Source organism: Copadichromis virginalis, linkage group LG16 (assembly GCF_057382275.1).
Source record: "Copadichromis virginalis isolate Kocher_CV1m ecotype Utaka linkage group LG16, C_Virginalis_male_GT1.1, whole genome shotgun sequence".
Classification (NCBI taxonomy): Eukaryota; Metazoa; Chordata; class Actinopteri; order Cichliformes; family Cichlidae; genus Copadichromis; species Copadichromis virginalis.
In genome coordinates this window covers 16,666,605-16,727,552 of record NC_140633.1, presented here as the reverse complement: position 1 = coordinate 16,727,552, position 60,948 = coordinate 16,666,605, and the positions used below count along the sequence as shown (strand labels likewise).

At 40.9% G+C, this 60,948-nt stretch overlaps 4 protein-coding genes and 1 long non-coding RNA gene across 5 annotated transcripts; 2 read left to right on the top strand and 3 right to left on the bottom strand.

Moving 5' to 3' along the window:
• Positions 1 to 270: 270 nt before the first annotated feature.
• LOC146690501 (solute carrier family 22 member 4-like) lies at positions 271 to 11,326 on the top strand. Its single transcript, XM_085435608.1, has 11 exons — positions 271 to 507; positions 2,358 to 2,573; positions 6,091 to 6,194; positions 6,773 to 6,927; positions 7,195 to 7,366; positions 8,103 to 8,229; positions 8,382 to 8,569; positions 8,816 to 9,030; positions 9,287 to 9,469; positions 10,188 to 10,323; positions 10,684 to 11,326. Exons 1-11 carry the CDS (start codon positions 298 to 300, stop codon positions 10,790 to 10,792), a joined length of 1,815 nt encoding a protein of 604 aa, XP_085291734.1. The 5' UTR covers positions 271 to 297; the 3' UTR covers positions 10,793 to 11,326.
• Positions 11,327 to 12,397: 1,071 nt separating this feature from the next.
• On the top strand, positions 12,398 to 34,122 carry sestd1 (SEC14 and spectrin domains 1). Its single transcript, XM_085435606.1, has 19 exons — positions 12,398 to 12,414; positions 13,992 to 14,061; positions 14,192 to 14,300; positions 14,947 to 15,037; positions 15,158 to 15,271; positions 20,150 to 20,263; positions 20,383 to 20,477; positions 20,610 to 20,665; positions 22,596 to 22,667; positions 24,187 to 24,344; positions 26,555 to 26,677; positions 26,841 to 27,035; positions 27,196 to 27,310; positions 27,409 to 27,574; positions 28,299 to 28,380; positions 28,475 to 28,597; positions 30,882 to 31,073; positions 31,205 to 31,308; positions 32,179 to 34,122. The coding sequence occupies exons 2-19, from the start codon at positions 13,992 to 13,994 to the stop codon at positions 32,450 to 32,452; spliced, it is 2,253 nt and encodes a 750-aa protein (XP_085291732.1). The 5' UTR covers positions 12,398 to 12,414; the 3' UTR covers positions 32,453 to 34,122.
• Positions 34,123 to 34,268: 146 nt separating this feature from the next.
• On the bottom strand, positions 34,269 to 40,166 carry dnajc15 (DnaJ (Hsp40) homolog, subfamily C, member 15). The gene is made up of 6 exons (XM_085435607.1): positions 40,029 to 40,166; positions 37,947 to 37,998; positions 37,749 to 37,822; positions 35,700 to 35,776; positions 35,530 to 35,600; positions 34,269 to 35,382 (listed from the first exon to the last, which is right to left on the bottom strand). Exons 1-6 carry the CDS (start codon positions 40,131 to 40,133, stop codon positions 35,312 to 35,314), a joined length of 450 nt encoding a protein of 149 aa, XP_085291733.1. The 5' UTR covers positions 40,134 to 40,166; the 3' UTR covers positions 34,269 to 35,311.
• Positions 40,167 to 41,015: 849 nt separating this feature from the next.
• On the bottom strand, positions 41,016 to 45,255 carry LOC146690498 (uncharacterized). The gene is made up of 6 exons (XR_014915625.1): positions 45,118 to 45,255; positions 43,433 to 43,628; positions 43,158 to 43,308; positions 42,880 to 43,061; positions 42,594 to 42,715; positions 41,016 to 42,447 (listed from the first exon to the last, which is right to left on the bottom strand). It is a non-coding gene; the product is annotated as an uncharacterized LOC146690498 (long non-coding RNA).
• Positions 45,256 to 47,939: 2,684 nt separating this feature from the next.
• On the bottom strand, positions 47,940 to 55,824 carry LOC146690497 (CD209 antigen-like protein C). Its single transcript, XM_085435603.1, has 6 exons — positions 55,706 to 55,824; positions 55,514 to 55,615; positions 53,335 to 53,532; positions 50,649 to 50,791; positions 50,424 to 50,527; positions 47,940 to 48,278 (listed from the first exon to the last, which is right to left on the bottom strand). Exons 1-6 carry the CDS (start codon positions 55,773 to 55,775, stop codon positions 48,128 to 48,130), a joined length of 768 nt encoding a protein of 255 aa, XP_085291729.1. The 5' UTR covers positions 55,776 to 55,824; the 3' UTR covers positions 47,940 to 48,127.
• Between the last annotated feature and the right edge of the window lie 5,124 nt (positions 55,825 to 60,948).

The following is a 60,948-nucleotide window of genomic DNA, read 5'->3' as shown; positions in this document are numbered from 1 at the left end:
CACACATGTGGTGAAACGCCTTGCCATGTGAGAAAGCACATTATGGTATGGAGTTAATATTATGGAGGAGTTAATATGCACCGAGGGTTTTAGAATTAGTAGGATGAGAGGTGGAGTCTTTCTGTCTTGTCTGGGATAAAAGATCTGAAGCTGCGGAGCACTTGTTGAGAGAGAAGCTGTGACTGGCGCGACCCGTATTCTACTTTTTGATACGATTTTGCTGTTTGAAGAGAGAGCTGACTTTGTCATTTTTTTGAGTGACAGCTGAAAAGAAGAAGAATACAATAGAATACCAAAATGAGGGACTACGAGGGATCCATTGCGTTCCCGGGGATCTGGGGCTGGTACCAGGTGAAGGTCATCTTCTTCCTCTGTACCCTCAGCTTTCCTGCTGGGTACAACATCCTGTCTGTCATCTTTCTGCTGGCCATTCCCCCACACCAGTGCTACATCCCAGCACACAGCAACCTGAGTCAGGACTGGATCCAGGCTAGTATCCCGATACAGGTGAGAACCAGTGGCAGGCCTGATCAAGCTAAATGATTTTGAATGATTGTTTGAGTGAAGGACAGCGGCTAAGAAAACTCAGATTCAGCAAGTATTATTTTATTTTATTTTTCGGTAATTTAACATTATTTTGTTAACTAACTCCTCAACCTTAAGTTTCTATCATTTCTTCTGCCTTTCTATTACACACATGAGAAAGCAGTGATACATTTTGATCACTTTAGCAGTAGATTTAATAAAAGCTTGCCTCTCTGTTCCAGCAGACGCCTGCTTCAAGTAAAACACCTCGAAAAGAAAAACACATCCAGTGCAGGACCAAACATTTGAAAGATCCACTCAGCAGCTAGCTGGCAAACATAATGAAGGACTAAGCTTGATTTTCCATGAGGAGGTGGTTCCAAACACTGTCAGCTACAGTGTCTTGTCATTAATATAAAAAAAATATATTTTCCTCTTAATGTCTTTTAACTGTCTTTGCTAAATATTCTCGGTGGTGATGGTTATGTTTAAACCTTCATTAGACTTTCTACTCCTGTGAGTCTGCTAGGATACAATTGGGTTTGTCACGGGGATGTGGGGAAAAGGAGGACCCAGGCGCGGTACTCTGTGTAGAAACAGTGCGTTTATTTACAGTGATGGAAACAATAACAGTAAATCCCCGTGCTCTCCCGTGACTCCCGTGTCGTGTCTTCCCAACAAGTCTGTGCTCCGTGTTCTCCACTCTCGTGTGTCCACACACATCCCGTGCCTGCTGCCCTCCGATGTTCCACGCTCCTCCTGAGGGGAAAATGACAGAGGCAGCCATCAAGACACATAATTCCCGTAGGCATACACTCACAGACTAAACTGAACAGAAGACTAACGTGGAGTCTCATGCAATGATCCCGCGTCGGTGGGAGCTCCAAGACTCTCTTAAGTAGCTCCCCCGACGAGGCCTGATCAGCAGCAGGTGTGTGGCTTCGGGTGTGGCCAGTCCCCTTGCAGGGCCACACCCTCCAGGCCTGACGCCGCCTATAAACAAGTGCTCAGCCACCCACACACACATATACACAAGCACAGGGAAGGGGGAGCAACACCAAAATACACAACAATAACACAGGTCCATGACTGCCCAGGGGTCCTGGGTCGCCCAGTCCCAGGACCCTGACAGGGTTTGAGTGATGCAAGTTGGTGTAAGGATCCATGCAGACGTGCTTGACCTTGGTGACTCTAGGTGTGCGTGTGCGCCGCAGAGTATCATCAAGGGTTTAATGACTCGGCTGTTCCTAGGGTGTTTGCAGCTGTAGTTAAATTATATTTTTGTAAAGCCAGTGTGAGAGAACCTTACACTGAAACGCTTAGTTTACCTAAATCTGCAGCAAGTCACTTTCCCCTAAAGCATTCTTGCGCCGCAGATTCACGTCATCACGACAGTTATTTGTCATTAACGTCTTGTGAAGTTCCAGTGTGGCGGGTGCAGTAGAGTGTACAGTGGGTCGTGGGTTGGATTTGGGGGACGATTCACATAGGAATAAGTCACATAATAATTTGTATCGCCAACTCCAGTCGATTTTCTTTGTGGACAAGCTGCGGTTACCTGAAGTGTGCTTCTATGAGTTTTACTGCTCTTTGTAGATTTAAAAAGCGGATGTTAAATCAGCTGTCATGGAAATGGTCTGTACAGAATATTGACCCACATCTGGTAAAAGCTTACTGATTATACAGCTCACAAATAAGATTTTAAAGGCTTTTTTCCTCTGGCAGTTGAAGTCTACTGTTGACTTCGACGTTATAGAATTCTCGTATAAATTTCAATTCAGGACTCTTTCACTGTCTTGTCTGTCTCTTATAATATCTCTTCTGCTGTACAGGGTCAAAATCTGGAGAGAAGCAGTTGTAGCCGCTATGAGATGCACATGATGCAGAACTTGTCTGCACTCGGAATAAAACCCAACCTTGCCCAGATCCACAACGATTCTGAATTCGGAGCAAGTGCAGGGGTCATGCTGTCCAACCTGAAGCAGGAGGAGTGCAAAGATGGATGGATCTACAGCACAGAGCACTACAAGTTGACTGTAGTCACTGAGGTACTGTTACTGTCTTGATGATATTGTTCAGATCCAAGTCTCCCTGGATCACAAAGGACTTCCTGGTTCAATTACTTATACAAAAAAAACACCCAGCACGCCCCTGCGGGCGGTTTATCCTTCAAGCTCGGGTCCTCTACCAGAGGCCTGGGAGCTTGAGGGTCCTGCGCAGTATCTTAGCTGTTCCCAGGACTGCGCTCTTCTGGACAGAGATCTCCGATGTTATTCCCGGGATCTGCTGGAGCCACTCGCCTAGCTTGGGAGTCACCGCACCTAGTGCTCCGATTACCACGGGGACCACCGTTACCTTCACCCTCCACATCCTCTCGAGCTCTTCTCTGAGCCCTTGGTATTTCTCCAGCTTCTCGTGTTCCTTCTTCCTGATATTGCTGTCATTCGGAACCGCTACATCGATCACTACGGCCGTCTTCTTCTGTTTGTCTACCACCACTATGTCCGGTTGGTTAGCCACCACCATTTTGTCCGTCTGTATCTGGAAGTCCCACAGGATCTTAGCTCGGTCATTCTCCACCACCCTTGGGGGCATCTCCCATTTTGACCTCGGGACTTCCAGGTTATACTCGGCACAGATGTTCCTGTACACTATGCCGGCCACTTGGTTATGGCGTTCCATGTATGCCTTGCCTGCTAGCATCTTGCACCCTGCTGTTATGTGCTGGATTGTCTCTGGGGCATCTTTACACAGCCTGCACCTGGGGTCTTGCCTGGTGTGATAGACCCCAGCCTCTATGGATCTTGTACTCAGAGCTTGTTCTTGTGCTGCCATGATTAGTGCCTCTGTGCTGTCTTTCAGTCCAGCTTTGTCCAGCCACTGGTAGGATTTCTGGATATCAGCCACCTCCTCTATCTGCCGGTGGTACATACCGTGCAGGGGCCTGTCCTTCCATGATGGTTCCTCGTCTCCCTCCTCTTTCTTGGGTTTCTGCTGCCTGAGGTATTCACTGAGCACTCGGTCATTTGGGGCCATCTTCCCAATGTATTCTTGGATGTTCGTTGTCTCATCCTGGACTGTGGTGCTGACACTCACCAGTCCCCGGCCCCCTTCCTTCCGCTTAGCGTACAGCCTCAGGGTGCTGGACTTGGGGTGAAACCCTCCATGCATGGTAAGGAGCTTTCTTGTCTTTATGTCAGTGGCTTCTATCTCCTCCTTTGGCCAGCCTATTACCCCAGCAGGGTACCTGATCACGGGCAGGGCGTACGTGTTGATGGCCCGGATCTTGTTCTTACCATTCAGCTGACTCCTCAGGACTTGCCTGACCCTCTGCAGGTACTTGGTGGTTGCAGCTTTTCTAGCGGCCTCTTCATGGTTCCCATTCGCCTGCGGGATCCCCAAGTACTTGTAACTGTCCTCTATGTCTGCAATGTTGCCTTCTGGTAGTTCAATCCCCTCAGTTCTGACTACCTTCCCTCTCTTTGTTACCATCCGACTACACTTCTCCAGTCCGAACGACATTCCAATGTCATTGCTGTATAGCCTGGTAGTGTGGATCAGTGAATCGATGTCTCGTTCACTCTTGGCATACAGCTTGATGTCATCCATGTACAGGAGGTGGCTGACAACTGCTCCGTTCCGTAGTCGGTATCCGTAGCCAGTCTTGTTAATGATCTCACTGAGGGGGTTCAGGCCTATGCAGAACAGCAGTGGGGACAGAGCATCTCCTTGGTAGATCCCGCACTTGATGGTGACTTGTGCTATGGGCTTGGAGTTGGCCTCTAGTGTTGTACGCCACATCCCCATTGAGTTCCTGATGAAGGCTCTTAGGGTCCCATTGATCTTGTACAATTCTAGGCATTCCAGTATCCAGCTGTGGGGCATTGAGTCATAGGCCTTCTTGTAATCAATCCAGGCAGTGCACAGGTTGGTCAGTCTGGTCTTGCAGTCTCGGCTGATTGTTCTGTCTACCAGTAGCTGGTGTTTTGCGCCTCTGGTATTCTTGCCAATTCCTTTCTGTGTCCCGCTCATGTATTGACCCATGTGCCTGTTCATCTTAGCCGATATGATGCCTGACAGGAGCTTCCATGTAGTACTGAGGCAGGTTATTGGTCGGTAGTTGGAGGGGACCGGTCCCTTCTTGGGGTCCTTGGGGATCAGGACCGTCCGGCCTTCAGTTAGCCATTCCGGGTGTCTCTCGTTAACTAGCAGCTGGTTCATTTGTGCTGCCAGACGCTCGTGGAGTGCAGTTAGCTTCTTCAGCCAGTAGGCGTGAACCATGTCGGGCCCTGGTGCTGTCCAACTCTTCATACTGGAGACCCTTTCTTGGATATCTGCCACTGTGATGGTTACTGGACCCTGTTCAGGGAGGTCGCTGTGGTCTGCCCTCAGATCCTCTAGCCACTGAGCATTGCCGTTATGGGTTGCATCCTTCTCCCATATGCTCTTCCAGTATTGCTCCGTCTCCAGCCTTGGTGGTGCTGTTCTCTTATTGTTCCCTTGCCACTGAGAGTACACCTTTGCTGGTTCTGTGGAGAACAGCTGGTTTATTCTCCTGCCTTCTATCTCTCTGGTGTACCTCCTCAAGCGGCTGGCCAAGGCTGTGAGTCTTTGCTTGGCAGTTTCCAAGGCCTCAGGTATGGACAGCTTGCTGTATTTCTTAGGCACCTTATTCGTCGCACATTTCTGCAACTCCGTTAGTTGGCTAACCTCTCTCCGTGCTACTTTGATCTTGCCCTCTAGCCTCCTTCTCCATGGAGGGTACTGCCCCTTGTGGCTGTTCAACTTGTAGCCAAGCATCTCACTGATCACTGCTGCCATATTGTAGATCAGCTTGTTAGTGTCGGTAATCGTGGTTGTAGGTATTGCCCGTAGTGCTGCATTAACATCATCTAGCAGACCTTCTGAGGGTACTTCACGTAATCTTGGTAACCGGCTACGGGGGATCCAGGTTTCAAGCTTGGCCATGATCCTATTTTTCAGGTCAGTTCCTCTCGCACTCAACGATCCTTCTCCTATCACACTTGGGGCTATGTACCCAATCTCGGGTGGGGGTGATGATATCTCCCCCCTGACCTGGCGTCCTGACTCCTCCTTGCCGTAGCATTTGTGTTGTACCTCGTCAATCTCTAGCTGTGAGAGCAGTCCCTTCTTTCGAATGTTGGAACACTGAGCTACTAGTTGTTTCGCCGTCATTGTGGATGTTGGGTATCGAAGAATCCATAGGTCCCTCATCCTATTCATGTAGCCCCTTCCGCCGGGGTTACTTGCGTAGTAGCATTCCAACAACGCCCTGTTTTCGTCCCTTGCCCACCGATGCCTTCTTGTTCCAGTAGCCCACTTTTCGTCAGGGTGCCCTGGTTCCTCAACACCTGACGCGGACCTTGTAAAATATGGACAGAGACAAACTCATGTTACACACCCATCAAAACAAAGCAACATGGAGGCTAATGAAGCAAACAGTCTGCACAGGGACTGCTGGAAGACAGAGATTAGTGCCCAAGTATTTCCTTCTATGTTCTTATGCCTGCTTTAGATCACCCTTATGTGTACCCTGTCTTCTAGTTTAACCTGGTGTGCGACAACAAGTGGAAACAGCCAATGTCCTCTCTCATCTACTTCCTGGGATCACTTTGTGGCTGTTTCCTCTCTGGACAGATCTCTGACCGGTAAATTCACAGTTTCAGCTCAAGCAGTCTCTAAAGTTAGCAAACCTGCAATGTTTTTCACTAAAATATGTCTGCTAGTTAGCTGTGAGCTAACTCATCCAGGACTAAATAAAATAAAGGATCTATCTTCCCAAATCTCGGTTACCTTTAAGTTTGAGCTAAATGAACTCCATTTTGTTGTTGATAAATCCTAATGTAGGTGCACTGAGCACATGACTCCTTTGCTCTTGGTTAATAATAATAATAATAATAATAATAATAATAATAATAATAATGTATACTTTATTGATCCTCATGGGGAAATTACTTGTTTTTCTCTGCATTTGACCCATTCACTCAGTGAAGCAGTGGGCAGCCACTAAGCAGGCGCCCGGGGAGCAGTGTGTAGGGACAGTACCTTGCTCAGGGGTACCTCAGGGTAGCTGTCATGCTAGCTGCTAAAGCCCTGTTGAGGCTAATGGGCCTATTTTGAGGCTGTTGAGGCTAATGGGCCTATTTTTTAAGCATTAACATCTAAATAGAAAACTGTATGTGCCCATGTTGTGGCTGATTGCTGTCTTGCTGTATTTTTACTGTAGGTTTGGCAGGAAACCTGTTCTGTTCAGTTCCATTTTCATACTAAGTGTCTTCAACATCGCTTTGAGTTTTGCTCAGTCCTGGGCCGTCTTCAATGTGCTTTTCTTCATTGTGGGCATGGGTCAGCTCAGCATTTACATAGTTCTTCTTGTACTTGGTAAGTGTGTTTCTTTATTTCTAGGATAGTCTGCTCAACTGCTGCTGTTTTTAATGTAATAAGCCTTCGGCCAACACCTAAAATGAAACAAAAAGGAAACCACTTGTCTTGTATTGTCAACTAGTCACAACCTTTGACTGACTTTTCTGATTTACACATGTGCAGTAAACAGATAACAGAAAACAAAATATTTTATTGGACATTAGTTGTAATATAACATTAAGTACAACTTCCTGATTTCCTTTAAACTTTGCCTTTTCGTCACAGGTTCTGAGCTCCTAGTTGATGTTCCAAGAGTTCTCTTCAGCAGCCTTGCTTTGAGCTTTTTCTATTCAGCTGGTATGGTGGCATTCCCTGGCACTGCCTACATAGTCAGGAACTGGAGATATCTATCAGTGTTAATGGCTTTGCCTGGTCTGGCCTGTTTCCCCCTTTGGTGGTAAATTGACCTCAGTACACTACTAGGATTTTTGTTTCTTGAGTATTTGCTGATTTTTTCAGCAGATTTTTTTTGTTCAGTATATAAAAGGTTGTTGAGGAATTTGTTGAACTGTGGAATGTGTTAAGCTAATGTAAACTAAATGTGCGCCTCCATCCATCCATCCAGTTTTCCATCCATGCATCCATCCATCCATCACTTTGTTCCACTTCCTCAGATGCCCTTTTCCTTCCATTTGGGGGATCTTGAGACAAAAGAAAGGGATTTATAATTTTTTATTCCAGTTCCCGTTCTCCCCATAGATCTCCTCCCAACTGAACGTTGTTAAAGGCTCATTTCTGTTTAAACCTGATTTGATTTGATGATCAAAGTTCCAAGGTTGTATCTGCAATCTCATTCATTCAGTCACAGTCAAGCATAAAGTGTTAAATAAAAAATCTTTGGCTTCTGGCAAAGTACATTTTTCACAGATTTTTACAGTTATCATTATGGCACTCAGATGATCCACTGTGGCCACCCGTGTAAGGACAGCCAAAAGAAGACGTTCGTGGCATCCAGATAATTTCTAACTCATCGCATCCAGATAATTTCTAACTTTTCCAGCATCTGCTTGATGAATAAATAATACTCTCTCAAACACAGATAGATGGAGCAGGAGGCTCTTGTATTTTTCTTCAGTTTCCACCTGTGCTGACTTGACTAATGAACTACACATTTGTGTCTGTCTGTCCACCAGGCTGGTTCCAGAATCTCCTCGCTGGCTAGTGTCCAAAGGCCGTTTTAAAGAAGCAGAACTCCTGCTAAGGTTTGCTGCTCTGGAGAACGGAGTGGAATTTCCATCTGACCTCTTTCGCTCAGCAAAAGTAAGAGCCTCTGACCTTATCCTTGTCCAACGTGTACCACACTAAACTACATTGGCTAATGTAATGAATTTTCTATGTGGCACATTGATCAGTCTCAACAGTCTGAACAGTCGCAGCAACCCGAACAACCTCAACAGCCTGAACAACCTCAGCAACCCGAACAACCTCAACAACCTCAACAACCTCAACAACCTCAGCAACCTGAACAACCTCAACAGCCTGAACAACCTCAGCAACCTGAACAACCTCAGCAACCTCAGCAACCTGAGGTTTCTGGTTACCTGGGTCTGCTGAGGAACACAACCACTCGAAGTATCACACTCGTAGTGTGGTTTCTCTGGTGAGTTAAAGCCTTCCCCATGAATCTATGAACTCAACGAACTGAATATAAACCAGACTAAAACCACACACAGAAGTACACGTGAAACTAAAACTAGAGAATAGAAATATAAAGAAAACTCAGAATGCTGGTTTTGGGCATCAGTGACTCTGACATGTTTTACAACTGCCTATTGATATAATTGACTGAGCGATCCTAACAGGATTCATTTTATTTATTTATTTTTTGTTCTCTTGTTGTTTGCAGGTTTTCTTTGAATGTGAGCTACTTTGGATTGTCATTCAATATGACTACTCTCTATGGCAACCCCTTTCTGAACTACGCCTTGCTATCACTAATGGATATCCCGGCACACTTGGTCAGCTGGTTTAGCGCAAAATATTTTCCTCGCCGCGTGTCCTTTATTGTCTTCTCCCTGCTGGGGGCGCTGGCACTCTTCGTCATCCAGATCACTTTGCACAGTAAGTGAGACCACTGTCCTTTTCTTGCTCTCTTTGTGAATATAACTGTCATTGTGTTGAAAAATATCAACACAATAAGCCTTTTCAACAAGGCCTCACACACACAGCCTCTATGTTAGAGGTGCTGCCCTAAATGAGATTTATAGACAAAATAGACAAAACAAGATTATTTGAGGGAAGGTAAACCTGCTCACCAAATGTTTGAAAATAACTTGTTTCACTCCTTGTAAGCTTAAAGTCCTTCTCCTCCCTTCAGAGTATCACAACATCACCCTCACCCTGGTGCTGATAGGTAAATTTGGAGTCCTGGCTTCTGAAGGAATCCTGCACCTGCTCACTGGAGAGCTGTCTCCCACAGTCATCAGGAATACGATGTTGTCGTCTGCTGCCTTATTCTCCAGAGTGGGGTCCTCTATCACCCCATACATATTGCAGCTGGGTGAGATATTTGGCATCACAATCACCCCATTTCCCCCCAACAAAAGAAAAAAAAGAAGAAGAAAAACGTTAAATTTGGGACAACTGTTACAACTGACAATACTCGTATTAAAAATGTCCTAAGCTTACTCTCCAACACTTTCTACTGGTCTTGGGTCTGAGAAAAGAAGCTATGGAGTGGGCTATGATGAAAAAAAATCTCTTTAATCAAATAATCCAAGACAGTAAATGTTGAAATTAAGTAAATTTTAAAAACTTCGCTAAACTTCGTTTTGAGGCAAGAGCGAGAAATGATTGAGAAAGTTGTGCAGCGCATCAAAAAACAGCAGATGGAAAACTGAACAACTAATTCTGTTTCAATATGTTTTTGTTACGATGTCTTTGTGCTCTATTCAGTGCCCTGTAAGCTTCTAATGATCTTAATAGCCGTCTGTTTTTCATTTACATGTTTTCAAAGCATCCCTACTTTTGTGTAAACATCATACTAGGATAATTATTCTGCAATAGAGCACTTTGTAGTGTACACAGAACCTTTGTGCCTTTTTTATGAGACAGGTGTCATTGTGTAGAGATGAAGTTTTAGTTCACTTTAATGACAAAAGCATCCTTAATGCTCAGCTTCTCAACTCTAAATCTAACAAACTGACCTGCAGCTCAGTGATGACAGAAGTCTGTAGCAGAGAAATAATCTGAATAATGGGCTCTGGTTTTGTCTGCAGCTGTGTTCTACGAGTTCCTGCCGTGGTTGACTGTGGGTCTCCTGTCAGTCATCGGTGTCTTTGTCTCCCTTTTCCTTCCGGAGTCATTTGGAAAAACGCTTCCTGATACCATCGATCAGATGCAAGTCATTAAGAAGTAAGCTTGTCTATTGATTATGCTAGTAATGCTGCTTTTGCAGAGTGTATATTCAGGTGCGTTCATGTCTGCACTCTATATAATAGATATCCTATGAATGGATTGTAATAAAAAATATATAAATAGGGAAATCTGGTTTGATTGTTTACTGCACTGCGGTCTTAAAGTGTTATGTGGGTAGGTCTGTGTCATGAGACCAGAATAAGAAATATACAGTTCATTTTGAAATATCAAAAATAAAGGTGGGTACAATGTGAAAAAAACTGAAATGAAAAAACAAAACAAATAATGCAAATATATATGAAATATCTATTGTTTAATATTGCCTAACTGATGCAGCTCTCCTCATTTGGCTTCCAGGTTCAAATTTAAAGGGCTCTGTCGCCAAAAGGATGATGGGAATTCAGCTGAGGCTCCAGCTGTCAGCGAGACTTCTCTGTCTGAGATCAAATGCTCAACTGCCTTCTAGAGCTTGAGATGCAGAAATGAACAAATGATTTGAATTTGCTTTTCTAGTCTTGTGTTAGTAATTGTTAGCCACATTTTTAACCATGTGTATGTTCTTTTTATTCTCTAAACTTTTTTTTAATATATTCCCCCCCCCCCCCCCCAATAAACTATACAGTGTCTACCTCATCATGTAGAAAGGCCCCAGTCATGAGACCAGGAAGACCAGGAACCTTCTTGTTGTGAGGCTGCAGCGGAAATTACCACAAAAACACTTATTCATCCTGAGCAGGAATATGGAAGTGAAACAAAAAAAATAAAAAAATAAAAATTTTAAATCAACTTGAATTTAAGTCGTGTGAGCAGTTGCCATGCTTGGATTATACGATTTAAAATTTGTGTTTAAAACTTACAAATTTTTTTATATCATTTTGATGAAATAAAAAGACTTTGATTGGTTACTGATGCTTTGGATTGTTGTTGGTTACATAATAGAAATAACAATAATAATAGAGATGATGATAAGAACAGTAATATTAATAATAAAATCCTAATAATCCTGATAAGAAAAAAATGTGACTTGTGTGTATTTTCTCTTTCTCTATGCCGTCCATACAATAATAATTACAAAGACTAAAACTAACACTGAAACCAATAAAAGGTAAATTAAAAAAAAAAAAATCAAAATGAAGTAAATAATAATAATTATAATAATGATAATATAATACAAAACGAAACCTCCCATAGAGGATGGGTGCCAGACTAGAATTTCTACTACACCAATGTAATAATTCACAGATAAACAGTTAAATTAAACGTTCTTTTTTCCCACTATCACAGTGGGTCCATAGTTTTGTTTGTTTGTTTTTCAAGGATTTTTTCAGTCAATTAAGAAAAAGTTTTATAATTACATGACATGGTATTCTTTGCACTGAACTACCGGAACTTTTTCTGTACTTTTACACATTTATCATGTACCACGATATTTATATTTGTATTTATATTTATTTATTTAGCAAAGTGGCCACGTGTGTGCCCTGATGTAAAATGAATACTGAGGAAATGGGGTAAATAAAACTTTACACACACACACACACACACACACACACACACACACACACACACACACACACACACACACACACACAACATATTTCCAATGTTTCTGAAAAAACCAAACGAAAAAAACAAGAGGGCAAAAGTGTGCAAATCGTGGTTGTAAATAAATGCTGATAAGTAATGCATAAGTAAACATTGGCTCCTCTATAAAATGTGGTGAGAAATTGTTCCTCCAGGCATTTATTTGGAAAGTCGTTTTCACCGGAAGTCGCGTTCTTCGATTTGGCTACACTGAGGCTGCGCACAACAGCCAGCTCCAACGCCTGCCTTGTGAGTGTGTGTTTGGAGTAGGACTGCAGCGGTGTTGAAAGCGTACTGTGAGCTCATTGAGCTCCTCGGTGTTTTTCATGGAGAACAGATTCACTATCTGCTGATAAATCCGCCCGAGAGGACACAGAAGAGGAGGAGTAGGGAAGAGAGAGGAAGAAGGGAAAAACTGCAGAGGAGAAGAAGCGACAGAGGAGAAGAGGAGGGGGGACTAGGAGGAGGAAAAAATCGGGACATGCCGCAGATTTGACTGAAAAGGTAAGAAAACGTGCGGGATCGATAGCTGCTGTTGTGGATCCCGGAGCTGCCGAGGCTGGGCGGGTCGAGGTTTGCGGTGAAGGGGAGGTTACGGCTGCAGCAGCCGCAGTCTGCAGCTGTGAATGTAGGTCATTGTGTCTGTGGGCCGAGCCGAACCAAGCCGAGACACACCGAGCTGGGCCGGATAAGCTGCAGGAGGACGAAGGTGAAGCCCCATCAGCAGCAGCACCAGGAGGAGATAGACACAGACTGGTGCTGCAGGGACCAAATCATTTAATCTAACTAATACTACATCTGCTGCAAATAGCAAAATGAACACCTTTGTGCCAAATCATAAATGTGACGCAAAGTTTAGCAGAGGAGTAGAACAGAAGATAGTGGAGCATGAGTTTATACTTTTTTTTTAAAAAAAAGAGGTAAAAATGATAAAATATGTCATGACTGAAAGAATTTTGTTTTTCAAAATCTTCAACTAGTCAGAACTGTGTGATCATCAGATGTAATAAAGCAAGGACCCCACAGCTCTCCAGACACCAGATCGACATGACTCACTGTAAGGCCAAAAACAAGAATACTGCAAACACAAAGCTTTAATATAACTCCAAGTTAGAAGCTCGATAAAGTGCTGAGTGTCTGTGTGCCACATCACGTCAAGGTCACTATGTGAACTGCATGATTGCACTCAGCATGCCTGTGTAACTGAATAAATCCGAACACTACACTAAAATTAAAGGAGTTGCAATCCTGTGTTATGGCTTGCATGGGGGTGATTGCTGTGTCTCAAATTACAAGCAACAGAAAGCAGCTTAGATGGTAAGGAGCTAAATCTACAAAAACACTGAGATGGAATAAAAAAGGAATAGTTTGACATTTTTCTGTAGAGCCTACATTAAGTCCTCCAGCACTGCTGTAATTAACTGAAAAGCCCAGACTGTTCTTTAAAGGAGCACAGCCTTTAATAGGAGAGTGTGAGAAACAATGCAACAACTGTAGAAAGGGCGGGGGTTAAAAAAAATCACCACAGATGTTAAGTCGGCCGATAAGCTGACAGAAATGCAAACTGACTGATTTACTGGCTGACTGCTTGAACTGTGCTGACATGCCGATGAGGCGGGCAGTAAATCGCAGGCCGAGGCCGGAGCCAAGAATCTGAATCGGCCGGGAGAAGCGCCAGCTGAGAGAAAATCCGCACACGAAAATCACAGTGCTGCTTCGCTGATATTGCTCTGACACTTCGGAGCTGGACGCAGCTTTTTAGCAGCCACCCCCAGAGCTGTTTTTTATCACCTATGGCTGCTGTGCTCCTGCACTGACTTGCAAGGACGCTGTAAACTCGTTAGCTGCGGGATTTCTGTGTAGTTTGTGCACATTCTGGTCAAGCACCTCAGAGCTGTTAAAGTGTGAGCCTGTGGGCCAACATCTGATCGTGCAGGTTTGAAAACTGTGGTCTAGTGTTGGAGTTTATTGACTATCTCGTGTAACAGTGGGCCTCTTTTCCACTAACTCACACTGCTTTTAGCTTTAGAAAGGATACCTTAGACTTAAGGAGGAAAAACTGTCTGCATGTGTGTTTACAGATGTCTGCTGTCACAATGGAAGCGACCACCATCCTCCCCATTCTCAAGAAGAAGCTGGCCTTCTTGTCAGGTAAAACACTTGGATTTAAAAGAAAAGAAAATGAAATATCGACACCTGTTTCCTCAATCCTGTGGTCATCCCAGTTTGAGCTGTAATCTGATTCCTCCCCTCTCCCACCCGTCTGCCTGTCACTCTTTAGGGGGTAAAGACCGGCGCAGTGGTCTGATTCTGAACATCCCTCTCAGTTCAGATCAGACCAGCATGGAGGAGCTTAGCGCCACGCTGGACTACCTGCTTAGCATCCCAAGGTACACACAGAGACACGACTGAGGACAGTCTGGTGTGTGTCCCAGAGCAGTTGTGTCACCCAGAGACTGTTGGATTTCACTTTTAATGCTTTTAGACATGTTTGGGTTTTGGCTTGTCAGCGAGGAGCTGCTGGATTTGAACCCTGTGGCTCGAGTGTAGAAATCCAGCTTAAAGGATGATTCTAGTTTATTAAGTGTTACTATTTTTCAACTCGTCCTTTTTGAGCGTCCCCAGCACGATCTGACAGCTGTAATTCTTGGCAGCTCCACAGGTGATTCAGTCCCATTTTCCATATCTGGCCTCTTCAGCTCACGCTTCGTTTCTTCCAACACACGCTGGATGAGCTGTTTAAGCTCCTGTAGGTTGTTTATAGCTGACAAACTGGTATATAGATGGACTTGAAAGAGGAGCAGAAATATACCCGATGCTGGGAATGTGTGAAAAGCATATAAAACAAATAAAAAAATAGTCTCAGGCTTTATTTTTGTTACCATTTGTACTTGTGAAGAAAACATAAAGTAGCCTCGGTAGCAGCAGCTTGGTGAGCTGGCTACCCAAATGATGCTCAAACAGGAAACTGTGTATGTAAATGATGGGGTGTGCGTGCGCTGTTGGTAACACACTCCCTCTCTTTGTCTGTGCCAGTGAGAAGTGTAAGGCTCGGGGTTTCACTGTTATCGTGGATGGACGGAAGTCTCAGTGGAACACCGTGAAGACTGTGGTGCTCATGTTGCAGGTAGAAACACATTTAGAGTCCCCGCAGGCACAACGCAGGCTTAAGCTGTGTTAATGCATTGGCTGCTATGGGTGTTCTTTAAAAAGCAGCGGGCTAATGATGGCGTTGATGCTGTTTCAGAATGTGATCCCACCTGAAGTGTCGTTGGTCTGCGTGGTGAAGCCAGATGAATTCTGGGATAAGAAGGTGACACACTTCTGCTTCTGGAAGGAGAAAGACCGTCTGGGCTTTGAGGTAAGTCTCTGAGCTGCTTCTGCTTCAGCTTGCAGCTAACTTTACACTTAAAACACGATCTCTCTCTGTGGGTTTGTGGATGTTGAAGATTTGTACCTCAAATGAAAACAAGTCATATTTTGCCTCACGTGAAGCTGTGATTTTCCCCATCTGGGGCCATTTTAAACAAATGGCCGGCGTGTGAGAAGCATTTCTTGTAAACCTCAGATTATTAGAGTGGGGTTTGGTTCCCTTCATCACTGCTCCAACTTTCCATGTTCCATATAACCTTAAGAAGAAACAGAGACTAACACTGTTCTTTTTTGCAGTATTATACATGTTTTGGTTTTGAGAAAGCTCTGGCTTTAGATTTCTGTCACACGTGGTGTAAACTCTTAGTTTCCATCTCCAGCCTGTCAAAAATCAGCTTGATTCCCACATGTAGACTTTTAAATTCACAAGCAGCTGCTTGCAAGAGCAGGTAGTCCTTCCCCTAGCACTTGAGAGGGCCTAACAGCATATGGTGGCTGCTTTGTTTGCTTATTTTTACGCATGCAGTTGTTAAGTTTGCGTGTCGGGATACCTGCTTGTAGGGAAATAACATCTGCTTGCAATCATGTTTCATCATGCTCATCATTTTATGACGGAAATCCATGGCCACACATCGGCATCAGGGCAATAACTTACAAACTGTGCTCACATCGGCTTCACTTTGTGCTTATGCTAAACTATAGAGGTGGTAGTGGGATACCTGTAAAACTTAACCTTGTTAGTACTGGTCATTATCAGCAGGCTGCTTGTGCTTTTTCTGGAGTCTCTCGCAGTGCAACGCTCTGCCCTAAGTATAGCCCCACACAGCTGCGTGGCTCCAGACTCCTGTTACTGCGGCTGTGAGAAGTGGTTCTAATAAAAGCGCTATACAAATACAGGCCATTTACCAATATTGTATTTATTTTCTTTTCACTTTGTTTTGTGCTGACTCTTAAGTCAGTCACTTGTGCACTGGTTACTTCAGGGCCAGTTTATGCGAAATAATCAGTTTTACTATTCATCCTGGAAAATCTTTGGTTCCTACGATACTTGAAAGTAGAATGGGAGGCAGAGCCTTGAGGTTTCAGGCCCCTCTTCTGTGGAACCAGCTTCCAGTTTGGATTTGGGAGACAGACACCTTCTCTACTTTTCTTTAAGATTAGGTTTAAAACACTTCTTTTCGATAAAAGGATCATGTGGCCCTGAAATCCTCTCTTAGTAAGTCTGCAGGAGGCTGAGACTGCTGGGAGCTTCCCATGATGCACTGTTTCTTCTTCACTTTCTATGTATTTATACAACACTTTGTATTTAATCATTACTTAGTATTAAGCTCTGGCTCTCCCTTCCACAGTATGTCTTTTGTCTTGTCTTCTTCCCCTCACCCCCAACCAGTCACAGCAGGTGGCTGCACCTTGCTGAGTGTGGTTCTGCTGGAGGTTTCTTCCTGTTAAAAGGGAGTTTTTCCTTCCCACTATCACCAGGTGCTTGCTCAAAGGGGGTCGTGTAGTTGTTCGGGTTTTCTGTCTGTTATTGTATGGTCTTTATATTACAGTATAAAGCACTGTGGGGTTACTGTTGTTGTGATTTGGCATTATGTAAATAAAGTTGAATTGATTTCTTCTCAGTCATCAAAAGGTTGTTGGTGCAACTTTGTGTCCTCCCCGTCTTCAGACAAAAACAGTGCAACTGCCACACCTAAAGGATGAAATGGCTGCTTTTACGTGGAGGACTTGGACCAGTGTGAATGTCCCAGTTTTTCTCCAACATTGGAATGAACCAAACGATTTTTTTTCATTCTCATTTTCTTTTCCTCTTGATTTTTGGTTTAAAACGCACACGTACCCTTCTGATCTTTGTTGTCACCCGATATCACGCACAGAGCAAGTACGCCAGTTATAACAACCTTAAGCGTCGTTAACTGTCCTGAGTGCTGCTGGAAACCTGAGACGGGATCAATGGAGTGTGAGTGTGTTTGTGTGTCTGCCTCCTCCTCTATTACAACAGATGGTTTTACCGACAGAGATCAGTAGTCATTGTGACCCAGATTTCCACAGCCACGTTGGCTCCACGATTGTTACCATGGCAACCGGAGCAAGTTGGTTGATCTGTATCGACTTGATAGTTGTTAAATAAAGATAATCCGTCACAGCCAATGTTAAGGTGACTTTATTTTAGTAGTGAAATTGGAGCTTTTTTGGTTTTTGTTCTCAGGGCAAGAAATCTCCCTGGTGGTGCGTTTAAGGACATGTGAACATTTCAGAAGTCAGCTCATGAGCTAAATATTTAAAATAATATGGTCAAAAGAAAGAGAGCTGGTGGTCTCATAAATTACATCTGTCTCATTCAATGCACTGGAGTATTACCGCTCATACACAGACCATCATCACTGAGCTTGCGGTTGCATAGCTAAACCTCTAATATATTTGTCACACTGTCATATCTCAATCAGTTATTTTTTGTCTTTTCTAAATGTATTAACAGTTGCTTCAAAGTTTAGATAAGTTTTAAGTATGCACTGGCATACCCAGCAGTTATTTATTTATTTTTATTTTTTCTGTAGTCGCTACAAGTTGCTGAATTTCATACATGCTGCGTTGTCACTGGTGGCCACATCTCTGCTGTGCACGCCCCTCTGCGCACACGCACACACAGTTGTTAGAGATTCCAGTGATGGTGCTGAAATGTTACTCATCCGAACTATGGAGTGTCTCTGAGGGTGACACAGCAGGGTGTGGGTTGTACAGCTGCTCAAACATCTGACCTCACATTTAAATAAACATGCAGACACACGCTAGCTGAGTCCAATTCGTCTGCCGGCATCTGTTGCAGTGACAACTGGAAGTTCGACTCAACGTCAGCTGTCTTAGCAGGTTTACTTACAAAGCAGCAATTAAAAAAGCAAACAAAACAAAAGGCACTTCATATTTGTTTGTTCTCTTTTAAAAACTACATTTCAGGAATGCTGAACGCGCCACCTTCAGATTTAGAAAGCCAAAAGAGAAGTTTATTGTGTTCCAAGCACTCCGCTTGGTTGATGGATCCAAACAATCAGCACTCAGTGCAGTGGCTTCTAAATGTCCTCTGAAAACAAGGACTAGTTATGCATGCCCTTCCTCAGACATACCTATGTCTCACAGGGCTCCTGAGACATGAACACACAGACTGGCTGCCTGGCATGTGGCAGAGATTGAAGAAACTGTGTTTAATCCACCAATCACTGATATCAGAGCCTCAAATTAGACAGACAAACATGATCTTAAATGTAAGGATTGTTTATTGGATTAGAATCCGTAGCAGCCAGTGACTGACATCTAGAATCCATGGACATCACCATATTCTGTGTTTCCTCCCTAAAGCTGCTCTGCTGGGCCTTTGCTGCAGACGCATTCAGTCACTGCATGTTTGTGAGTCTTTCTGTGTTCAGTTTTGTATTTAATAACTGAAATGCACGCTCTGCTGGGCTGAAATCAGGTGACTGACTTTGCCGCTGAAAAAGTCTTGATTTCTTTGCATCGAGACACTCGACACTTGTTTTTTGCTGTATGCTTTGGGTCATTATCGATTTACACAGTGAAGTACAGTCCCATCAGTTTTGCAGTATTTGTCTGAGCAGAGTCTTTAGCCCTGTACACTTCACAATTCATCGTGCCTCTCCTATCAACAGTCACATCATCAATAAACACATCTTCATCGGTTCAGGACTGTGCAGGTGTTATTTTTTCTTTTCTTTTCTTTTCTTTCAGTTTCAGGTTCATGCCAGAGGACTAATTGGGATTCTATGTATTAAAACCTGTAATTCCATGGAGTTAACGCAATGCTTTAATTAGTTGAATTCAAGCTGATATTCTGCACTTCAGTGACATGTTGTCACATGTTGTTTGATTGAAAATCCTCTGTGGTAGCAAAAAAATTTGTATTTGTCCAACAAATGATGGACTTGAATGTATACAGTTTATTGACATGCCCTACTTCAATCCAAATAAAATATCCTGGGTGGATGCTCATTCATGTCCCATGTAGCCTTACGTTATACATTTACACATTGATCCACATAAAAGCCACAACAAATCAATAGATAATCAACAAGTTGCCTTGGTGTCTTACCACTTAGCCATTAATGAAACTTTGAGATTCGGCTGATAGAAAGATATTTTATTCGTCGTTGTGTGTGCCTGTGTCTTTCTGAAGACTCTCTTCCAAGTCTGTAGCTTAGTTTCCCTGCTGGTTGTGTGGTTTCAAAATCCAAGACATATAAGAGTGTCTCGTGGTAAATGGATGCAGCACCATATGTAGCACCTAACAACCATCTTGAAATCGTCTGCCCTCAATGTTCCTTTTTCTCCTGTGCCTTTTTTATTTTTTTGTGCCTTTTTGTATTAGCTTGCAGGTACAATTGAGTGCGCCTCTATTTAGTTTTGTGGTGCGTGCGCGTTGCATATCGATGTGCAGATCACAGCTACAACTAGTACGGACAGATTTATAGTCACTGGAGGCCAGATTTGGGCCCTTAGGCCTTGCGTTTGATGCCTGCTGTTACATATATGTGATGAAGCTATGGACTAATTAGTAAATGCTTCTAACAAAAGGTAAGATTTCCAAAACATTAATAAAGCATTTCTTTTAAAAGGTCACACAAACTGTAATTCTGAAAGTAATATTGAGTGGCTTTATGATAGACTGTCTGTTCTGGCTGACTTAGATGTTCTGAAGTGTTCTGTAGTTTCGTGTTAGTTTCTATAGTCCAGGTTGACCTCTGTGTTACTTCTATATTGAAACCTACATGACATTTCTCAAAATAGCACACAGTGTGTTTAGTGTGTTTCTCCCTACTGATATGTGTTGCATGTTGGCATCTCTGCTTCCTGTCAGGTGATCCTGGTTTCAGCCAATAAGCTGACTCGTTACATTGAACCGTGTCAGCTGACGGATGATTTCGGAGGAAGTCTGGACTATGACCACAGCGACTGGCTCAACAAGAGACTGGTATCTATCTATTTATTTATTTATTTTTTTTTTTTATGCTTTCGAGGGATTTCTGTAACTTAAAATATTTGTTGCCATGGTAACCTGGCACCAGAACTGAGTGTTTGGCTTTGTTGCAGGTTTTTGAGAAGTTCACGAAGGAGTCTACGTCACTGCTGGACGAGCTGTCGATCATCAATGATGCTGATAAAAGCAGCTCAATGGACAAGGACAAGTAAGTATACACACACACACACACACACACACACACACACACACACACACACACACGTACGTCTACAGTTTAAACTAAACTGAGGGCAGACGGGTGAAATCCAGAGCCGTGTGTCTTGTCTGTCCTCTGCAGATCTGCCGACTGTGCCCTCTTGCCATCGTTTGACCCTGAGACTGTCCTTCAGACTGGTAAATATACATTTTCTTTACTTTATCCTCTTTCAGGAACTAAGATAATGTAAATGTGATTGCATTTGTACTGCTGGACTAGCAGGTAAAATACATGCAACTCTCGATAGTAACAACACCCAGCGTGAGGAGGCATTCGACTTTTTTTAAGCCTCTTTAAATGATTCAGTGGATTGAAAGGTCAGTTTAGCGTTGACCTGAGGAGTGATTAAATACTCCTGATAAGATGAGCAGTGGTTTTGAAAATCAGGTAGTGGACATTTGTGAATGGAAAAATAATGTAGTGCATTCCTCTTTTCCCCATTGAGGTCCAACCTACTTCTTCACAAAGCACACAGTGATTTCTATGATAGCTCCTAAAGCACAACGATAAACTGTATCAAGCTTTCAGGTCAAGCAGGCGGCAGGAGGGAAGAGAATATCTCGATAATGAAGCACAGACATGATGGTTGACTGAACAATCATTCTGCTCTTCTTGCTGCAGAAACATACAATTCTAACACAGGAAAAATTAATAGAGCATGTTTAAATACATCAAATGTTGACTGGAGTGCTTTACAAAGACGTGACAACTACAGCTTGCCAAGAGCACAAACAGTCTGTCTGTGAGTATTTGGGCAGTGACACAATTTAAAGTAATTTTGCTTTTATAGACCACTGCAGCAGAATGATCATTTAGGAAGTCGAGGCATTTTGCATAATCTTTGCTACAGTGTGCTTGGGTGTGTGTGGGTGCTGCACACTGTGGAAATAAAAAAATAAACACAGATATTTCTTAAAGATTTCAAAGATGTCAGCCACGCTGGGTGCTCTAGTGGAGCTGTTTCTAAGGTTATTTGCTGATTAAAATCTGTATTTTAACTGGTAATGTTGAATGAAAAGTGCTGATTGATAAGGCAGGTGGGCGTTCCACTCCCACTCGAGACTCTATCCACTTGATTGAGTTCTTGGATTCTAGAAAGCGGTGGTTTCGCAGTTCAGTAACTACAGCGGAGGTATTAATGATTAGCCAGTCAGCACAACACACTTGGCTTCTGCAGTCCTGAGCCATGGGCACAAAACTGGAAGAACACACACAACCATTTTTCAAACAGTAAAGACACTATTTTTTTTTCAGGTTATTTAATGCAAAAATAAATAATTTTGTACTCATAAATATACACAAATATATAACACAGGCTGTCAGCAGCAAAAAAGGCAGTGCTTGCTGACAAAAGAGTTCAGGACATCCTCAACATTCACCTCAGTATCGCTGTCATCGAACAGAAGCGATCTTCACTAATTCATCAACTCATATCGGACTGCTTTCACAAAGTTTTACGGCTTCCTCCGGAGTAAAGGGATGTGGACACATATCGATAGCTGGGTTAAACAGCAAACTGACAGCCTACACTTACTACGGATGAAGGGCAGCCAGAGTTGTTTTTCCTACAGTGGCTACTGTAGCTCGGATTATGCATTCGAATTGGGAGCGGAAAGAAAACAGGACTCAGCAATCTGCGATTTATTGAGATTTACTGGTGAGATTTTACTCACTGTACCTTTAAACAAAGCAAGCTGTGTGGTTTTTGTTTTGATTTCATCGTTGCATTTACAAGGAATGTTTTTAAATTGTATTTTTTAAACATGTTTTCCCCATTGCAAGTTTGCTACCATCAAAATCTAAAGAACACACTGAAAACACAGGAAGGATGGATGTGTTGACTGTACAGAGGGGCCTATGATTGTGATTGTGTGTGTGTGTGCGTCTTGGGCTGAGGTGAAAGGAGTCTTTGTTTGTAGTACCACCCTCCTCCCTCCACCAGATCCTTTCGTAATTTAGCAACATTTACACAAGCATTGACTCATTATTGCTTCTGATGCTTTTTTTACCACCTTTTTAAATCTCAACTCTCCTCTCTCTCTCTGTCTCTGTGTGTGTCTGCTGAAGGTCATGAGTTGCTGTCGGAGCTGCAGCAGCGACGTTTCAACGGCTCAGAGGGAGGAGGAGGAGGACAGGGAGGTGAGCAAGCAGCTGTCAGTCACCCAAATGTCGCTGTGCTGGCTCAGCTCAGACAGAAGGGTGATGCACAGATTAATTAAGAGGTGTCCTTTGTTTTCTCTGGAGTTTGGCGCATGAATGCAGCCATTCATTTCCTGGAGAGTACTATGCACTGTGTACAGTACAGTGTGACGCAGTGTAAGTGGATGCTGTGTTGGCTACTGGAGTTCTGTGTAACATTGTTTAAGAACTAAGAAACATCACAGCTGAGGCCTCAGCATCCACTAATTCAGTTCATGCTGATCTGCTTCTACTGTGGTATGTCTTCAAGAAGCTGCACATGTAGAATCATCACAAAATGCTGTGAGGTAAATGCAGTATAGCATCGTCAGGCCTGATGGGACTAAACCTTGCACTGGCAGAGAGCCAGAAAAGTTGCTATGGAAGTATAACCATGGAAATGAAAGTAAATTTAGATGGAGCCCTTCTAAACTCTAAGCTTAAAGTTTATCAGTCTCTCACATCACTGTGGAAGAATTCTAGCCCATTGTGTTTTTTTGTTTTTTTTACACCATTGCTTCAGTTTTTTGGATTTGGAGCATTTGTTGATGCACAGCTCTCTTAAAATCCCAGCTTTTCAAGCCGGATGAGCTCTGGATCTTGGATTCTTTTCTTTTTCAGTCATTCTGTTGTGGATTTGCTCCTGTGCTTGGGATCATTGTCCTGCTGCATAATCCACATTTGACTAGAATAATTTGTATGCAGAGGGGTTCATGAACAATTCAGTGACTGCAAGCTGCCCAGGTCCTGTGGCTGCAAAACCAGCCCAAATCATCACTCCTCCATCACTGTGTTTGAAAGTTGGTAAGAGGAGTTTGATTTTCACCAAATGTGGTGCTGCGCGTTACAGCCAAACATCTCCACTGTGGTGTCGTTTGTTTGTCCAAAGAGCATTGTTCCAGAAGTGTTGTGGTTTGTTCAGATGCAGCTTTTCAAACCGTTGTGCTGCTATGCTTTTTTTTTTTTTTTTTTTTTTTTTTTGAGGCTTTCGCCAACCCTTCAACACAAACCATACTTGTAAAGTCTTTTCTAATTGCACTGTCATGAACTTATGAGATGCCACTTTTGAGGGTTTTTTCCCCTGAATATATTACATGGTCAGACTTTAGAGTGAATTTGCTGGGACATCTATTCCTGGGAAGTTTGAGACATTGTATTAAAAACAACTGAATGTTCCAGTGCAGCAAACGTCCCAAACTACTACTTTAGAGAGGTGATCACACTTGCAGATGATCAGTTTAGTTTATTTCCTCAATCCACCTTAGCTCAGTTTTCCTATTGTGAATTAATCATTAAAGTTTAGAGAAACAGTGATAAAGTTTTATTTGAACAGTTCATTTTATAGTGCCGGGGTATCCTACACGAGAGAGCTGATATTTCAGTTTCCTGATGAGGAACCATTGTCAGCACGTTTTGTAAGAGTAGATGTGAAATGCTAAAATCCCACAGACCTTCTTCCTGACCTCTCTCTGAACTTCAGGTCCAGCCTGGTGTCCAATGGAAGAGGAGCTGCTGGCTCAGCCTCAGGTGATGAAGCTGCTGGACTCCCTCAGAGAGCAGTACACCAGATACCAGGAGCTCTGCAGGCAGCGAAACAAACGCACCCAGCTTGATGAGATCCACGCCAAAGTCATGCAGGTAACGCGCACACATGCATCGAGTGTCCATCTCAATATATTTCAGTTTCATGTGCAAACACTGCTGCGTTTCATCCTTTTTAGCAACTTTTATTTTTGACCCTTGGTGTCAGTGAGCTGCCTCACTGCTCAGCAGCACTTGAGGGCGAGATGAAGTAAACTCGCTTGTTTGTGGAGTTCTTTCAGCTGCAGGGGCTGATGGTTAACACCAGTGTCTTGGAGATGAGCCTAGGGTTACCATAGTAACTGAAAAATATCGGTCACTAGCTTGGAGGATTTGAGGTAGTTGTGGAAAGTTGGCCTAGATCTTGATCAAACTGTTCATGTGTGTGCCCAAGCTCTTCAAGGCATCACTGACCTGATAAATACAATCAAGTTATGATCCTGACACACACACACACACACACACACACACACACACACACACACACACACACACACACACACACCTGGATAAGCGGTTACTGTGCTGTATAAATACAAGCACACAGACAGCCTTCATACTGATAGCTGTTTTTAGATTATTGAGTAAAATGATGATCATGCAAATACTGCTTTCCAGGGAAACCTTACACACATTTCAGACCCATCACCAATTCTGCACATGAAGCCCGCTTTCTTGATGTGATGTCACAGGTGTTGGCATCCTGGTTTTTCCTTGTATTTAAAACTCACTACATGAACAGGCAGACTGGGTTTAGAGTTTGTGAGAAGGAAACATTTACCAGACAGAGGTAAATGCTTCCTTTTTAAAGAAAACGTAGGTTTTGTTGTGGAAAAAGGGGGGAAAAAGAAAAAGTGTGGCTCCACTCTTTGATGTTGACAAGGAGAAATCCTTTTTAATTGCTTACACATTGGTTTACTTTACACTGATCATTCTAATTTAATTCTCAAGCATGTGATGATCTATACTGATATCACGTCTGGCAGCAGTAGGTTCAAAGATCCTGCTGGTCACTCTGCTGCTCTGAGATGCACCAAGGTTCCTGCTGGAGAGTGAAATGATCCAGAAGTGCATGCAAGCCAGATGCTTGAGTGGCTCTACTACCTAGGCCGTTTGAGTACAGTAAACTCATTGCCATGGTCAAGAAACCAGTTTGAGATGATTTGAGCTTTGTTACATAGTTGGCAGGAAAGAGATGGATATATATACAGTTAGGCTGTGGCGTTTAAACGATGCTCTGTTTGATGTAATGGGCCTAAAGTGTGGCAAGAAAATCCCACACCATTAAACCATCAGCAACAGCCAGCATTTTTAATACAATGCTGCTTTCCTGTTGTTTATGCCAAATTCTGACCCTATCATCTGAATGTGACAGAAGACAAGGCAAAGTTTTTCCGGTCTTCTCTTTCTGATTTTGTGAGCAGCTGTGAACTGTAGCCTCAGCCTCTGCCTTTGGCTGACAGGAGTGGTACCCAGTGTGGTCTTCTGCTGCTATAACCCATCTGCTTCAATGTTTTATTACGTTCAGAGATGCTCTTCTGCATACCTTGATTATAACAAGAGGTTATTTGAGTTACTGTAGCCTATTTTAACCCAGAGAACTGCTGCTGACTGGATGTTTTTTCGTTTTTGGGCCATTCTCTGTAAACCCCAGAGATGGTTTTGTGGGGGGAAATCCCAGCAGATCAGCAGTTTCTGAAATGCTCAGACCAACCTGTCTGGCATCAACAACCAAGCTACGCTCAAAGTCTTCAACGTTCTCATTCTGATGCTCACCTTGATCACATTTACAGGCCTAAACACATGGAGTTGCTTCCATGTTATTAGCTGTTGATTTGTATTCAGTGTGCCTAATGTAGTGGCCCATATGAGGAAAGACTTTATTTTTATTTATTTTATTAACATCACGTTATTAAGGAGTGTAGTTAATGTAGTCAGATTCTTTAAGCACTGGGCTTTGCTGTGGTTTCCCTTAAGTTCTTTCAAATTCTCCTTCATGCATTATCGACCTCACATTGAAGTTGTTGACAGTTTCATTGCTTTTTAACTGGAAGCATTAAAGAAAATGGTAATAAAAACAGCCAAATTCAGCACAGATGCTTCAGTTTCAGTGTACTGGCTCTGCGTGAGATGTCAACCAAATGTACATGTTTTCTTACATTTTTATGGTCACCATTTTTCAAGTTTGCCGGCTTGCGAAGGTACCCAGAGTAGATTGTCCTCCTGACTCTGTAGGAGATCATGTATTTTGTGTTTCTCTCTTCCAGGTGGTCACCTGGCTGCAGGGTCCGGGTTCAGAGCTGCTGAAGACTCAGCAAACGATCGGGGACTCGATTCGATCAGCTCAGGCTCTGCAACAAAAACACGAGGAGATCGAGAGCCAGCACAGTGTAACGAAACACACACATCATCGTGATCAGAATCATGTGATTTGAACAATCTGATGAGTCGGCTGCTGTTTTTAGTTTCCCTGTTAAAAAATCACAGAAACTCGCTTTTGGTGTTTGAGGACTGTGAGGCACGAGCTAATTCTGTCTCTCGCTGTGTGTACAGGAGTGGTTTGCTGTTTATGTGGAGTTGAACCAGCAGATTGCTGCCTTGCTCAGCACCGGAGAGGAGGAGGAAGTGGCCGAGCTGAAGGCGCTGCAGCAGCAGCTGAGCGACGTCTGCTACCGCCAGGCGGCTCAGCTGGAGAGCCGACAGAACGTCCTGCAGGCAGCACAGGGCTTTCACAGCACCACGCAGGAGGTAAAGCACAGTCTTAGCACTGCTAGGCTATTAGCCTAGCTCGACAGCAGAAATCTACTCTAACCTGTAATGTTGTCTTGCTGTTATCCAGGATGGGTAGACCTGTGAAAATGCTAATGACTTCTTCAGACTGATCCAGGTTTGTTTTCTGTCTCTGCAGTTGTCTCAGCAGTTGGACGGTCTGCTGGGCATGCTCTGCGCTGATGTGGCTCCAGCTGATGGAGCGGCTATTCAACAAAACCTCAAACTGCTGGAGGAGAAGCTGCAGACTGTTGGTTTGTACCAAGAACAATCAATCCCCTTATTTTCCGTCAGGATAATTAATGGTTTTCATGAAGGTGCTCCGTCACATTAACCATCTCCTCCAATGCAGAGGCAGGTCTTACCTCGCTGCGACAGAAGGGGGCGTTGTTGCTGGAGCAGACGTGCAGCCAGCCGTCCTGGCCTCTGGAGGAAACGGAGAGTCCAACCACAGAACAGCAGGACAGCGTTCAACACATCCAGTCTGTGATGGAGGACATGCAGCTTCGCAAGCAGAGGTTACTTTTGTCTTGTTTTGCTACAGGGAGGGGTGAGTGAGGGTTTTTGGGGGGCTTTTTTGCCAAGAAGGAAGCTGTATTTAACTCCCCACTTGAAGCTAGAGTCAAAAACTGCCTGTTCCCACTCCTAACAGGATAAAAACCAAAGCCGATATCTGAAGTCCCCGATCCTGATTGTGATTCTCTCAGATCTCACTCATGCGATAATCCTCAAAAAATGAGTGAATAAAGCTTAATGGCTAAGGAAAAACAAAGAGTTGTTTGCTTCTGTGCAAAATGCAGGTGGATATTTAAAACAAATACTGCTGTCCTTTTATTTATAATTTAACAAGGCTAATATCATGTTTTTTAAAAATTCCAGAAATATCAAATGTTTTACACAGTGAACTTTCCAGTTTTGGGCTTCATCTACATTCTGGGTTTTCTCATTTACACCCACAAAAAAAGGGAACTGTTCAAATATTAAACTTTTCTCTTCCCTGTCCTCTGGCTCCACCTTCAGGACAAACTTTGTATTGCTGCTCCATTAATGGTTCAGATTCTGAGGTATGTGGTTTGTTTGTGGTAGTGGCAGCGGTTTACACAATTACCTAACAAGCAAACCCCCCCAGGAGATTAGACACAGTTCCCTGTGGTGTTGTGTCAGCAAGAGCATGTGGTGTGAAAATCTGTTCTGCTGTTTGTTTTCCAGACTTGAAGGCATATTTAACTGTGTGTGTTGCAGATGTGAGGACATGGTGGACGTAAGAAGGCTGAAGATGCTACAGATGGTCCAACTGTTTAAATGTGAAGAAGACGCTTTGCAGGTGAGGAATGCAACACAAAACGCAACAAAACACACACACATATGTGGATTTCATGTGTTTATGTTATGATTAATTTGTGCATGCATCTGGTTAGGCAGTGGAGTGGCTCAGTGAGTTGTTGGACGCCTTGTTGAAGACTCACGTCAGACTGGGAGACGACTCTCAGGAGACCAGGACCATGCTGGACAAACACAGGAAGTTTGTGGATGTCGCTCAGGTGAGATGCTTCACTTGATCTTTAGCTAACATAAAAAATCCAGCTGATGTACCTAAACATCAGCATGACAGTGCTCATAACGTTTTTGCCTTATTCCTCATGTCTTAGTGTTTTGTGTGTTTTTCACACTTAAATGTTGGAAACCATCAAACAAATTTAAATATTAGACAGAGACGACCCTGATTACTGCCAGAGCTGCTGAATCAAGACACATCAAGCCACAATCTAAAGAAACAGTTTGGAAAAGGTTACAAAGTCATTTCTTTTTTTTTTTCTTTTTTTTTTTTGCCTGTCCCATTTGGTTCTTTAGCCGTCAGGATTGTTGTCTGAAGACCAACAAGGATACCCAATGGATTTACTTTGCCAAATGGATCATCATGGCCTTGCCGTATTGGTGCATTTGATTGACCTTTGTTGTTATTTTTTATTTTATTTTCAGTTGTTACAGACGTGACTGAGGGATAGGAAAGGGAGAAAGAAAGATGAAGGAAAAGAAAAACAGAAGGGGAGAGGGACAGTGAGAAAGGGCTCTTAAAAAGAGAGAGAAGAGAGAAAAAAATCTCCTGGATCACCTGTTGAGAGAAAAAGAAGAAAACAAGCAAAAAAACCCAGCAACATACTAAACACAACAACATCATGTTAGTCTAGCTAAGTGTAAACAGCAGTAAATACTAAATATTGAATGTTGTTGTGCAGCACGTAGGACCGACAGCGCACAATGTGCTTGGAAATAGCAGCCAATAAAGGTGTAGTTTATGTCTATGAACAGTGAACACCCGTGTGCACACCTGTGTGGATCAGCGCGCTTGTATTCAAAAGGTTTCCCCATGTAACGGTCTGCTAGAGGATGTAGAGAGCCATAGCCCCGTCTCCCAGGGCATGAAGCAGGCATGGAGGAGGTCCAGGCTCCAGACATCCAGAGGCCCCAGAGTGCGAGAGCCCAAGGAGGACCACTGGAGGGGCATCCGTGCCACCCTCTTGGGAAGAGCTGAGGACAGCCCCAGATGAGGGGTCACCCAGTAGCCACGGAGCAGAAGCTAGAGGGGGCTGCAGTGGCGTGCCCGCCGGCTCTGCCAGCAGCCAGCTGTGCCACAATGAACCGAGCCGCAGGCCCAGAGGCCGGAGGCCCGAGGGCCCCCTTTGCCCCGGAAGAGGCCTGACCGAGCAACAGGCACCAGGCCCCGCCAAGTAGTCACCGGGAGTGAGCTGGTACATACCTGAGCGCCCAGCCCCGGACACCAAGAACCACCAACGCACCGACCCCTGAGGGCATCAGTTACCGGCAGGGAGTGTGGTGAGGGGAGATAGGCCTCCACACTTTAGAGGGCCTGGGAGTTCCCAGAGAGGTGGAGTCTAAGACCCGACCTGACATATAGACACAGACACAAACATGCATTCCCACCCTCATGCACACATATACAAATACTCAGCACTCACCCAACGTAGGGATAGACATACATGGACATGTACACACAGTCACACTCCCCAAACAAACTCTATGCCCCAGGTCCAGGTACCCTCGCCCCTGGAGGGGGAAACGGCACCTAGACCCAGGAGATGTTACCCTTTCCCCCGGGGTGGAGGCAAGCAGACCGCCCCAGGCTCCGCAGCAGCAGGGAGGCCCCGCATCCCAGATCCCAATGGGACGGCCAACACCTCCTCTGTAGACTGACAAAAGTTTAACTTTTTGTGAGGTTTGAGTCCTTTTACATCTGGAGTGGAACTAACACACCATTTAATAAAACAAACATACCAACAGTCAAACCTAGTGGTAGTAGTTTGATGGTCTGTGGTTGCTTTGTTGCTTCAGGACAAGCTCAAGCACACCTGGATTATCTAGAAGGAACATGATCTGAAACACAACAGCAAGTCCAAAACACGAAAAACAAAATGATTCTTTTGGAGTTGCCTAGTCAAGTCTGGACTTCAATTCAAGATGAGATGCTTTAGTATGACCTTAATAGGCACTCAAACTCTCCAAGTAGCTGAAAATTGAAACATTTTGCAAAGAAGCCATACTAAATTAGTTTCATCTCGCTGGAAGAGTGTCCAAACCAGTTTCATGGAAATCTATTTGCTAGTTTAAGGCTGGCTACTCAAAACCAAAACTGTGAAGCTAATGATGCCGAAGGATCACAAATGTCGTTCGGGTTTCATCATCCAGGTGCCGTTTCTGTCTGAATGTCTGCACAAAATGAAGTGCAGTCAGTCTAACAGATTATATTTAAATATTAATATTAGATGTTATTGAACTGAATATGTTTCTGTCTTCTTGTTCCTTCAGAGCACCTACGATTATGGCCGCCAACTGCTGCAGGCCACCGTCGTCCTCTGCCAGTCTCTGCGCTGTACGACGCGCTCGTCCGGAGACACTCTGCCTCGCCTCAACAGAGTCTGGAAACAGTTCAGCGTCAGCGCCGAGGAGCGACAGCAGAGACTGGAGCTGGCTCTCAACTTCCACACTGCTGCTGAGAGGGTGAGAAAAACACTTTTAAACTGTCAGATGTTACATCAGTGTCGAGTCTGGACGCGTCAGCATGCCATTATTGACTAAAAATAAGCCACACGGTTATTTAAAGTCTAAATTGTATGTTTACTATGGTCCAGGTGTTACAGCAGGAACGTGTGGAGGCGGAGTCTTTAGATGAAGTCGACTCTTTGGGCAAAACTCTGCTGGACAGACTGACCATGCCGGTGATCTTCCCTGATGGGTACGTACACATTCATTTGATGTACCTGAATTATGACTTTATATGTTTAATGCTATCCTAAATCATACAAACACTTATTTGGCTATTTAGAGCCACATGAATTCACTTTGCTTTTGTTACCAGTAATTACTGGCATAAACCTAACATAAAGAGCCAGTTATCAACACAGAAATGTAATAAACTACCTCATGGCTTACAGGTGTCATGTCGCAGCAAGGTCCTCTGAAACATGCCTGCATTATCAAACCTGATGAGTTCAGTTTTCAGTTAAATTCTGTTTTTTTTTATATAGGACCAAATCACAACTGCAGTCAGCTGAAGGCTCTTTATATTGTAAGGTAAAGACTTTAAAATAATACAGAGAAAACCCCAACAATCAAACGACACCCTTTGAGCAAGCACTTAGCAACAGTGGGAAGGACAAACTCCCTTTTAACAGGAAGAAACAGGGTCAGAGAGGGGTGGCCATCTCACACAATCAGCTGGGGATGAGGGAGGAGAGGATAAAACACAGACTGTGGAAGAGAGCCACAGATTAATAATTACTAATGATTAAAAGAGCAGTGCTGATTTCGCATGAAAGCTGAAGGCTCTGCCTCCCATTCTACTTTTAGATATCTTAAGAACCACAAGTGAGCCTGCAGTCTGAGAGTGAAGTCCTCTGTTGTGGTGATATGGTACTATAAGGTTTTTAAGATGAGATGGGGTCTGGTTATTCAAGACCGTGTGTGCGAGGAAAAGGATTATAAATTTGATTCTGAATTTAACTGGGAGCCATTGAAGAGAAGCCGATATGGGATGCTCTCTATTTCTAGTCCCTGTCAGTAATGGTGTAAAAGCAACTCATAATCAGGGTTCTTGTGATTTCAGGAGCGAGCAGTTCTTTGGGAGTCCCACTGACACGGCGGCAGCAGCAGAGGGTGTCAGAGAGCGCCTCCTGTTGGTGGAAGAGCGGCGGCTGCAACTGCAGGAGGCGAGGCTGCACAATGATGGGGATGAGAGGGAGGAAGAAGTGTTGAATGGGCAAGATGCAAGACTAGATGTAATTGGAGAAGAACTTAGTGAGAAAGAAGACCAAGATGAAGAGGAGGAGGATGTAGGGCAGCAGGATGAAGATTTGGAGAGGGCTACACAGGATTGCTAATGGATCGCTGACGATGTTAAACCAAGCAGCCTTAATGAAGCCTGTCAGCGAAGGGCTGCTGATTTCTACAGACCTCTCATGTTCTCGCCTAGGGCAGGATCGCCTTCTGTCGGCTGCTTCTCTTACTGCAGCGGCTTTTCCCTACATTAAGACTACACTGCACCATCAGCATCACTGCGCATAACACTTCCTGCAAGAGGATAAACATGTTGGACACCTTTCCTCCATCTGGTTCTGGAAGATCAGACATAACAAATGTAAAATACTGGAATTGTTTACTGGAATGTCTACTCCTTTGATGATAATCAACTGTAAAATAATCCATTTCAGGTGAGAATAGTCCCAGCTTGTATCTAACTGCTTCCTCCTCCTCAATCCCTACAGTAGACAGAGCTTCTATGGTGCTTCCTGTTGGTCTCATTCCTGCATCAACAGTCCTGATACTTTAGTACAAACAGGCTGGAAAAAAAGCTTCTGTCCAGCTTTCTGGAACTCGAGGAAATGTTTAAAGTTCAAAAAGGCATCAGGAACAAATTTCATTCGGTGTAAAGTAAAAGGTTTGTACTCGTTGGAATTTGTTCTAAAGTCTGCCTGAAGTTTAAAATTTTCTCTATATTAATCACCTTATTCCTAGCCTCATGTTAGCGGCGTGCTACACGTGTCATTCCTTTTTTCCAGCAATAAAAACTCTTACAATAATGAATAATGCAGGAATACAGCCTGTTACACCTTAAACAGTAGATCATATATAGAATAAGGACACCTGCCTTCTGCTACCAAGGGTTCACAGAAAGTGGCATCAGAGTAGTAAACTGCGTTAACTAATACTCTGATAAATTATGCTAAGTGAAAATGGCTTTTAGGCTCTTATTTGGATGAACTTCTTTCTGCTTTAACATAAAAAAAGCAAAAGTCCAACTTTATTTTCTTGGACACAGGAAAAAACAACTTTGACCTGCAAGAGCAGGGCTTCACATACAGAGGTTAGCATTAGCATAGCAGAGCTTTTCAGATGCTTCATTTTATGTTACATGAGCCACTTTGTAGATGGCAGAGCTGTGTTCCTGCAAACATCTTAGTAAAGGTAAACATGTACTAAAGGACTGACTTAAGTAACCAGCAAACTTTGCATCTGTAGTTTAAACAAAGTAACATGGGAGTAGGAAAAGGTGTCTATGATTCAGCTTCTAGGAGGCCATTTTTTTCATCAAGACTCACCATCAGGTACTGTTTTAAAGATCATGAATGTGCATACTTTTTTCAGTTTCTGGATGAGCGGCTACCATTATTTTGTGCTAATGAGTTTTAACTCAACAGTGAAGGCAGAGACTGTTTGACGTGGCTAGCTTTAGTGTGGCTGAGTCAGCAGTTCTCACACTGCTTTGTACAAATGAGTGGGTGTAGTTTCTTTTTCAAGTGATCCCATTTTCCTGTACGTGAGTCATGATCCAGGATAAGGAGATGGATCACTCTGACCATAGCTGGGGTCGAGCAGTGTGTGTGACTACAGCGGTTAGTGTGATGTAATAAAGTATATCAAATGTAAATGTCAGATTATTCATTTATTACAGTTTTATATTGATCATGGACTGACATGCTATATCCAGATATATATTTAGGGTTTGGCTGTTAGAACACTGCCCCCTGTTTTTTTTTTTTTTGTTTTTTTTTCTTTTAAAAACATTTCAAAATATTGTTTTTGTATTCTTTTTGGGCCTTCATATCTGTAGTTACACATTCGAACAAATAAATGTGCATAAAGGAGAGCGATTTCTTTTTCATTTCAGTTGGACTTTAACTATTTCCCGTTGATGCAGTCTCTGGGACGTCATCCATCACTGTTGTAACATTGTGTTCATGACTCTTACGTCTGTCAAGGACTTGAAACGTTAAACTTCCTATCATAGTGGAAATCAGACCATGTGCTGTTCACTCAGAGGCCAGTATCTGGTTGTCATTAGCCAACGTAGCAACATCCCAAAAGGACGGATTCTTTTTTTTTTTTTTTTCCCCTGACATTTTTCAAGCAAACCTCTCAGTAACTGGTTGGTGTTTGACCAATAATTGCTGCTGTAAGTGTAATTGCTATATGCTTTGTTCCTTCTGTCTATTCACATGTACCATGACATCAATACAGCATCCTTCTCTAAATAAAGCTTTTGAACTTCATGGATTTGTCGCTTTCATGATGACAATTTTTGTATCAAACAGCAAAGCATAAAACGGGTTAATGGGTAAATGTATGGCTACAGGTAAAGAAACAGCAGGTAAATTACAAAATGTATGGTTATTTTAAGGTTTGAGTTGCCAAAGGCAGCTTATTGTTCAACATTTCTAATAGAACAGCTGTAAGATAGCTCTGAAACTTTAAGTTGAATACATTTCAACTTGATATCTAAAAATAGATCCTACTGTGAATATTTGCAAATTAAGTTTATTTTTTTAACTTTCACATTAAAACATTGAAATATGAAAACCAAGTTTGTTCTCTTGCTGCTTAAATAGATCATTATTCATTATATTTACACAGCCAATAATGAACTCAGCACAATTACTGTTCCATTTTCAGCCAGCTGCCACTAGGTGGTGTATATATCCTTTCAAACCCCTTCATTTAAATACAACACATTACTTCTATGTGTAAAATAACAGCAGGTGGCTTTAAGGATGTATTAACCTTATAATCACAGAGGTGACAAATTCAGTTAAACACAAGTTACTCTGGCAGCTTAACAAAGAATCCTTTTAACGATCCTCTTGAACTTTAGCGGTTTCCCCTGTACGGTATTCATGCTCATTCAAGCAGTACTTTGAAGCTGAGGGGGGATGAAAGTCTTTAGTGCTCATTGACAGTGTGCATCATCGGCGAGTCTCTTTGTCCAAAAGGTCTTTAGCTTCGTTGATCTTGGCAGCGAGATACGGGGAACCACCTGCAAACACAAAAACAATTTTGGTGCAACTCACTAAACCGGCTCTACGTGCAGTCTAACAGACAGGTTTTGGTTAGAGGCAACTTTATCTCTTGAATTAATATCACAGATAATCACAGATAACAGATCGATCTGGTTTAGGTTTACCTTTATCCGGATGGTTCAAGACCATAATCCTCCGATGGGCCTCTCGTACCTTGGCTTTAGTGCTGGCTGGGCTGGATGTAACATAATACATCCATGTGATTAATTAGAAATGATAAAAATATGCCACATTTTAGAAGACCAACATTATTTATACCAAAAAGATGCATTACCTGATGCCCAGAATGAGACTGGCCTCTCGTTTGGACATCTTCTGCTCAAAACCTCCTTTGTAGTATGATGAAAAAGTCTGAGGAGACACCACAGTATTAGACCTTTGATTATGTATGCCAAATAACTTTATGATAGAACAGATTTTTTTAGATCATTCCTCTAAAGACAGGCTAAAGCTACAGCACCCTCTGGCTTTCTTTAAAAAGGTTAATAGTCTGAGGAGGAATATATTTCAAACATACTTTTTAAATGACGTGTGAAACACTCAGGGTGACAAATGCAGAACATTTATAAAAAACAGCACATAGAATCTATACCACAAGTGCACACGCAGGCAAAAAAATGCATAAAAGTTCATCAAACCTAAAAATAGTTCCCTTTATTATTTACATGGTTTGGGTAATGACAGGTGAAAAAGACTCAAGACCAGTATTTCCTGAATCCACCTGCCTGTAATATCTGAGATCAACATGTTAACGTGGCACAGTGTGTAGCAATTAGGGCTGCTCGATTATGGCAAAAATGATAATCACGATTATTTTCACTGAAATTGAGATCTCGATTATTTGATGATATTTATTTAACCCTTTAAGACCTACCATAGAACCAAGTCCGCCAGAGCTTATATTATTTTATTTTATTTTATTTTACATGCTGTAGTGCCATTTTTGGGAGCATTTCAAGTTGCTATACATCAATACAACTGTTATAGCCCATATTTTAATAATATGTATGCATTAAGTCCATAGTAATTACATTAATTGCAAAAAAGCGCAATAAACTACAAAAAAATTGAAAGTCGTTTTTGGTTTGTTTTTTTACATATATTTCTACTTGAGGAAATTTAAGAGGTTTATCCCTCAAAACTTTAAATACAAAAAAGTTGCAAAAAATAGTTTCCCACCACAGGAAATTTATTTTGAGTGTCTTCATAGTTTTATTTTGGAGATACAGCAATTTTTATATACTGCAGGAAAAACAAAAAAAACAAACTATGATGCAAATTTGCAAAGAAAACAGCATCTGCATCAAAATAAACTATTTCCAGCAGTGCAATTTGAGTTCTAAGCATCACAGAAACTATACAGAAAAGTATAGAGTCAAATATGACTTATAAAAACACCAGTATAGGCTTTTAAGGCCTACAAGTAAAAAACTACATTTTCCGCGAAAATGATGTCACTTCCGGTTTCGGACAGGAAATGGCAGACATGCGGTAGTTCGCATCGACGTCTTTTTCAATGTGGGAAGTGTTACAAACAGCTGATCGGATCGGCAAAGGTGTTTCTGGAATATTATGTTTTGTTGCTGCAAGCGCTTTTTATGCAATTTCTGCAAAGCTTTATGTGGAAGGAAACCGTGACCGAGGACAAGCTGATGACATAAGATGTAAGTACAACTCCTCCGGTTTCATATGCAAAACAAATTATTGCGCTAGCTTACAGGGCTCCGGTTCTACAGGGGTTTAAAGGGTTAACAATAACAATGTATTGAATAATGACTTTAAAAAAAATAATATAAAACAGTGTGCAAATACTGATAACAGTGCAAATGTTTGCAATATAAAAAATAAATGAAAAATGTAAACATCTATGTTTAGTGAACTTTGCAGTGTTGCTCTGTGGTGCAGCTACGACACTGTAGCAAAGTTTACACATTATGTCTACTTGATCCACGTCTGACTCCGCCAACCCATAATGTTTCCACACCACTGAAGTTTTTTTTTTACCTCTCTTTTCAACCAAAGGCAGTCACTCTCCTCTCCAAATAACTTCTGCTTAGCTTTCCGAGCTTCCTTTCGGTCCTCTTAATTGTTGTGAGGCGTGTTCGAAATGCAGAGGTGCGCTCGATTTGCCACACGGAGCAGCGCGAGAGTAAAGCACGAGGGAGGGGCTAATAATCGGCTCAGTCATTTTTAATGATCGTTGAAAGCCCAGATCATAATCGTGATTAAAATTCGATTAATTGAGCAGCCCTAGTAGCAATTATTCACCTGGAGTAGATATAAGCATTACAGTGGATGTGCAGGATGTTCATCATTTACTTACTGACGAAGGCATCTTCTTCACAGTTTCAGAGAAGACTTGGCCAAGAGGCTTCCAAAGGTGGAAAGCATACCGGCCTGTAGATTAAACACAAGACATGCACAAGAATTTTAAACCAGAAAAAAAGAAGAAGAAGAAGAAAGCTTTCAAACTACAGAAATAAAAAAAAAAAAATCAAATTCAAAATCAAACCATTATTACCTGCAAACCCTGCTGCAGCCACACCAAGACCAACTGCAATTAATGTCCGTCCCTGTCACCAAAAACGAAACATCCAGCTGTTAGCACACTGGGTCAGACAGGTCATTCGACACAGCTACTTGAGTAACTTCACTATTTAAAGTTAAACTTTATTGACTTGTGTCTGCTGATCATGTTTACAGTGTTTTAAAGCAAATAACCTTTGCTTTAAAACAGACACCTTTTCCTTTGGAGTTCTCTCTATCCCCTCCCATGATCCATAGCTTCAAAGCTGACTCTGGCTTTTCGTCATGTTTCTACAGAAAAAAATAGGCCAAAAATGATGCTTTTCTTGCATCATTTTTGAATGGCCATTTTAAACTTCTAATATCTAGAAACCTACTTCAGCTAGGAACTTAAATTTTTTTAGGGTGTATGTCTGGTACTAGAGCGCTACGAATACAGACCTCAAGGTGAGTAATTATGCCAGAATGCCAGATGCTTCAAGCCCAAACTATTTGGACCTCCGATATCTAAAAACAGACTTTGAGGCGTGTTGCCGATTGTTGTTTACAATTTCTCATATTCGAGGTGTTTTTGTTTCCCCCCCAAACAGTCCAAATGAATGTGAAACTAAATGGTTGCACAGATATTAAAGCCTCATTATCAAAAATAAATAAATAAAAACAAATAAATAAGAAAAAATACATTTTCTTCCAGCTTCCCTGTAATACCAAGTATGACACCATGTACCAAATCCAAATGAACTTTTTTGAAGGCACAAATTTCTCTTCATCATTATATCCTCCTGCCTCCTGACCCACGTTAACACATGGACTGAACATACACACACCCACAATGGACAACTGTACCCTCAAACACACAATAATAACATGGACTGAAACACCACTCACAACCACCAGCACTTTATATAGCCTCTGTAGGAATTATATCTCACTTATCATAACTGCACTACTGTATAGCTCTGTAATAATCATTCTGTACATACGATAATTTTTAACCCTACAACTGTTTACAACTTGCACAGTTCCCATTTCTGTATAGCTGTATATCTCAGATTCTGTAAAGTTATTTATTTCATATTCTGTATAGTTTTTCATATTTACATCCTGTTCATAGCCTGTACATAGCTTGTACTCACTACAGCCTGTACATACTTATAGTTATAGAATATTCACAACATACTTCACACCGTGTACATTATAACATTCCATAATAGACCCATTTCTGTAATATACTCACATATCTATATTATTGCTAATATTTATTGTAATATATCTATATCACTAAAGCACTTCTGGATGGATGCAAACTGCATTTCGTTGCCCTGTACCTGTGCATGTGCAATGACAATAAAGTTGAATTCTATTCTATTCTATATCCAATATTCATCATGGTGATCGCTCTTATTTTCCCAATAACATTTTTAGAAATCATCCCAGTAATGCAACTTGAACTTCTCCGTGTTCATAGTACCAGATATTTAATATAGAAAACTGAAGTAGTGGTAATTTTCTAATACTGATAGTTTACTGTTTCTCGATGCCAGAGATACGTCTAAAACAGCCCTACCTCCATAATTAAATAAATGGGACCTGAATACGTGCATTTTTTTAAAGCGTGTCTTTCCCCTGTTTAAACCTCAGTATATTTTGCATCGTATTTTTTAAGCCTCACAATAAATATTAATGACATCTAAAAGAACCTCTGCAAGGGCTCTTGTCACACATGGCCTGCACTGTGTTAACCCATCGACATACAAACGTCACTGTTCCTTGGAGTCATACATGTAACCCACATGTAGCTAGTTTTGGCTAACCAGGTTACGATTCCTCATCTACTGTTGTTTAACCCAGAGAAAATGAAGATTGCACCAATTAGCCCTGAAAGCTCGTGTCTGTGAGACATTCTTTAAAGCTTACTTTGCTCAGGTTAGTTCGCTAGCTTCTGTACCTGATGCAATAGACCGACGTGCCGTTAGCGGTCATTGAGGTTACTTAACAGAAGCGTCAGCTGCTATCCAACCACCTCGATTTAGTTTGACAGACACAAAAGTCCTAAGTATTTAAAACAGGTATTTACCAGCTGCCTGTCTATCTCCGCGTCACTTCTAACACTGGTTTTTGGAGAGTACTCAGTGTATCGCATCAGGTCTCCATCCACGGTCATTCCACCGGCGTTCGCCATGTTGCCTCACAACTGTTAAACCCAGAAATGACTTAGAGCACATCCGGTTGTGACTTTCACAATAAAGTCGTCATCTTTGTTGGAATGGGGACTGTGTGGCTAATTGCAGGGAACATTGAGATTTTTTTTTGTTTAAATTAACTAAATGCCATTAAAAACTCATTTTCTTAATTTAAATGAAATAAACAGAAATGACAGTATGCTTCAAAGTAGTTCAGTTAAAACACTGTTGGAGAAAAATTATTGGATCTCATGATGAAAATGCAAGTTTGCTTACTTGAAGTACAGCATTCCAGTCAAGTCATAGCAAACACCATAAATAAACCAACACTCACCCTACCACAACCCCCCCGGTAATAATAAAAATCGAAATAAAATCTGATGTTTCATCTCCAAAACATAAAGCCACAACATTATTGAACATGTGTGCTCATGTGTCAAACAACGCTATACAATTGTGTATATATCATAAATATATACACAATGCTTTTTTCTGAATACTATTTTCATGTTTAGCGCAGAAGAAACTGTAAAAATAGTGTTTTCCAAGGACAGCACAAAAAAGAAAAGCGAATTTTAAAAAAATGCCACGGCTTTCCTATTGGTGTAAAAGTGAATCATGTCGACCAATAAAAAAAATAAATAAATAAAAGATTTGGCAACACGTGGGATTTGGTTATTTAGTGAGAGGGGAAAGTTTTGGAAGTGACGGCAGCAAAAAATCCACCAATATAGACTATATTTATATGAAACGAGTATACTTACTGCATTTGGTGTATTTTAACCATATATAATGCATATTACTCGGTTGTCTGGCTGTTATCATTTCTAACTTACTTAGCTGACTATTACAATGACAGGGACACTGTTTGCTTTTTAATGTAGACAACTTTATTTTTACTTCAAGACATGAAACTGATCATTTCAATTTTTCTGTGATGCCAATTCACAACAAAACTCGCCTGAAGGAACTTTATACCATAAGCTGAAAACCCTCCATAAGGTGGAGAAATCCCCGACAATCAAGTGAAAGCATAGAGAAAGGAGAGTATAGAGATGAGAAATAACTAGTGGAAAGAGAAGACAGACATTAATGATGTGCAGTGGTGGAATCACTGAAATACAAGATTGAGAAATGGACCAGGGAAACCTATAGAGTCTGACAATGTTAGTGACATTACACACTGATTCAATATTAGTTTTAGTGGCCTCATTACTGCTGAGATGAATTTTAACAGTCTGTTTTTCAATAGCCAAATGTTTTAAATTTGTTTAAGTGAGATTAAGTGAGGCACTCACGTCATGTAAGAAAAATCAAGTGTTACTCTGCTTGCCCTTCTTTTGCTTCTCTGCAGCGGTGGTCCTCAGCCCGACTGTGATTGAAGGTGTTAACGGACATGTGGCTCCTGCCATCTTCGTAGTTTGCTCTGGCCCTCTCATTTGATCTGTCAAAGCAGTTTTGGTCTGGCTTCCTCTTACTCGCCAAGATGGAATTCTGTGTCCTGTAGCCACTGGTTGAGCAAGATGAACCCGCAGAATGATGGTATTTCTTCTGGTCATGATCTGACCTTTCACGTTGGTATGTTTTTTTTTTTTAAGATCTGGGTCACTCGTATCCTTTTTATCTTCTTCCAGATGTTTTCTTTTAAAGTGTGATTTGATTGGAAATATTGGAAATGTGTGAGCAGTTTTACAGTGACTGGGCCTGATGAAGTTCAGGCTGCTCCTCTGAGAAGAAGGATGGAGGCCAAGGGTGGGAGTTCTTTTGGGCAGGTTGTCTGGTGTCAGAGGTGGGCTGGTGCAGAGACCCACACCCTTCTGTCCCGCTATCTGACATCCCTGTCTTCTATATTTTAAAGCTATTAATGTGCTCATAGCAGGACTTAACGCTGCAGACAATGAATCATGCCATATGTTAAATTACTCATTTAAATGATAACAGCATTTTCACATAAAGCAAAGTAATATGTAATAAAATAAAAGACCAGATTATTTTTAATAACCTTATTACTATTAGAGTTCAACAAACATCAGGAGATCACACATTTCTGCAGTTTTATCTGCATAATCCTGAGGCTCGGTGGGGTGGATCTAAAGGGTGATCTGAAAGCAACACAGCACAGCTAAAGAGACTTTGTTTTTTGCCCACTATATGGTCAAAAAGTATACTTACATGTAAGAGGTCATCCAGAGATTTATTCATCTTTTCTCCACGAACTGAATACCAGACTCTTGGAAATACAGTTCAGATGTCTGAAAAGACAGTCTGAAATTTTCTTTGGGGTTGTCCTTGAATCTCCATCATGTATCTCAGCTGAGAGCACAGCAGAACATGTAATCAAACTAGGAGTCCAGCACAGACTTTTAACTGACATACATCATGTTATCAATCTTTTCTATTAAGCTTGAAATCAAATTCTTGAGAAGAAATAAAAAGTGCTCTTGTATTGCTTTACTTACCATGGCATACTCACTGTACCCAGGGTACAGCAAGGAACCAGTGTACAGACTCAGCCACGCAGCCCAGGGACCATACATCTATGGCTTTTGTAGATGGAAGCCCCAGAATAATCTCCGGAGACCTGATGGACGACAAAGAGAAATGATTGTCACATTTTTTGTTTATGTTGACCATTTGGATAAGTATTATTTATACTACAGCTGAGAAACCCCTAACAGAAATCACAAACACTGGAGTTTGTGTAACTGTGTGAGGAAGAGATTCAATTTGATTCCAGCTACTTACCAGTACGGACAGGTCTGAATGTAAGAGCCCCACTTTGGCAGCTGAGGTGTCATAGGCGAGGTCAAAGTCAATAATTTTATTCAGTACGGCTCTTGGTGATATTTCACCAACATTACATTTTATAATTTCAGGTCTGTGTGTATTGTTCCAAGAGACTTGAGGTGATTAAACACTATTCCCGTCTGAGAGGTATCAAAGAATATGTCATGTTACGATTCAAATTTGATCAGTATCCATTTTCAGAGCATTAATGTAAAGAATCATGGAGTTAATCATACCTGCACGATGATGGGACGAATTGCCTTTTAATTGAGCAGTTTGAAATTTATTCCTTTCATGAAGTCAAAAAGACTTTTTAAAGATATTCAAACTCAGGAATATATTTGGTTTGTTGGAGTTACAGGCGTTACGTTTTCACATGGCAGTGAGCTAGAAACATGAGATGGTTTTTACATTAGTTTAACAGAAAAAAACATTTTATAGGCATTTCATCACAGTCCTTACATCCACTGCACACATCTTTCTAACTGAAATTCTAGGGAGCAGTTTTTACCTCTTGGTTTTCCAATGGGTCTTTGGGTTCTCGTTTTTCATAATGGCTACAGCCTTTTTGTCAGCCATACTGACACATTTTGCAAATGTGCCATAAGACCCTTCTCAAAGGAGAGTTCAAATTTGGTACTTGGAGGATCTGGAGGTGAGCCAGACTCCTGGGACTACCTTGTCCTGGGCATTGTTGGGGGACATGTCTGATAAAACAATAACAGATAGAAGAGAAAAGCAGATTTAAACTTAAATTATAATAAAATAACATAGATGGTAAATACTAATGCGAATAGAAGATACTATTATAGACAAAAATACTAGTAAAGTATTGTGAGTGTAAACCAATCTGTTGCAAGCTGGATGAACAGACAGCAGATTATACACTGTACACACTAACCAAATTAATGTTTCTTATTTCTTCTTCAAAATGTAAGATGTGGTCAGTGTCATGTCAATCACAAATTTAACAATCCAACCAGAGAACAGATGGGTTTGGCTGTCGGAGTGGTGCTTTACTGAGCTTTCAGGTCCTAGAAGGGTAACCAGTTTGAAGCTGGAGGATCTTTAAATAAATACCCCATAAGGCTCATACAAGCTAGGTCCCTTAACTTTGGTCTGTAAAAATTGTAACTTGTGTAAATATTTTTTTATAAACACAAATTTTCGTCTGTAGATGCACAAACCTAAAATTTTCTGATATTTTGTGCTGTTCAAAACTACGCAGCCTGTTTACAAGTACAAAATATTTATGACCACTACTTGAGCCCATACACGTGGTTCTTTTTCCCATCTCAGCCACGGGACTGAAGGCAGTACTGCTAAGATCAAGAAACGCAGAGGAAAACCCAGAGTTGAACTGTAGGGAAAGAAAAGGCCAGCGCACTTGCTGGAAGTCCAGAGCCGGGTGACTGGATCAAGGAGAGAAGTACAGTTGTAAGATGGGTTATTTATGGAAGCCCGTTTCCACCACTAAAAAAAAAAAAAAAAAAAAAAAAGGATCCATAACTCAAAATTTCGACATATTAACTCGAAATTTCAATTTATTAACTCAAAATTTTGAGAAAAGCAACTCGAAGTTTCGAGTTAGCGCTGCCAATCAGTAATCTACGTGAATGACGCATCATTTCCTTGTTACCCGGAAGCTGAAGCCCTACAAATGCTACAGCTAAGCTACCGGTATTACATCCAGTCGTGAATGCACAGATTGCTGAGTGTTTTCAGCCTGGCTTCACAAATGATGAAATCCCTGTGTTATTAGCTGAATCACATGGTGTTACTATCAGCAAACGTACTCGCGAACAGTGTTGCCAACTTAGCGACTTTGTCGCTATATTTAGCGAGTTTTCAGACCACTTAGTGACTTTTCTTCTAAAAAAAGTCGCTAAAAAAAGACGTGAAAGTGCGTATCGCTTTTACTCTCAACAAGCAGCGGGTGCTGTAATGCAGTCAGTTCTTCTTTTACTCTTTTACTCTTATGCTGTTTTGTGGATCACAAGGTTTAAAACTACTTATAAACACACACACAAAGTAACTCCACCAGAGTGCCTATTTCGGGTCACTTTTGCCGGTCCAAGCCCGGGTAAAGGAGCAGGGTTGGAATTGTGACATTAAAAAAAAACAATAATTGCTAAAAGAAATTTAATTTGTAGTTCTAAATAAACTCTAAATGCATTTAGGACGCTTTTTACTCACTTTATGTCTCTTCCACGATGTTATTTCTCTCTCCAACAACATAAGTTACAATTAGATTAGCATGACCAATTATGCAAATTAGGCGATGACGTCATTTAGCGACTTTTAGGACAACCAATAGCGATTTTCCTTACTGAGGAGTTGGCAACACTGGACGGAGAAAGGGAGCCAGGGACAACAACATCACATTAGAAAGGTATAGTAATCGTCCACAACTATTTTCAGTTGCGGATGATAAAGGATTCAGAAAGTTTATTCATGCAGGCCAATATGACAGAGAATATGCATCTTCTTTTTGTTTTCATATTGTAATTTATATTTAATTGTGTTGTGGTTTGCAGTGTTTTGTGTTGTTTCATTTAAAATTTGTTTAAAAGGAAAAAGCTGAAAATTTAAATAGTTAAAAGTTGAACTGTGACTAGTTGTTTTTTGTATTATATGATTTATTTATTACATTTTATGTGGAGTGAATAAATAAAAGTATATTTACGGTGGCCCCTAGAGACAAAGCACGTACAAACTCCAAAACACGTACAAACTCCAAAACACATACAAACTCCAGAAGCACGTAAAAACTCAGAAGCACGTAAAAACTCCAAAACACGTACAAACACAACAGAAGTGCTCCAGGATGCTGGGCGCAGTGTTGAGCTTTTGTTACCTAGTGGCTACACAAGCCAGCAAGTACCAACGACCGGATTTGGTGTGTGGTAGTAACAGGTAAATTAACTTTTTTCTAAAATTATTTGAATATATATGAGTGGTTGTGTGTAAATACACAAACAATACACATATGCTTTCAATTGTGTAATTTAAGTGATCTAGTAGCTCTGTTTTGGAAGTTCAGTTAAAGCTAGAAATGTGTTTTGGAGTTTGTACGGGCTTTGTCTCTAGGGGCCACCACATATATGTTTATATATAAATATATAACTAAAACCACTTTTTTTACATTAGTAATTCCTTTTGTGCATAATTTTATATTACTGTTAATAATAAATAAATTAAAGCAACAAAACAACCTGAAGAGCCGGTTCGGAGCCGAAAGATCCGGCTCTTTTTAGTGAGCCGAGCCGAAAGAGCCGGTTCTCTAAAAAGAGCCGGAAATCCCATCACTACTGCGAACACGCCCCCCTACACTTTTTAGGTATCCCAGCTGCTCCAGTTTATCTGCTGATGGGTGTACCGTGACTGACTGTGTACGTGACAAATAAAATTTGAATTTGAATTTTACTACTCGTTAAATTAAATGGTAAATGGCCTGTATTTGTATACCGCTGTACTTAGTCCCTAAGGACCCCAAAGCGCTTTACACATCCAGTCATCCACCCATTCACACACTGGTGATGACAAGCTACATTGTAGCCACAGCCACCCCGGAGCGCACTGACAGAGGAGAGATTAAGGTAACTTAAAAATATGTTTAAATGAAAACAACTTTAATGTTTTCATTTAAACATATTTTTAAGTTAATTAAAAATAAAATCTTTTTATGCCAGCTTTTTGCTTTGCTTGACAGTGTATAGAACAAACCCGATGACACAAACTCCCAGAAAATGTAAACATCAAACACATCCAGACTTTGAGGGCTGTGCAAAAAACAGAGATGACCAACCCACCAAAAAACAGCTGTAAATATTTGTGGCTATTACAGTAAACACTGCGGTGTTTTCCTGTATACTTTATTTTATAATTTGATTTATAGTGAGCAACATGAATGTTAACAGACTGAGAATTTTACAACACCGGTTGTAACAGTCATTGCTTTCTGTCTTTAAGAGTCTCATTTTTTTCCTTCCCTGTTTGTACGAGGATTTCTCCAAAACATGTGATGGTCACAACTATTGACAGTCTGGTTTAATAAGTATTTTTGCTTTGAATTTTGCTAGGCTTTTCTGTGTCATTGGCTGTATCCCAATTCAGGGACTGCAGCCTTAAAAGCCGCATTTTAAGGCCGATTACGTCACTGCAACGCGACGAAGACTGTCCCAATTCGAAGGCTGCTCGAAATGCGGCCCTCAAATGCGTCCTTCATTTCCCTGAATTTCAAGGACGTGGCGGTGTAGACTTCGTGGCCCAACATATCCCAGAATGCATAGCGCGGCGCTGGGTGTGGATAATTTTGCCGAAAAAAAAAAAAACGGCGGATGAGGGGCGCCCGAAGAGTAAACTTTAAGTAAGTACTGAATATTATATCACTTATTTATGTGCAAATGTTTAATAACGAAGAACATTAAAACATTACTGTTGGCCACATGTCGGCAAAGTTATGTGACATTAGTGGCGTTTGTACTAACTTGGTTTTAAAGCCTTTACTTTAAAATACACGCCGTTCAATAGCTGACCTTAATCTTACAGAGAATAATCAAAGCTCATGTAGAAACAAACAAACAAATGAACAAAAGGTTTTCTCTTTCATTTCTGTCAAACAATGCTGTATGAAACGTTTCCAGCTGTTAGTATCATGGTTGCTAGGCAACCTGGGCAGCGCAACGGAGGCTAGACCGTCCCATTTCACAAGCCTCGCACTTCCGGCCTTAGTGGTTTATAAGTACGCGGCCCCTGAGGATCGTTGAGGCTGCGTACTTTAAGGCTGCAGATCCTGAATTGGGATACAGCCATTGTTTCACAGAACAGCATCATCAAGATGTAGTGATAGCCAAACTGGCCAGCAGGTGTCACTGTTGAGATGGGTTTAGATCATTAGATACCCACTGAGCTCAGACTAAATGTGACTGCAGCCATTGTTCTCCAGAACACAAGACTTGAGACTTTATTTTTTATTTGTTCCCTAACAAGGGATTGATTTTTTTTTTAAATGATATTGGAAAACACACAACACTTCCACAAGTATCTGGTATTTCTACTGGCATAAACATAACTTTAGATTTAAAAGGTTGCACATTTTTAGCTACAAAAAAAGAAGAAGTTAAAATGGAGTGAAAATGACATGTAGGATAAAATAAAAGGCACAGCTGAATTAGTAAATACATGTCAGACAGTGGTCAATGAATTATTCTGTTGTATGTTTTTCACAGATCCATTTTATAGAGGCTGAACATGAAAGATCATTCCACGATGCATCAGTTTGTACTTGAACGCAGTCCTCTTCACCCCACTTTGGGTTTCCACCACCGTTATCCGGTTGTTTTGCCATCCAGTTCCTGACAAGTTAGTGAACAAGAGAATTATTGTATTTGACAAAAGACTTATATAAAGGAGACCCCCCCCCCCGAAAAAAACAAATCAAAAAACAAGACAAAACACAAAAAAACTAAACAAACAAACAACCCAAAAAGCAAAGAAACATCAGCTTAATTTTCTATTTTTTTTAATGCAGTGTTTATAGCAATATAACTGTGGTAATTTGCTGAGCAATTCTTCTGACCGTATAGGGCCTATACGGTCAGAAGAATATGATATAGATATGATATATGATATAGCATAGCCTATACTATAGGCTATGCTAAATATAACTCAGCAGTTTCTAGTTTGACTAAACCCACTGACAGCTCAGCCCACCAATGAGCTTATTTCTGCTGAAAATTCAGTAAAAGTAATAAATTCAATTAAAGTGTACGTTCCAAAAGTACATGTTATGAACCTTTCCAAACCAGTTTTCCTTGCTGAACATATTATCAGGTGGGTAGGAGAATTGATAAGGACTTTGAAAAACAGAAGAGCAGTGTGCTGAGAACCTGAACAACATTCTCTACTCTCTTTAACAAAGTCACTGGATGTCTGCCATGTTAAAATAACCAGGAAATGACTACAAATTGGGCATATGACTTCAGCACCATGATTTCTTAAACTACTGTTTTACAGAGGTCAACCTTTGAAACATGTGAAAAATAAAACTTAATTACAAAGGGTGATATTAAAGGAGAAGGAATATTTAGGGCCAGATTTATTAAAATATGTGGCACTCAATTTACTGCCAATTGCTCTAAATCTAATGCTCTCATATTAGAGACTGTCACAGTAAATGTTTTGTCTTCTTCTACATTTGTACAGCTATTACAAAATTTTGGACTTATAGCCCCCTTTCCCTGTTAATGCCCTACCTGCCCCCCTGGCAAAACTTTGCTAGACCCGCCCCTGCACAGTTACCAGATGTCAGCTACCTAAAAAAGGATCCTGGTGTTATTTGTCTCTCAGAAACAGTTCATAACTTCCCTTCAACTCATTCATGTCACCTAAAAGGTAAACCTGTTTCTCCATCACCTGTTCAGCTCTGATAATTCAGTAAGGACATCTCCTGGTTTCATCTTCATGTTTCCCTCTCATCATATATCCAAACCGACATCATGACCAGCAGCTTTACAGCTGTGGCTCCAGCAAACATCAGCTGATACTAGAAATTAATATTAAATAAATTCTAACAACAGCTGATCAAGCTTAAACGTGCTGCTGTTGTTTAGCGTGACAGCCGCTGGTTTCCTCTTTCGGCCGCAAAGTGGGCGATAAACAAACAAGAGAGAAAAGCCGATCAGCTGATCATTGATCAGTTTCATGATTGAAGTAGAAACAGGAGATGGAGGGTGAGAGGATGAGAGAAGAATAGGCAGCTGTGCAGCAAAGACACAGAATAATTCCAGCTTTGTCTTTTTCATTGTAGCTGAAGTAGGCTACGGGACAAACTGCATTTCTTTTCACCTCAATATGAAACACGTAATATTTTCTCTGAATACGAGATAATTTAGTTTTTTAGAGGACGTTGGCAACATCATAGCACCCACCCAGCTGTATAGAAACTCCGTCATGCTAGCTAGTACGCAGTACGAAAATGTCAGCACAACGAAAATAAACTTCATCTAAACTTGGTTTCTATCTGACCCAGATACACTGCAGGTCATAAATTCTTACCTGAAGTTCAGTTCACCTGACACTCGGACAGGCGGCCACCTCGGATCTCTCCTCCTCCTGCCTCCCCTTCCCTCATCCACCTGCTGGCCTCCACCACTTGCTAATGTTACTGAATCTGTGGAAGCTCAGCGATAGCCACCACACGAAGTAACGAGTAATGAGCCTATCTAAATCCCAGTAACGATTAACGCGTTCCTGATTTTGGCATAATAACTAGTTACCGTGCTCGTTACCACACTAATAACGTAGTTACTGTAACGCGTTACTTAATAACACGTTAGTCCCAACACTGTAAACGAGGTAATAAAAAGGAGTATTTCCTAGGAATTTGTAGTATTCAAACAGCATTTACTATAGTTGATATGCAGATTCTCCTGGGTGACATCACTCAGTTACGAACCTTCCTGAGCAAATGAGACCACTGGAGCAAAGTGAAGACTTACTTTAGATTCAGTGGAGTTCCATCGACCCATTTCCAATTTCCTTCCTCTTCCTTGTCATTCAAACCAATCCAAGCATATTCCTTAATGTAACTAGATATAAATGCCTGTAAAATATTTATTGTTTAAAAGAGTGAGGAAAGTAATTGATATAAAACATTTTGAGGAGTGTAATTTTGAATAACTATTTACAAACACAATGACACATGCATACTGGTTATGCTGTACCTTGTCTTCAAGGCTTTCTATCACCACCAGATCTGCTCCTTTGCTTCTGCAGTCGTCTCTACCTTCATCCCAGGAACCAAGCTTTTCAGATAATACATAACAGCTATGACCGAACATGATCCATCCTTCAGGACACACTTTCTCTGCAAAAAACATTGAACAAGAGGCATTATGGATGCACGGGCCTGGCACATGACAGCTATTTTGTGAATTCTTGATGTCACTCTGTAAACAGGCCAAATAAAATGTACACAAAGATATTATGTCACTGATGTTACAATGTTTTAAATCAAATCAAATCAAAATTTATTTATATGGCACATATTAAAACAACATTGCTTCACAGTCAGTAAAAGCATGAGACAATTAAAACAAACAATAAAACAGGACAACAAACCATAGGTAACAACACAACAAGCTAGAACAGCCAACTAGTTAGAATCAAAGGCCAAAGTAAAAAGATAAGTTTTAGATAAGACGTGATTTAAAAGACTGGATAGACTCGGTAGTACGAATATGAACAGGGAGGTTATTCCAGAGTCTAGGTGCCACGGTTGCAAAGACCCGGTCACCTCTCGACTTCAGTCGAGACCTAGGTTGTGCTAGGAGCATGTGATTGGACGATCTAAGTGCTCTGTTGGGATTGTATAAGTGGAGTAGTTCAGAGAGATAGGTGGGCGCTAAATTATTCAGAATTTTAAAAGTGAACAAAAGAATTTCCTCAGTGATAGTTTTTTTTTAAAATTAATTAATATGTGCTTCACTGAAAGTTGATGTAATCATTAGTTCTTAGTTGAGTTGGTATTTGCTTAAACATTTTTCAGCAGTAGTTGAGTCCTGCACTTCAGCCCTAAAACGAATAAGCAGTTACAAAAAAATGCAAACATGGCCTGACATCCCAGTTAGCAGTTAGGTAGAGAGCTATGAAATGCAAATGACAACTATCTTGTTCTCGTTAGGATTTTATTATAGTAGTCAAAAGTTACAACTTTTACTTAAAGCTACAGTTCAGCTGACTTTCGTTTTCCCCCTTAAAACGAAAGGTAGGGTGTAATCAATTTGATTTGTTTGCTCGTCTGTCAATATCAGGGTTGTCAAACTTAAATGAGCTGTGGGCCACTGCTGACAGAGTCATCGCATTGGCCAATTTAGTGTTCAAGTAGTACAAGACAAACAAGAAAACACACAAATATTTCCAAAAATTTGGTGTTTTGTTTGTTTTTTTCATTTCAAAAATTGTATAACAAGACAACTACAAACGTGAACGCAATTATTTTTCATCTCACTCTTAACTAACCAAAGTCTTTCATTGAACTACCAAATAAACAAACTGGTACTCTCTTTCTGGCCAGACACGTGGCAGCACTTCTGCTATACTTTTGTATGTGTCACGGTTCTGGGTCCGTTGGACCCAGTATTTTGAGTTTATTATATTTCGGTTTAATTCTGCTTCATGGATTGTTTTCTTATTCTCGTAGTGATGATGATTATTTCTTGTTTCTGTTTATCCGTGCTTAAGGATTTGTTCTCAGTTATATCTCACGTTTAGTTTAGTTCAGGTTCCATGTGTCATTCTCTGTCTGTCTCTCAGTGTAAAGTCTGCATGCTTGTTTAGTAATTCATGTGTCCTGTTTTATTGTGAAAGTCTTTGTCTTATGTTAGTGTGTGCAGCTTGGTTCCCCCCGTCTCGTTAACCCTGATCTCTCCCAGCTGTGTCTCCCTCCTGTTGCCCATTCGCTGATTACCACCCTGTGTATATTAGCCCTGTGTTTTCCTGTGCTCAGTGTCGCGTCGTACCCTCAGACCCTGCCTGTGTGTTCCTGCTTGGTTTGGGTTCTGTTTTTGTTTCATGTCAGCAATAAAAGCTGTGGTTTTAGTTACATTTCGTCTCGGAGTCCTGCATTTGGATTCACATTTCCACCTGCCCGCACACAGAGCCCTGACAGAATGTATTTAACAAACTAAAAATCCAGACATAAGTATACTCATTAGTTTTTGACTGCTAGTGAAAACTGTTTTCTTTACAAATAACTCTCACCGAACTAGCACGACCAATCCCTCAACGTGTTTGTACTCTCTGCTCAATATGCCTTCATATTAAATATTTCTTTTGCTTTTTAAAGAACTTATTTTAACATTGCACTAAACAACAAAACAAATCCTCCCTAACAAAAAAGTAACTTCAAGGGCCAAATTGCATCATATTTCTTCACGTCAATATGCCCAGGCCGCAAGTTTGAGACCCCTGGTCTATGTGTTTGTTAGCAGTATAGTGTCCTCAGTTTTTGAGATATCATTTTCAAATTTTTTGTCATGGTGGATATCAATAACAGCCAGAGCTGATTTAATTTAGGTGAAAATCGGGTTAAGGTTGCATAAAATATTAAAATCCATAAAAACTTCATTTTACCTTCATCTTACCTACAATTTTTAATGGATCATCTTGAAACTTCACAACAATATACTAGGCCTTAAGTACCATTGTCGTTTTTAAACCAGTGCACACAATATAGCCAACAATGGCTGTTTTGTACAAGCAAGTGCTAGGAAAAAAAAAAGTCAAAGTAATTTAGTGTAGCACTGAATTTGAGATGCCACATCATTATATCATCACCAGACTGAATTTTTCAACAAAACCACAAAGAAACAAAATAAGTAAATCTCAACAGCAAATACAAGGACTCACTCTGTTTGGACAAACTCTGAAGGTTCTTCAGCTCTTTGGTGGTTTCAGTGAGGTTGGCTTGCAGCAGATCTCTCTCCTCAGTCATAGAGGAAAGTTTGTTACTCACAGCAGAGAGATTTGCATTCAGAAGGTCTCTCTCTTCAGTTATAGCGGAAAGCTTGTTAGACTCAGCAGAGAGATTTGTAGCTGAGACATGATCTGAAATAAATCAAAATGAATGATTTCACTCATAATTGAACTGCTTTCTCATAAATCTAAATTTAAATATTTCAAAATGTTACCAGAAGACAATGAAAGATGTTCATAAAATAAATGGTTTAAAGCTTAAGTGTTTTCCAAGTGCTATTAAACAGACAAGGAATTTTGAACACAGCTTTTCCAAAACATCCTGCTTACATTATTTTACTTTGCAAACAGAAACAAAATAATTTTGCAAAAAAATAAATTTACCATGGTCAAAATGATTAGCCCCCTGGGACTAATAGTCAATTGTGTATTCTCCTTGCTGAATAACGGCCTGCAGCCATTTGTTGCAGTCTTCAATAAGTCTCTTACACGTCTCCTGACTAATCCCAGCTGATTCTTGTTAGGCAGCTACTTCTGGCATGGACCTTGGTTTTCAGTTCACCACATATTTTAAATGGGATTTGTTAAGATTCAAAATTGAGGAGGGAGAGTACACACAATTCTTGGTCCAGAAGGTCTTTGGTCAAACAATGATTTTAATGAACACACGTGTGGGAAGACAACTCTGTACGCAGACAGGAAGTAGTCTTCGACTTAATCAAAGCATGAACAGATATTTTATAGCATCAGGGTTTGATTTACTGACGCCCCTTCATGCGTCACAGATACATTTTATACATAGATCAGACTTTTAACCCAGAAGATCATCTTCTATTTTCATGGCTAGCCCTTCCTGTCTACCTTTCAGTTCTTGTCTTGTTCCTCTTTCTTGCCGAGACACCAAGAAACGGTTCCTCTGAATAAATTTAACTCTATGTGTGTGTGTCACGACCTCACATGCTCTTTGTGTCACCTCTTCACCTACTGTCTGTGTCTCGTCCTCAAATGCTCTTTCTCAATTCACCTGTTGCACTTCTGACCTTTTACCAGACCAGAAGCTCACTGAGACTATGTGTATGTCTTCTACTAAATAAATGTTTTAACCAAGAACCTCTACTAAAACCTTAATATAAAATGATCTGATATATAAGTGTTTTGTAAGCATGTATTGCAATTCCTTCTATGGCTCCAAGTCACTTGCACAATAGATTGTCCGAACATCGCGCCGAACAAAGCTTCCGACCCCCAATTAATTGACCGAGCTCCAACTCTTTAATAAGCACAGATATGCATTGTGTATAAAATAGTCATAACTGCTTAAGGCCTTCTTAAAGCTATCTGTTACATTGTTAAAGCCTCGTCTTAGCCTGCGGCTCAAAATAACTTCCTGCTTTCACTTCTGCATACAACTTCCTGTCAGCCTGCAACTCAGTCTTTCTGAAAGAGACACTGTTTAACCCCTGAATGCAATATAAACTCCAGATTTTATTATTAATGCAATGGTAATGATGACAATTATTTAACAATAGCAGTAAAATAATTTCCCTGCTCCACAGATTCAAGTCAGAGCTTTTTGCAGACCAGTCAGCAACGTGCACTTTAGTTGTCTGGCGATTGTTCTTCACTCAGAGCAATGCATGTTTTGGATTGTTGTCATGTTCAAAGATGAAGTCATGACACAGACCCAGTTGTGTTTCTGACTGCTTGAGGTTTTATTTGAAAATCTTTACGTAGGCTATTTTCTTCATGATTCCTTCCACCTGACAGGATCCCCAGTTAGAGATGTGTTTATGCATAATGCTCCCACCACTGTGATTCTCTGTCTGGACATATTGTTTGAGTTGTAAGCTAATAATTTTGTCCTCATCTGTATTCCGTGTCATATCCTGTATGTATCTTTGGGAAAATGAGAGTAAAAAATTGCTTTACTGTGAATGAGGAACTATTGTTTTTGTGTTCTTTAAATGTTTTGGATCAGTGAGACTTCTTAAGTTCAAAGCTTGTGTAATTTGTCAAATTAGTTATAGATCGGGCTGATGCCATTCTACTTTTTTTTTTTTTTAATGTGGGCTGATTAGTGTTTGAGTGATCATTTATGAAAAACCAAACTCACAGTAAACACCGAGGGTGATGAGTCCAATCAGCAGGAAAACACTCAGCATTCCCAGACAGATAATAATTCCTAAATGGGAACTCCTATCACAGCCGCTTGTTCCTTAAAATAGAAATGAACACAGAAACATTCAAGCTGTACAACAGTAATAGATGTTAAAATACATTTTCTTTTCTGTCACTTCTTTCTTACCTGTGTGACCTGGTGAAGGTTTTGAATTGTTATGCTTGGGGTATTCAACATTGACATAAATTTCCTCCATGGTTCAGATGCAGATTATTACTTAGAGCTCAGCTCTGCAGCACAGGACAGATGAACTGTTTGAACACTGTCAGTTTCCTTTGAGGAAGTCACACATTTCAGATATTAATACTTTCACATAACACTATACAAGCACTGAAATGTGAAAAGACAAAAAGTCAAACATCTCTTTGGTTTAGTGTTCATTGCTGTGGTTTATTCTTGCGAAAGATGTAAGGGGGCATTTAGTTTTTCACAGAGGTGCAAAGAGTCCTATGCAAACCCTGTTGTTTGTGTCACTATTGGTCTTACGTACTTTAAAACAAAAATGCATATGTTACGTCCCTCTGCAGCCTCTAATCTGCTCAGTGTGTTCAGCTGGTGCTAATTGGCCACACCTAGTCAGGTGTGGATAAAAGCATACCTGAGGCAAGCTTCCCAGGGAGCTCACTTGTCTTTGCCTTGGTGGCATCAGCCATTTTAGCCAACCTGGTTTTCCATTTTAAGATAAAACCTCTTCTCACCCATACTCTGGTATTCGTCTCCTTTTTTATGTTGCGGCTTTTGAGCCGGGTCGTGACAGCATATAATATAAAGTAGATATCTAGATTATCAATCACTCTTGCTAAAATACTTATAATAAAAATGTTGTCCACCATATATCTGCATGGTATTGTTTTCAAAAAGAAAGGGCAGCAGTCTACACCTTTTATAACTGTGACTCAAACTAACGTTTTAGAATGAAGTGTAAATTTATTTCTTCAAAACACAAATTTGCATTAGACTTGTTCCTTTTCACATTTCATTGCTGGTATATTTTTGTGCGAATATAAAGGCTAAATTGTGACTTCCTCAAACTCTCCAAATAAACTAACACGAGTGATATGATTTGCATGTTCTCTGCTGCAGAGCTGAGCTCTGAGATATAATTTGCATCCTTATGAGCCATGAAGGAAATAGATGTCAATGGTGAATGGGCCAAACCTAATAATCATTAAATACCACAGGTATGAAAGAACTGAAAGAGAAGCAAACAGATGTATGTCAACATGTTAGTAACAAAATGCCAACTCAACACTCAAAAATGTTTAAAATGCTGATACTAAAACTGGAGTCAGTTTCCTTTGTCAAGTTATGAGGAAGTCAGTTTCTAAAACGATAATGGATATTTTACTGTTTAATCTTGGTCATTAAAAATTAACAGTTCCTCTTGTGTTATTTTTTTTTTTTTTTTACATCATGAGGAAGTCACACATGTTCACAACAACATCAACAAGAATGTTCGGAGGTAGATGCTACCTAATTCATTTTTTACAAATTTTGTTATTGAAGTGTTTATTTATTAATAATGTTAATAATCTCTGATTACAGTTGAAAAATCCTATTCTGTGGGGGCAGGGAGCACTGTTTGTATAGTCCCTCATTAAGACCAGGCTGAACACTGTTAATTCTCACCTATCTGTCAGCTTTTCTACCTATAACTAATAAATAAATACTGCAAGTGTGACACTTATTTGTGCAACATGTACCAGTTGTTGAATTTAGTGTCACTTTCACACACAAAGTACTAAAATACATGGGATTTACTTTACCAAGATTAGCGACAGAGCAGGCGTGACTGTGACCGTTGCTGCTATGATGGTTATTTAGAAAGCGTAAATGGCGAGAATGACCAATAGTTTTACGCACAGTGCCAGAGGTTTGTGGTTCATTCCTAAAACAGCATTTCACTGACCTTATTGAGAACAAAATGCCAAATATTTCTGGCAGAAATACACACACATACATATTGTTGCACAGAGTTTATTTAAATTTAAATTTAAAATCAAAGGAGCTACTGCACTGTTTTATTATCTGAAAGGTTGGACTCTTTTTTTTGTGGGACAGGCACTGTATCTGTTGTAGCATTTGGAGTGTCCACATAACAGCTTTCGGGAAGACACACAAACTCAAAGTCTAAGTTTTCAGATTTTATTATTTAGTGGTTGGAATCTCAAGTTAATAATTTAATTTCTAGAATTTCAACTGTCCAGCACTCCAGACAAAGAAAAGAAGGGGCCACTCCCTAGTGTGCAGGGTCATCTTCCTGTTTGTGTATGTTAGTGTCTGTGTGAAGTCTACTTTCAATACTCTCTTCTCCTTGACTCTGACTTGATGAGTGATGAAATATTTCTCCCTCTGAAAACGCTATGTCCAGATGAACAGAATCAACTTTTTAGGGGGGATTTCCTTACTTGCATGCATCAAGACAATTTGCATTTGAATTTAAATTTAAATTTTCAGTTTTGAATGAAAAACAACATGACAGTGCCATGTTTTCATGTTCAGAAGCATTATTCAGCAATAACCACAGAATGCAAACATCACTTTTTGTTTTCTGCTGTATCTTGCTTCAGTGTGCACAACCTCTATTTGTATCTCTACTTTTAGGATTAGGCTTTAAACTTTACTTTTTGCTAAAGCATATAGTTAGGGCTGGATCAGGTGACCCTGAATCCTCCCTTAGTTATAGTTAGGCAGTTTAGGCAGCTGGGGGATTCCCATGAGCATTCAGTATTTCTTCTTCAGTCACCATGTGTTACTACACCTTTCTGCACTGAAATATACTTGTTATTAATCTCTGGCTCTCTTCCACAGCATGTCTTCTATCCTGTCTTCCTTCTCTCACCTCAACCGGTCGCAGCAGATGGCTGCCCCTCCCTGAGCCTGGTTCTGCCGGAGGTTTCTTCCTGTTAAAAGGGAGTTTTTCTTTCCCACTGTCGCCAAAGTGCTTGCCCATAGGAGATCATATGTTTGTTGGGCTTTTCTCTGTATGTATTATTCTAGGGACTATCTTACAATAAAAAGCATCTTGAGGCAACTGTTGTTTTTGATTTGGCACTATATAAATAAAACTGAATTGAATTGAATACTTATAGAACCCCTGATCAACACAAGGGGCTCTGAAGGGCCTCTCTCTCTAATGTCTAATGGTGTGTGCGAGTGTAGCAATCTACTTGTAAAACTACCAAAAATACTCTTAAGAGTGGAGACTATTATTAGCATCACAGCAGATTCTTTTCTCACACATAGGTAATTATTCAAAATTAAGTTCCACCAGTCTCAGAAATAACCCCCACATCTGGTTTGAGATCTATGAGGAAGTCTGTGTGCAAGAACATTATTTTTCTGTATTTAATTTTCTTCTGAATTGTATGTATTTTGAGCCCATTCTCACTCTGACCACATAATATAGCCACGATTTTTCACATCCCAAGGTGTTCCTCAGGAACATAAAGGTAACCTTCCGTGTCCTAGATGGAATCCAATAGATTCACGCTCCCGGCGGTAATACACGTTCAAGACGTGTATTCCCACCTTAACCCTAACCGTATTTCTAACCATAACCTTATCCCTAACCTTAACTACCACCTTAATCGTGTTAGATAATGTTTTCCAAAGTGATTACAGTAAAATAAACGTACATGTGTAGATTAATTCCAAATGGAACTACAAAATATACTCCAAGGATACAGTAATGGAAACACGGCCAAATTTCAGTTTGAGTGGATTTGTTATGATGTGATGTTTGTTATGATGTGCTATAATTTGAATGAATTTCTATGGATTTGGTTGGATTTGTTATGATTTGAATTGATATCCAGGGATTTGTTTGGATTTGAATCATTTGAGTGGATTTATTATGATGTGTTATGATTTGAATCGATACAAATACATATGTATGACATATTTAATTCATTATTGACACATTTAATTTTATTTATTTCATTTTGGCAGTCCTGGCCCTAGGGTTCAGGACTGCTAAAATGAATTAATTAAATACACCATTAAACATGTTTAGTTATAAAGGGCACCTTTACTCTCATTCATGAGCAGTATTAGTTTTATTCTAATATCCAGAAGTCTGCACGATGTGTTTCATAGTTTCTAACAAGCCTTTGACAGTTAAATGTAACATCACTGAAACACCAACATAAAAAAAACACCTCTCACAAATCAGATGTTAACCTCATGTATTTTTATTTTAGTAAACTTTGATAATTCTAACAGACAGCTGGTGCTGAGAATACAGCTGAATAACTATTAAAAACAGACGATGTAATATTTCTGGACAGGCTGAAATCTTTCAGTATCCACGCTGCTCCTCTTGGTGGAAATACGCCTTCTCTTTCCTCTTTGTATAAAAAAAGATTTTTAATATTAGTTTTAACTCGAAATTCAGAGTTGTCCGGTGACCGGTGTCATGGCAGAGTGTATGCCAACCAGATGTGGGCCAGGTCTGGCAATGATGGCACTATTTACGTTCATATTTTCCAATTTTAGTTAGAAGACCCAAATGCCATGATACAATGCTATACTGCTATGGTAGCCAACGTTTTAAATGCAGCTTTGACAGGTTTGTGAGTGTCCACTTTATCCAAAACCTAGTGCGGGTTTACTCAGATTTACCACTGGGTGGCTGTAGCTCAGGAGGTAGAGCAGGTCACCTACTGATCGGAAGGTTAGTGGTATGATCCCTGGCTCTTCCAGTCTGCATATCAAGAGTGTGAATGCGTATGAATGTGCTTAGGAAGCACTCACTTTAGAGAAAGTATTTGATTGGGTAAATGCAGCATGTTGTATAGACCGCTTTCAGTGAACCGGGATAGTGAAAAGTGTTACATAAGAATCTGTCTGAACAGAGTTTCGTCATCGATCGATCGATTGCTGACTGTCTTGTTTTCTTCATAATGAACAAGTCTCTAAACCAGCGGGGCTTGTGGAAACACAGACCCAACATCAAGTGGAGCTTGCCCCATTTCTCCAAATTAGTTTTAATCCTAGTAAGTAGTTTTCCTACATTATCAGTCATAATCTCATCAACATTCGGATGAAGTATTATTCCCAAATATTTCATCCCTTTTTGTAACAAATTAAAATTGAAAGCTGACAATGAATTAGCAATACATGTTTGAGATATTGGCATTGCCTCTGACTTATGCCAGTTAATTTTGTAACCTTATAGAGAATTCACCAATAACATTTAGCAATTTTGTTATAGAATTGGTAGGGTCCTGATACATCACCAGAATATTATCTGCATACAGAAATAATTTATTTTCTCTCCCCCCTCTGTTCACACCCACAATACTTGAATCTTCCCTAATTTTAATAGCCAGGGGGTAACTTTTGACTCTCCTCTCACTTTGGATGTT

Bases quoted from the DNA above. Each gene is read 5' to 3' on its own strand.
- LOC146690497 (XM_085435603.1), bottom strand. From the start codon at position 55,775: ATGGAGGAAATTTATGTCAATGTTGAATACCCCAAGCATAACAATTCA. The intron at 53,533-55,513 runs GTGAGTTTGGTT...GATTTATTTCAG, and splicing joins CATCACCCTCGGTGTTTACT to ATCATGTCTCAGCTACAAAT. The intron at 50,792-53,334 runs GTGAGTCCTTGT...TGTTTTTTGCAG, and splicing joins TCAGAGTTTGTCCAAACAGA to AGAAAGTGTGTCCTGAAGGA.
- sestd1 (XM_085435606.1), top strand. From the start codon at position 13,992: ATGTCTGCTGTCACAATGGAAGCGACCACCATCCTCCCCATTCTCAAG. The intron at 14,062-14,191 runs GTAAAACACTTG...GTCACTCTTTAG, and splicing joins GAAGCTGGCCTTCTTGTCAG to GGGGTAAAGACCGGCGCAGT. The intron at 22,668-24,186 runs GTGAGCAAGCAG...TCTGAACTTCAG, and splicing joins AGGAGGAGGAGGACAGGGAG to GTCCAGCCTGGTGTCCAATG.
- LOC146690501 (XM_085435608.1), top strand. From the start codon at position 298: ATGAGGGACTACGAGGGATCCATTGCGTTCCCGGGGATCTGGGGCTGG. The intron at 2,574-6,090 runs GTACTGTTACTG...CCTGTCTTCTAG, and splicing joins AGTTGACTGTAGTCACTGAG to TTTAACCTGGTGTGCGACAA. The intron at 8,230-8,381 runs GTAAGAGCCTCT...GAACAACCTCAG, and splicing joins ACCTCTTTCGCTCAGCAAAA to CAACCCGAACAACCTCAACA.
- dnajc15 (XM_085435607.1), bottom strand. From the start codon at position 40,133: ATGGCGAACGCCGGTGGAATGACCGTGGATGGAGACCTGATGCGATAC. The intron at 37,823-37,946 runs GTAATAATGGTT...TTTAATCTACAG, and splicing joins GGCTGCAGCAGGGTTTGCAG to GCCGGTATGCTTTCCACCTT. The intron at 35,601-35,699 runs GTAATGCATCTT...TGTTACATCCAG, and splicing joins AGTCTCATTCTGGGCATCAG to CCCAGCCAGCACTAAAGCCA.